The 71,576-nt window shown below is 45.7% G+C and overlaps 1 protein-coding gene and 1 long non-coding RNA gene across 3 annotated transcripts; both read right to left on the bottom strand.

Moving 5' to 3' along the window:
* Positions 1–32,291: 32,291 nt before the first annotated feature.
* LOC143718370 (uncharacterized) lies at positions 32,292–35,301 on the bottom strand. The gene is made up of 2 exons (XR_013196325.1): positions 35,192–35,301; positions 32,292–32,644 (listed from the first exon to the last, which is right to left on the bottom strand). It is a non-coding gene; the product is annotated as an uncharacterized LOC143718370 (long non-coding RNA).
* A 10,207-nt stretch (positions 35,302–45,508) lies between these two features.
* LOC143718302 (tripartite motif-containing protein 16-like protein) lies at positions 45,509–71,073 on the bottom strand. Of its 2 annotated transcripts, XR_013196312.1 has the most exons (7): positions 70,139–71,073; positions 67,051–67,146; positions 66,734–66,967; positions 60,937–61,096; positions 60,748–60,795; positions 46,386–47,478; positions 45,509–45,976 (listed from the first exon to the last, which is right to left on the bottom strand). XR_013196312.1 is itself a non-coding variant. In XM_077209358.1 (6 exons), the coding sequence occupies exons 1-6, from the start codon at positions 70,838–70,840 to the stop codon at positions 46,931–46,933; spliced, it is 1,788 nt and encodes a 595-aa protein (XP_077065473.1). In that variant the 5' UTR covers positions 70,841–71,073; the 3' UTR covers positions 45,509–46,930. The 2 variants fall into 2 exon arrangements, 1 of the variants encoding a protein (XP_077065473.1); XM_077209358.1 differs by having other exon boundaries at positions 45,509–47,478.
* Positions 71,074–71,576: the final 503 nt, after the last annotated feature.

Here is a 71,576-nt window from a genome sequence, read left to right as displayed (position 1 = left end):
CTGACAGAACGCCTCCTCGTATGGTCCCAGCACTGTCTGCGCTCGCTGAGAGCTGCGCATGTGCCAGGCCACCTGAACGACGGCCCAGACAAACTGTCCAGGGACAACGTTCCACCACGGGAATGGTCCCTGCACCCCCAGACAGTCCAGTCACTGTGGCGCCTTTTCAGCAAAGCGGAAGTCGACCTGTTTGCGCCGAAAGACAACGCTCACTGCCCGATGTTCTTTTCAAAGAATGAGGATGTGCTGGCCCAAATCTGGCCCAGCCACCCACTCTATGCTTTCCCTCCGGTCTCTCTGTTGCCACAGGTAATCAAGAGGATCAGGGAAACGCGCCACTCGGTGCTCCGTATAGCCCCCCGATGGGAGAACCAAATCTGTTTCCCCGGAGCTGACACGGCTGTCACATACAGCCCCTTGGCCGATCCCGGTGAGGAGAGATCTCCTCTCTCAAGCCCGCGGCTCAATCTGGCATCCCCATCCAGAGCGCTGGTCTCTGCACGTATGGTTAATCAACGGATACCCGTTGTCTTGCCAGAAGGGGTTATGAACATAATTACGCAACCCAGAGCTCCCTCTACGAGGCTGCTCTACGCGTCTAAATGGTCTGTGTTCTCCAAATGGTGTGCCGACAGAAATCTGGACCCACGGACATGTGGGGTGTCGTGGTTGCTTAGTTTCCTTCAAGAGCTGTTGGACAGGGGCAGTTCCGTTCGTCTGCCGGTTCAGTCCAGCAGTCGGCTACTTCGGTGATTGCTGTTGGTGAGCTGATGAGGATTACAGTGAAGTACGTCCCGTCTGGTGAAAGATCCTCACGGGCTTCTCACTCCTCTAGTAGCTTGTTGCCATTGGCTGTTCCGGAGCTTCCGGAGCCGCCTGAGGATCAGATGTCGATCACGGCATCGGAGGGAGAGCGGTCATCTTCTGGTGACGACTCAGTGGGACTACCCCCTTCGGGTGTGGTGGCTCCTGCTGAGCACGATCCGGAAATGGCCGCTATGCTCGAAAGGGCGGCCGCTAATGTCGGGCTCACGTGGAACCCTCCACTGGGTCTCGATTCCGAACCTTCGCGGCTAGATGATTGGTCTCTCGGAGCGGGTCGTGTTGCTACCCCGCGGCTCGCTCCGGTGCCATTCTTCCCGGAAGTGCATGAAGAGTTGAGGAAGTCTTGGCTGGCCCCTCTGGCAACCAGACGTAGACAACCTCACTCCTCCTCCCTCACCACTCTCGATGGCGGGGCGGCGCACAAGTACGAGGGAATCCCCCCAGTGCCCCCGAGCGGTCTATAGCAATGCAATTGTGTCCTAAGACCGCTTCCTCCTGGCGGGGTGCCCCTTCACTCCCCTCCCGCGCCTGTAGGTTTTCCTCTGGTCTGATCAGGGATGCCTACATGGCGTGTGGAGACGCCGCTTCCACCCTGCATGCTATGGCATTGATGCAGGTCCACCAGGCCAAGGCACTCCATGACATGCAGGGGGGTGAACTTGACCCAGGATGGCTGAAGGAGCTGCGTGCGGCGACGGACCTGACGAAAGTCACCGCACGTTCCCTGGGTCGAGCGATGTCCACCTTGGTGGTCCAGGAGCACCACCTGTGGCTTACCCTTGCGGATATGCGGGAAGTGGAGAAGAACAAACTTTTCAACTTCCCCATATCACAAGGGGGCCTCTTCGGCAACGTGGTGGAGAACTTCGCCCAAGAGTTCTCCGCCGCCCAAAAGCAGACGAAGGCACTACGGCACGTCCTGCACAGGAGGCGGACTGCTGAAAAAGCTGGTTCGTCTTCTGTAGCCGTAGAGCCTCCGGCTGCTCGTCGCCGAGGGCACCCTCCTATGGCCCCCTCTCCTCCTGGGCAACAGTCTAACCCTGGGCGGCACAAAGCTGGTCGTAAGTGGGCTGCCCAGCCCGCTCCGGCACCTCCGGCCCCTTCCCGGAAGAAGAGAGGCGGGAAGCGTCCCTGAGATGGGCGACCTGGAAGAGGACCTGGATGCTGCTCACAGGGAGGGTGCCTCTGCACACCTCCTTCCCCCGGGGGAGGGCCGGGTGGAGAATCTTGTTTTGAGTTTTGTTTTTGTTCCGCCATTTTCAAAAAAGAGCAGTTTCTACTTCCTCCTCCAGGTCATCCAGGGCCGAGACTGGTGGGCACACAGTCTCCCCCATCCAAGAGGGCCAGAATGGCAGTGTGTGCCGCCCCCACCCCCGTTCCCCTCTCCCCAGTTTGCAGAAAGTAGTCCGGTCAGGGCCTCGCTCCTCGTCTCTCCCCCTCGCCACTGGGCAGTCCGCTGCAGAATGCCCACAGGCCTTCTCTGCCGTCTGCCCCCCGTTGGAAGCAGGTTGGTGTCAAGTACACCCAGACCCTGCTCTCGGTCGCTACAACGCCACCAGAGCCAGGTCCTTGTCTTCCACCTTGCTGCCCCTCCACGGGTATGCCGGTGGTTCGGATGGGTTCATTTGGACGGTATCTGGAAGCCTGGCTAGCGCTTCCGGGGCCGTCCCGATGGCTCACCCGCACCAATCGGTTCGGCTATGCAATTCAGTTTGCACGCCGGCCTCCCAAGTTCAGGGGCGTCCACTTTACCCGTGTGCGGTCGGTGGACGCCCCTACTTCATTGTATCCAAGAAAGGCGGTGGGTTACGGCCGATCCTGGACCTACGAGTGTTGAATCGGGCCATGCACAAACTCCCGTTCAAAATGCTCACGCAGAAGCCCATTTTCGAATGCATCCCTCCCCAGGATTGGTTTGCAGCGATCGACCTGAAGGACGTGTACTTTCACGTCTCGATTCTTCCTCGACACAGACCGTTTCTGCGGTTTGCTTTCAAGGGTTGGGCGTATCAGTACAAAGTCCTACCCTTCGGGTCGGCCCTGTCACCCTGCGTCTTCATGAAAGTCGCGGAGGCGGCCATTGTTCCCATGAGAGAACAATGCGTTCGCATCCTCAACTATCTCGACGACTGGCTCATTCTAGCTCACTCGCGAGATGTGTTGTGCGATCACAGGGACATGGTGCTTCGGCAGCTCAACCGGTTGGGGCTTCAGGTCAACTGGGACAAGAGCAAACTTTGCCCCGTGCAGAGGATCTCTTATCTCGGTATGGAACTGGACTCGGTCGCCCGGACATTGCACCTCACGGAGGAACGCGTCCAGTCAGTGCTCACCTGCCTCAGGTCTTTTTGAGGCAGGGCAGCGGTGCCACTGAAACAATTTCAGAGGCTCCTGGGGCATATGGCAGCCGCAGCCGCAGTAACGCCGCTCGGCCTTTTACATATGAGACCGCTTCAGGGCTGGCTTCACGATCGAGTCCCGAGGTGGGCGTGGCACAGCGGCACGTTCCGGGTCAAAGTGACCCCGCACTGTCGCCAAACCTTCTCCCCGTGGTCAGATCCTGCGTTTCTACGGGCCGGAGTGCCCTTAGTCCAGGTTTCCAGGCATGCTGTGGTTTTCACAGATGCCTCTGCCAACGGTTGGGGGGCAACGTACAACGGGCATGCAGTTTCAGGTCTGTGGACGGGGCCTCAACTGCATTGGCACATCAACTGCCTAGAGTTGCAAGCAGTACGCCTAGCCTTGGGTCGCCTCAAGGGGTTTCTAGACACAAGCACGTACTGGTCCGTACAGACAGCACTGCGACCGTTGCGTACATCAACCATCAAGGTGGTCTACGCTCCCATCATATGTCGCGAATCGCCTCCCACCTCCTCCTATGGAGTCAGAAGCATCTGAGGTCGCACAGGTAGACCTGTTTGCCTCTCCAGACACGACCCATTGCCAGTGGTTTTACTCCCTGTCCGAGGGGACTCTCAGCACGGACGCCCTGGTTCACAGCTAGCCCCAGGGTTTGCGCAAGTATGCGTTTCCCCCAGTGAGCCTTCTTGCACAGACTCTGTGCAAGGTCAGGGAGGACGAGGAGCAGGTCCTTCTAGTGGCGCCGTATTGGCCCACCAGGACCTGGTTCACGGAACTCATGCTCCTCGCGATAGCCACTCCTTGGCCAATCGCTCTGAGGAAGGACCTTCTTTCTCAGAGACAGGGCACTCTATGGCACCCGCGTCCAAACCTCTGGAAACTCCATGTCTGGTCCCTGGACGGGACGTGGAGGTTCTAGGTGGTCTACCACAGGCAGTGGTAGACAGCATCACTTCCGCTAGAGCTCCCTCTACTGGGCATCTCTATGCGTTGAAGTGGAACCTGTTCGTTGTATGGTGTACCTCCCGTCAGGAGGACCCCCCGAACTTGCTCGATCAGAGTCATGCTTTCCTTCCTGCAAGATGGGTTGGAGCGAAGGCTGTCTCTCTTCACCCTCAAAGTGTATGTCGCTGCAATAGCCGCGCATCACGATGCAGAAGAAGGTAGGTCCTTGGGAAAGCACGACTTGATCATCAGATTCCTGAAGGGTGCTAGGAGGTTAAACCCACCTTGTGTTTTGCACACTGTACCCTCCTGGGACCTAGCTCTGGTACTTAGAGCCATACAAGGTCCTCCTTTCGAGCCTTTGTCGACAGTAGAGCTTAATATCCTGTCCATTAAGACAGCGCTCCTGTTGGCTTTGGCCTCTTTCAAGAGGGTCGGGGATCTGCAAGCATTTTCGGTCGACGAATCATGCCTGGAGTTCGGGCTGGGCCTTTCTCACGTTGTATTGAGACCCCGGCTCGGATATGTGCCCAAGGTTCCTACCACTCCCTTCGCGGACCAGGTGGTGAACCTGCAAGCGCTGCCCCAGGAGGAGGCAGACCCATCCCTAGCTTTTCTCTGTCCCGTCCGTGCTCTGCGGGTTTATATTGACAGAACGCAAAGCTTCAGAACCTCAGATCAGCTCTTTGTCTGTTACGGAGGCCAGCAGAAGGGGAAGGCCGTCTCCAAGCAGAGGTTAGTGGATGCTATCACCCGGGCATATGAGTCTCTGGGTGAGCCTTGTCCTCCCAGGTTGCGTGCTCACTCTACTAGAGGTGTTGCCACTTCCTGGGTTTTGGCTCAAGGGGCCTCGCTGACAGACATCTGTAGAGCTGAGGGCTGGGCGACACCGAACACGTTCGCTAGGTTCTATAGCCTTCGTGTGGAACCTGTTTCCTCCCGAGTTCTGGCTACGGCCAGTGGGTCGAGGGAATAGGTTGTGTCGGCTTGCTGCGCCACTCCGCCTCGCAGCGGATACGTGCGTTCTTTGCTCCGTATGGCACCCAACGTTGGTTAGCCTCGTGAGTTCCACCTTCACCCCTCTGGTGCTGGGCGCGGCGGATCGCCCGGCGCTAGGTCTGTTACCTCTAGTAAGGAGTTGATAGTAGACTGGGGTTTCCAGTGGTCTCTATTATGACCCATGATGCCATGTGCAGTCCAGCCGTGTCTTCCCCTTGATGGACTCGTTCGTCGTCCCTGTTGAGTACGCTCCAATGTCTATTGGCTCGTTTTTAATTCTCTCGAAGGCAATTGGCTCCCTAGCGTGATCCCAAATCGTCAGGGAACTCCCCCGACGAAACGTCTCCGTTCCCAGTACTCAGGGAACGAGGGTTACATATGTAACCGAGACTTTTTGCAGTAAAACCATAGTAACTACAAATGAACCATGGTTTTACTACGATAACCTTGGTTTAACCATTTTTTTCTTTGTAGTAACCATGCTTTAACTATGGTTTTTGTAGTAAAACCATAGTAACTACAAATTAACCATGGTTTACAACAATAACCTTGGTTTAACCATGGTTTTTGTAGTAAAATGTCTCAGGTTACGTATGTAACCCTGGTTCCCTGAGAGGGAACGAGACGCTACGTTGAGACGCGGTGGGAACGCTCTGCATGATTGCGTCGTGAAGCACGTGTATAATCAGTCCAATGGAAGAGCTAGACGTCATAGGCGGGTGACGTCATAGACCAGGAAGCTATAAAGCACACCTGAAAACAGACCGCGACAGCTTTTGATAAGCCTGAAGCAAGTCGATCAGGGCATGCAGGAGACGAAACGTCTCCGTTCCCAGTACTCAGGGAACGAGGGTTACATATGTAACCGAGACTTTTTGCAGTAAAACCATAGTAACTACAAATGAACCATGGTTTTACTACGATAACCTTGGTTTAACCATTTTTTTCTTTGTAGTAACCATGCTTTAACTATGGTTTTTGTAGTAAAACCATAGTAACTACAAATTAACCATGGTTTACAACAATAACCTTGGTTTAACCATGGTTTTTGTAGTAAAATGTCTCAGGTTACGTATGTAACCCTGGTTCCCTGAGAGGGAACGAGACGCTACGTTGAGACGCGGTGGGAACGCTCTGCATGATTGCGTCGTGAAGCACGTGTATAATCAGTCCAATGGAAGAGCTAGACGTCATAGGCGGGTGACGTCATAGACCAGGAAGCTATAAAGCACACCTGAAAACAGACCGCGACAGCTTTTGATAAGCCTGAAGCAAGTCGATCAGGGCATGCAGGAAGTATGGCAGGAAAACGCAGCGTCTCGTTCCCTCTCAGGGAACCAGGGTTACATACGTAACCTGAGACGTTCCCTTTCAAGGGAACTCGAGCTGCGTTGAGATGCGGTGGGAACCCCATACCCACTACGCCATAAAGACAAATGCCCGTTCTGTGTGAAGTCTTTGCGCACACTAAGAAGCAAGCAACCTAGCCCCAGGAGTGGAGATGTCTAGGTCATAAAATCTGACAAATGCATGTGGTGAGGACCAGCCTGCCGCATTACAAATATCCTGAAGGGAAACACCCGAAATTAAAGCCTAAAGGCAGCCATACTCCTTGTAGAATGGGCCTGAACAGACATAGGTGAAGGCTGTCCGGCCGCTTCATAAGCAAGTGAGATAGCCTCAACTACCCACTTGCTCATTACCTGTTTAGATGCAGGGCAACCTATCTTAGGTTACTCGAAGCAGACAAATAATTGTTCTGATATATGCCACTGAGCAGCTCTGTGGACATACGCATCCGAAGCCCGGACAGGGCATAACATATTAAGTTTTTCCTGATCTGGGGTATTAAAGGTGGAGGACAGAAGGCCTGGAGCACAAATGACCTGCACATTTAGTAGGGACCTCGAAATACAACCCGACCTGGGGTGAAGAAATACTACCACCAAACCAGGTGCAAATCCAAGTACGTGCAGGCCTCAGCCTCATGTACCACGGAGAAGGTGAAATTAAGGATCTCTCCTCAGAGATAACCCAGCAAAGAAACATTCATTACAGAAATCAAGTACTGTACCAACAGGGCAGAAACAAGATTCAGAAGGCGTTCTCTGCACTAGGCAGAGAACAGCATATTTAGTCTTCTCGTGGAGGGAGCTCTAGACTGGAGTATGGTCTCGACGACCTCGATCGGGAGACCTGAATCTATGAGCTGGGCCCCCTCAGAGGCCGAGCCCACAGTATCCATAACTCCAGAGCTCCCAGGAGCAATTATATTGGGAAAGCGTACAGGTGTAGCGGCAACCACACCTAATACATCACATCCAGTCCAAGCGGAGCTGGATGTGTAAGGTAGAATCACAAAGGGCAATGCATTGTACAAACAATGCGAAAGGTCGACTTGAGTTTGACCGAAGTTCTCCCTAAGAAGCTCCACCACCTCGGGTGAAGTCTCCATTCCCCGGGCCACAGCCCCTGCCTCAACAGTATATCTGCTCTGATATACGAGACTATCAGTGTGTTCAGAATCAGAATCAGAATCAATTAGAATCAGAATCAATTTTATTGCCAAGTAGTGTTGTGCACATACAAGGAATTTGCTTTGGTAATAAGGTGTTACCGAGGCTGCTATATCAGCGCCAACTTGAGAAAAAAAAAACAGCATGACATGAGGAGAGGTGAGGAGAAAAAAAGGCGACCCCCAGACTATGCTCCTGTAAGGAGAACAGTCTGGGAACAGGAAAAAACACCTCAGCAACATTAGCACATAAACAGTACACTCTACAAACAAGACATTGCAACATGGTGGGGAGTGGGGGATGGAGGTAGTCCAGCCCAGGCAAGCAGCATCCGGTCCTGCAGCCATTATGGCGCTGGTCACAGACCCGCCTGTCAGACTGGGGGTACGAAGCGGCGAAGGCGTGGGATGGGGTGTGGGTTAGGTGCATATCTGTGTATGTGTAAGTTCATGTGTGTGTAGGCCTGGAGAGAGTCGCTAAGCCAGCACCATAATCTAGGAGCCTCAGTCCGCAGGATTGTCATAGCGATACACAGCAAGTTGACATGGAGACAACCTTGATCATGTCCCAGGCAGAGTCAACAATCAGCAGGTGTCTGAGGAGTCGGGGAAGGAATGCAAGAGCGGCTCACTGCAGTGCTCTTCCGGGAGAGTTGTTGTTCCAGCAGCGGCCTTGGCCGAGGCCAGTGCTGGTAGGGGGGTGCCGAAACAGATAAGATTGGGATCGTTAGTCTTCGGGCGAGTAGCCGCATTCAATTTATACAGGCTATTCTCCTGGTCCGTTTTTGTCTCTGAAATGATCCATTTGCCTTTGCAAAGCTGTGAGCTTCTCCATGATGTTATCCATATTGTGGTTCATAGACCCAGTCTGAGTGGAGACAGCTCTGCCCACTGCTTCAATCATCACGGGCAGCCTTGCGGGGCTTTTGACAGCTGTCACCGTCTGCTTAGTTCCTCGATAAACCAGGGCAATGCCTAATCCAATCAGCAGAAGACCTGTTATCATGGTGCCGAATAGGTAGATATCTTCAACGTCCACCACGGAAAGAGCCGCCAGACACACGACCCGCCACCTCTCCCACGCGTCCATCGTGTAGCCAGCTGCGAACGTCCCGGCAGGGCAGTCAGGTTTCCCCGAACCCAAGCTTCTCGTCGAGAAGATGGTGTCAATTGCGTTGAGAGACCAGTTGATCAAATCCATAATTTCTTGGTTTTGGAGAGCAGTGTAGCGAGAGTCTCTCAAAGTACAAGACAGTAGACGTGACGAGAGAAGCAAAGCAGGAGAGGCGAGGGGAGGGAGAGAAAATGCGACCGCCTTCGTTGAGAGCCAAGAGGGAATTTTGTCCGGACCCTTCGCCGAGCGACCACTCATGATTGCCCCCGACTTGTGAGGGAAGCATCCGTCGATAGCATTATGCGTCGACAAGAAGCCCCCAACACTGGGCCTGGGCAAGGAACCAAGGTTCTTCCACATGATCGAGGTACGTAGGCATAGGCGCCTGACCTTGATCATGCGAAAACGGATTTCCCCTCTGAGAAAACCCCTTGGTCCTGAGCCACCACTGCAGGGGTCTCATGTACAGAAGGCCAAAAGTAACTACGTTGGACGCAACTGCCATGAGCCTCAACCAAAGACCTTTCACCGAGCAGCCACTCATGACCGCCCCCCATCCTGTGAGGGAAGCATCCGTCGATAGCGTGACGCATCGACAAGAAGCCCCCAGCACTGGGCCCTGGGCGAGGAACCAAGGTTTCTTCCACATGACCAAGGCACGTAGGCATTGCCGCGTGACCTTCATCGTGCGAAACGGATTTCCCCTCGGAGAAAACACCTTGGTCCTGAGCCACCACTGCAGGGGTCTCATGTACAGAAGGCCAAAAGTAACTACGTTGGACCCAACTACCATGAGCCCAAACAGTCTTAGAGACTGTTTTGCAGTGAGTGAATGACCTAGTTTTACATTCTTTACGGCTGTGAGAATCGAAGAAATACGTGCAGGAGACAGACGTACATGCATTGTTGTCGAATCCCATATTACACCTAGAAAAGTGGTCCTCTGAGGTGGGAGGAGTACACTCTTTTTGGTGTTGAGCCGCAACCCCAACCTCCTTCTGTGGGACAGAACGACATCTCGATGTTGAACTGCCAAAGCTCGGACTGAGCTAAAATCAACCAATCGTCGATATAATTTAATACGCGAATGCCCTGGAGTCTCAGAGGAGCCAGAGCTGCATCCACGCATATTGTAAAGGTGCGGGGTGATAACCGAGGCCGAATGGAGGAACCTGATACTGGTATGCTTCGCCCCTGAAAGCAAACCTCAGGAACCTCCTGTGATGAGGATGGATAGATAAGTAAGCATCCTTTAAGTCTATTGTGAAAAACCAGTCCTCGGACTGGGTCTGTGACACAATCATATTTGGCATAAGCATATTTTGAACTTAAGATTCTGAAACCTGCTGTTTAATTGACGCATGTCTAGAGTAGGACGCAACCCCTCATCCTCTTTCGGAAACAATGAAGTAATGGCTGTAAAACCCTGACTCTCTGCCGGGAGGAGGAACCCCTTCTACAGCTCCTTTTGCAGAAGTGTCAGTACTTCCTGCTCCATAACCAAAGCCTGCTTGGGGTCCACCACAGTGGGGAGGACCCCTAGAAATCTGGGCGGACAAGAACCGAATTCTGAACCCTTTCCTATAGTGTGCAGGACCCACTGAGAAATATGTGGTAGTAGTTTACACGCTGCCAGAAATTCTATTAGGGGAACCAGTCTCTCAAGACTGGCCTCTGGATTTGGTTGAACAGTCACTACGGTGCCCTGAAGCGGCAAACCGGCAGGGAACAACCGAACTGACTGTTCTACGACCCTCCTCGGAGGATCGTATGGGGATGCTGACACCTCGGTGCCCTGAACGGCGAACCAGCAGGGAACAACCGAACTGGCAGTGCTGCGACCCTCCTCAGAGAGTCGCACCCCAGAGGGTGCCGAGGAGAAACGATTTCTCAAAACCGTCGCTGCCCCGGAGGAGCCCTCAGAAGCCTGATAGCCTCGTTTTTTGCGACAGGACTTCCTGTCTAAGCTTTATTAGAGATGACGACAGTCCTCAAATCTTGCCTACCTCTAAGCATCGTTGGAAAAAGCAGGCACCTCGGCACCCTGAAGCGGCGAACCGGCAGGGAAACCAAACTGACTGCTCTACGACCCCCCTCGGAGGATCGTTTGGGGACACTGACACCTTGGTGCCCTAAACGGCGAACGGGTAGGGAAACCGAACTGGCAGTGCTGCGACCCTCCTCAGATAGTCGCACCCCAGAGGGCGCCGAGGAGAAAGGATTTCTCAAAACCATCCCTACCCTGGAAGGGACCACCCTTAGAAGCCTGATAGCCTCGGCGTCAGGGCTTCCTCTTTGTCCAAGCTTCTTTAGAGATAAAACAGTCCTCAGATCTTGCATATCTCTAACTGGCTAGACTGCTACCGCCACCCAGGTCCTCCTCGATTGTGGAGGAGCCCAAATGGCGATGCTCGTTTTGCACTTTGTGCTGCGAGGAGCTTAGTAGACCGAGACTGTTCCCGCCCAGCAGTCTCAGGAACATTAGATTGGTGAGGAAGAAACCTCTGAAACGCCGCTGAATGGTTTATTTATTAGTTTTTAGAAAGCGGAGCGTCCAGAAGAACAGACATAATTTTATCTTATTTTTCTTTATTTTTAAAACAGAAAAACGTATATATATATATATATATATATATATCACTCCGTGGCCACCAGCAAGAAAACAACCGAACTGGCCGTGCTGCGACCCTCCTCAGAGAGTCGCCCCCCAGAGGACGCAGAGGAGAAACGATTTCTCAAAACCGTCCCTCCCCAGTATAGTTTATCTGTTTTTGCACAACGCAATTCTCGTATAGCGTCAGTGCTGACAACCTCACAATCATCCATGTCCTTATAATTTACCCACCAGCGCTGCCTGATAAAAATTTATTTATTTAAGATGGCTGGTGGGTAACGTCGGGGTTAAAAATGATGACGCCGACTCGGGAGAGAGAAAGCTTGCAAGCATCTCTTTAAACCCGAGGCACTGTCATACCAAGATACTTAATACCCAAGCATTACTATAGTTAGACGTTTGGGCATTAAACACATAAAATAGAAACCGGCTTATTCCACGATCTCGACACCTCAGTGTGGAGATAGGGAAAAACGTCATTCCCCAACGAGGAGGCTGAGATACAGAGTTTTTCTGTTTTTAGATATATTTCATCTAATAAACTCTTTTTATTTTCACTCTCATAATGTTCAGCTGGCCAGTAAATATTTAACTAGCAACAGCACTAGATAAACCTCCTTTTAAAGCTCCTCACAGAGTTATGAGCTGACTTATTTATTAATTTATTGAAAACTCAAACATCTGCCTTTTTCTTAATATCTTTATTTGTTTTGTTCTCTCTTTTTTTAAACAAAACACTAACGATACCAATTCCCCGGAACTGGAAATCGCCAGCACTGGATCTGGCAGGTGAAAGCTGAGATAGGGTGGGGCCTGTCCCAACCCCTGCTGTCAGATCCGTTTGCGAACCCCAAAATGGGAGCTTAAATTTTGAGGAATTTCATGTCATGACAGAGATTGGTGGCGATTGCATGAATCTACTAAGAGGAGTACTTAAACTCCAGATACTGATTAAAAAAACAACAACAAAAACGCACATTCAAACCAAAATAGCTGTTGGTCGGAACTAATGACTGTAAATAACAAAGTTGCCCGGCTCGATGAAATCAGTACATGTACCAGGTTTAGCATGTAGCGCACAAAGTAATAATGTTCTTCAGTATGGGCTAATTGAATCGGAAGAAAGTAATGTCTATTGAAGAGAAGAAATGATTCAACAAGTGAGTTAAGAAAAAAAGTGAAAAACAAAGCACTCAAGTGTACAACTCGGCATAATTTTGTTCTGATTCAGATAGAAGATTATATTGATAAAAGAAATAGTTCTCTTTGTAGTTTGTTTCAATTAGATGAATCACAGATATGAATAATTAATTAACATTTAATAAATCAAAAGAATTGTAAACTTTTCTGTTTCTTCTAGGACCAAGGATTCAACAGTTTGGCAGCTTCAATTCAATTTGATGAAGTTCCACACAATGTGTAAATAAAGTAAACTCAAAAACCCATGTCTGTCTATTTCACCTTGATCAAACTGATTTACAATGATTTACATTTACATTTAGTCATTTAGCAGACGCTTTTATCCAAAGCGACTTACATTTGAGGATTAAACCAAGCGAGTCATCATGGAGAGGCAAAAACAACGCAAGAAGTGCTCAGAATACAAAGTTCAAACATTGCTCAGAGTAGCATAAACCAGACAAGCGAAGATTTCAAGAAAAAATGTTTTTTTTTTTTTTTTTTTTTTTTATGTTAAGTGCTCACGGAAGAGATGAGTTTTCAGTTGTCTTTTGAATGCTGTCAGGGATTCTGCATTCCGGACGAGGGTGGGTAGGTCATTCCACCAGCATGGAAACCGTGAATGAGAATGTTCTGGACAGTGATTTTGTGCCTCGCTGTGAAGGCACCACGAGCCGTCGCTCCTTGGCCGATCGTAGGCTTCTGGTAGGGATGTAGACCCGTAGGAGCGAGTGAAAGTAGGAGGGAGCTGAGCCAGTGGACAATCTGTAAGCAAGTGTCAGCGCCTTGAACTTCATTCGAGCAGCGAGTGGTAGCCAATGCAGGGAGATGAACAGCGGAGTGACGTGGGCTCTTTTGGGCTCGTTGAAGACAAGACGAGCAGCAGCATTCTGGATCATTTGTAAGGGTTTAGTTGCACATGATGGAAGACCAGCTAGAAGAGCATTGCAGTAATCAAGCCTAGAAATAACCAGGGCCTGGACAAGAAGTTGTGTTGCATGCTCAGTTAGGAAAGGCCTGATCTTCCTGATGTTGTGCATTGCAAACCTGCATGATCGAGTTGTCTTTGAAATGTGGTCTGTGAAGGTTAGCTGGTCATCAAAGATTACTCCAAGATATCTGACTGACCTTGATGGGGTGATTGAGGATGAGTCTAGCTGGACAGTGAAGTCGTGCTGTAGAGACGGATTGGCAGGGAGGACGAGAAGCTCAGACTTTGCCAGATTGAGCTGCAGGTGATGTTCCTTCATCCATGCCGAGATGTCCGCCAGACAGCTAGAGATACGTGCAGCTACTGTGGGATCGTCTGGTTGAAATGAGAGGTAGAGCTGGGTGTCATCAGCATAGCAGTGGTAAGAGAAACCATGTGCCTGTATGATGGGTCCCAGTGATGTGGTGTAAATGGAGAAGAGGAGGGGTCCAAGGACTGACCCCTGGGGAACCCCTGTGGTCAGTCGATGTGCTTTGGATATCTCGCCTCTCCATGCGACCCTGAATGACCTACCTGTGAGATAGGACTCAAACCAGTGGAGGGAAGTTCCAGTGATGCCCAGTGATGAGAGGGTCGACAGAAGGATCTGATGATTCACAGTGTCGAAGGCAGCAGACAGGTCTAGGAGAATGCGAACTGATGATTTGGAAGCAGCTTTAGCGATCCGCAGGGCTTCTGTGACTGAAAGTAATGCGGTCTCGGTCGAATGCCCTTTCTTGAAGCCAGATTGGTTAACATCCAGCTGGTTGTTAAGAGACAGGAAAGATGATACTTGGTTGAAAGCAACTCGTTCAAGTGTTTTTGCAATGAATGGTAGGAGAGAGACAGGTCTGTAATTCTCTAGAAGTGATGTGTTTAATGTTGGTTTTGGCAGTTCAACATCGAGATGTCGTTCTGTCCCACATAAGGGGGTTGGGGTTGCGGCTCAACACCAAAAGAGTGTACTCCTCCCAGCTCAGAGGACCACTTTTCTAGGTGTATTATGGGATTCGACAACAATGCAAGCACGTCTGTCTCCTGCACGTATTTCTGCGATTCTCACAGCCGTAAAGAAGGTAAAACTAGGTCAGTCACTCACTGCAAAACAGTCTCTGAGACTGTTGGGGCTCATGGTAGTTGCGTCCAAGGTAGTTACTTTTGGCCTTCTATACATGAGACCCTTGCAGTGGTGGCTCGGGACCAAGGTGTTTTCTCCGAGGGGAAATCCGTTTTCGCATGATCAAGGTCACGCGGCTATGCCTTCGTGCCTCGGTCATGTGGAAGAAACCTTGGTTCCTCGCCCAGTGCCCAGTGCTGGGGGCTTCTTGTCGACGCGTCACGCTATCGACGGATGCTTCCCTCACAGGATGGGGGGCGGTCATGAGTGGCCGCTAGGTGAAAGGTCTTTGGTTGGGGCTCATGGCAGTTGCGTCCAACGTAGTTACTTTTGGCCTTCTGTACATGAGACCCCTGCTGTGGTGGCTCAGGACTAAGGGGTTTTCTCCGAGGGGAAATCCGTTTTCGCATGATCAAGGTCACGCGGCTATGCCTTCGTGCCTTGGTCATGTGGAAGAACCTTGGTTCCTCGCCCAGGCCCAGTGTTGGGAGCTTCTTGTCGACGCATAATGCTATCGACGGATGCTTCCCTCACAAGTCGGGGGCAATCATGAGTGGTTGCTCGGTGAAGGGTCCGGACAACACACTGATGGTCTCGTATATCAGAGCAGATATCCTGTTGAGGCAGGGGCTGTGGCCCGGGGAATGGAGACTTCACCCCGAGGTGGTGGAGCTTCTTAGGGAGAACTTCGGTCAAACTACAAGTCGACCTTTCGCATCGCTTGTACAATGCATTGCCCTTGTGGTTCTCCCTCACGCATCCAGCTCCGCTTGGACTGGATGTGATGTAATAGATGTAGTTGCCGCTACACCTGTACGCTTTTCCCGATATCTTTGCTCCTGGGAGCCCTGGAGTTATGGATACTGTGGGCTCAGCCTCTGAGGGGGCCCAGCTCATAGATTCAGGTCTCTCGACCGAGGTCGTGGAGACCATACTCCAGTCTAGAGCTCCCTCCACGAGACGACTAAATATGCTGTTCTCTGCCTGGTGCAGAGAACGCCTTCTGAATCTTGTTTCTGCCCCGTTGGTACAGTACTTGATTTCTGTATGAATGTTTCTTTGCTGGGTTATCTCTGAGGAGAGATCCTTAATTTCGTCTTCTCCGTTGTACATGAGGCTGAGGCCTGCACGTACTTGGATTTGCACCTGCTATGGTGATAGTAGTTCTTCACCCCAGGTCGGGTTGTATTTCTAGGTCCCTACTAAATGTGCGGGTAATTTGTGCAGCAGGCCTTCTGTCCTCCACCTTTAATACCCCAGATCAGGAAAAACTTAATATGTTATGCCCTGTCCGGGCTTTGGATGCGTATGTCCACAGAGCTGCTCAGTGGCGTATATCAGAACAATTATTTGTCTGCTTCGGGTCACCTAAGATAGGTTGCCCGGCATCTAAACAGATGATGAGCAAGTGGGTAGTTGAGGCTATCTCACTTGCTTATGAAGCGGCCGGACAGCCTTCACCTATGGCTGTTCAGGCCCATTCTACAGGAATATGGCTGCCTCTAGGCTTTAATTTCGGGTGTTCCCCTTCAGGACATTTGTAATGCGGCAGGCTGGTCCTCACCACATACATTGTCAGATTTTATGACTTACACCTCTCCACTCCTGGGGCTAGGTTGCTTGCTTCTTAGTGGGCGCAAGGACTTCACACAGAACGGGGATTTGTCTTTATGGCGTAGTGGGTATGGGGTTCCCACCGCATCTCAACGCAGCTCGAGTTCCCTTGAAAGGGAACGTCTCAGGTTACGTATGTAACCCTGGTTCCCTGAGAGGGAACGAGACGCTGCGTTTTCCTGCCATACTTCCTGCATGCCCTGATCGACTTGCTTCAGGCTTTTTCAGAAGCTGTCACGGTCTGTTTTCAGGTGTGCTTTATAGCTTCCTGGTCTATGATGTCACCCGCCTATGACGTCTTGGTCTTCCATTGGACCGATTATACACGTGCTTCACGATGCAATCACGCAGAGCGTTCCCACCGCGTCTCAACGCAGCGTCTCGTTCCCTCTCAGGGAACCAGGGTTACATACGTAACCTGAGACGTTTTCATAGCAGTAATCCAGATTACTTATCCCTATTGTGACAAATCCAAATGATTAATCTCTGTCTCTGGTAGTATTCCATAAACTCTGTGGGGTTTTTTTTGTGTCATGCTTCAACTTATTTGCAGAGCTTGCTGAGGAGATTCGTTAAAACAGACCTTCTTCGAGATGCTACCCCTGCACAACTAGTCCGTCTCGATGTCACCGAAAAGGAGGCAAGGGTGTCTGTGAGGGCCATTGACATTGGCATTGGAGTGGAGAATGCCATCAAGGTATGTATGGATCAATATTTTTCTTTGGCCTACAAATCCAGATATACTGTAAGTATAGTCATTGAAATTTTGCTTTTTAGTCATGAAAAAGTTTGTTTGGTGTTCTCAGTTTGTCCACTTGTTTAGTTATCAGGGGAGATGTGGGACTGTTACTTTAGTTTTTTCTCAGTTAGTTCTTATTTCCTGTATTAGGAACTCTCAAACAGAGTAAGACCACTGGAGAGCTTTCTGTTCTTCAGTTCAGAAAAGAGTGCATGGAGGGTCTGATCAAAATAGTGAAGAAGTTTCAGGACAAAAGCCCTTTGAAATACCCAACGGTGAGACAGATGAGTTGTCTTGATCCAGCCAAGATGTACACCTCTCCTGAACTCTGTCAGAGCCAGATAAAAGGCCTAGTTAAACAGTTTATCCAGGACAGGCAGTTGGATGGTGGAATTGCTGCCGGTAGATGTCTCCTTTCATTATTGAAAAAATATGGTACTGACATGAACTGAGACATAATTTTTCCTAATGAACCTCTTCTTATATACTGTGCATAACACTGACGTAATGTTTTTCATTCCTCAGGTGACCTAATCACCCAGCAGTTTGCCCAGTTGTTGTCATCGGAAGTGCGGGACAGGGAGGAGTTCTTTGCCTACAAACCTTTGGAGAAGTGGCTGTATGTTTTCCTCCATACTTACATCAGTCATCCTTACCCCCAGCTGTGGGCTTTCATCCAGAAGCTGTTATTGCTCTCACACGGACAGGCCACAGTTGAAAGGGGCTTCTCTGTGAATAAGGAGGTGGAAATATAAAATATTTAGGAAGATACCATTGTTGCACACAGAATTGTATGCGATTATGTGTCTCTGCACGGAGGTGTCTTGAAGGTAGCCTTAACAACAGGACTTCTGTCCTCAGTTGTGTCTGCAAGGAGCAGGTATAGAATTTATCTCGAAATCGAAAAACAAAAAAAGGTATCAGAAGCCCAAGGCTTTAAACGGAAAGCAATTGAGGAGCAATTGAGAAAGAAAAGATCATCCATTCAGGAAGTGGCTGGCAACCTAGCTAGGGATGCAGAAAAATTAGCAGAGCAGGCAGAATCAAAGCAAGGAAGCAAGATGACTGAACTTATTGTAAAATCGAAATACTTTCAGAAGAAGCCACAAAGACAAACTGGCTGAGCTTAAGAATATAGTCGAAGAGATTGTTGGCAAAGGTGTTGAGCTAAGAAACTTGTAGCTACTATTGTGATTTGATGTTGTTGTGATGTACTGAAAACCCTCTCTCTCCTATCTACCTCTCTCTCGCTCTCCTTTCTATCTATTGCTCTCTCTCTTTCTAATATCTGTCTATTGCTCTCTCTCTCTCTCTCTCTCTCTCTCCTGTCTCCTATCTAATCTGCCTATCTGTTAGTTTATCTGTTTATTGTTATGAATGTTTGGAATTTACCAAAAACATTTTGTTGAATGAGTTTTTTATAATAAATGTATTTTTTATTAAAACATTTGTTAGTAATAGTCATTATTGGGATTTGATCTGGTGTTTTACGGCTGCATAATGGGTGCGATGTAGGTCTTTATTTTCATTAAAGTGGTCCTAAAAAGGTCTTTAAAAAGTCTTAAATTTGGGGTGATCATATCTGGGGAACCCTGCGCTGACTGATATGATTGAATGTATTGTAATGTAGTATTTGTCTATTTTATTATAGCACATATCGTCTTTTTTTATCATATCATATCTATATTTGTGTAAGTCTTCTCTTTATATTTCTCTTTATTTATTTTTTTTAGAGTTTTTGCCAAGCTGGTCAAGGATAAGACCAATACCTGGGACCAATATTTGGATGCTGCAATGTTTGGGCTACGGACAAAAAAACAGCTGACGACACAGTTCTCCACATTTTATTTGATGTTTGGGAGAGAAGCAAATATTCTGGATTACAAGATTATATTACGTAATTATGCAGTATAGATAAATTACTTATTAATAACATTTTTACACAGGTTGATGTTTCCTTCGAAATTGAAAACAATGATGAAGTGGTGGCCATCGACATTGAACGGCATAAAAAAATTATGGACATTGTTCAAGAAAATGTTGCAAAGACACACTCGAGAACAAGGAGAAGGCTATCGCAAAAGGACCACAGCCAAAGCCTTTCGGTGGGAGCCATGGTGGGGAGGAAGAATGTCCGCAGTGAACAGCGGAAAGGAGGAAAACTTGACCCAGAATATTTTGGTCCCTTTATGGTGACCGAAATAGAAGGGAAAAGTATTGATCTTGTGGATTCAGAGGGTCGAACCACACACAAGGTCAATATTGACCAGCTCAAACACCATCATGAGGAGACCCCAATGATACCTCACAATTTGAGGAAGCATCAACAACTTTCCCTCTCTCCTCCAGCTGCTGACTCTTCTCCTCCTACCATTCTTTCCTCTCCTCCTCCAGCTGCTGACTCTTCTCCTCCTCCCATTCTCTCCTCTCCTCCTCCCATTCCCTCCTCTCCTCCTCCAGCTGCTGACTCTTCTCCTCCTCCCATTCTCTCCTCTCCTCCTCCAGCTGCTGACTCCTCTCCTCCTCCAGCTGGTGACTCTTCTCCTCCCATTCTCTCCTCTCCTCCTCCCGTTCTCTCCTCTCCTCCTCCAGCTGCTGACTCCTCTCCTCCTCCCATTCTATCCTCTCCTCCTCCAGCTTCTGACTCCTCTCCTCTTCCAGCTGTTCTCTCTTCTCCTCCTCCAGCTGTTGACTCTTCTCCTCCTCCCATTCTCTCCTCTCCTCCTCCCATTCTCTCCTCTCCTCCTCCAGCTGCTGACTCTTCTCCTCCTCCCATTCTCTCCTCTCCTCCTCCCATTCTCTCGTCTCCTCCTCCAGCTGCTTACTCCTCCCCTCCTCCAGCTGCTCACTCTTCTCCTCCCATTCTCTCCTCTCCTCCTCCCATTCTCTCCTCTCCTCCTCCAGCTGCTGACTCTTCACCTCCTCCCGTTATCTCCCCTCCTCCACCTGCCGACACTTCTCCTCCCATTCTATCCTCCCCTCCTCCAGCTGCTGACTCTTCTCCTCCTCCCATTCTTTCCTCTCCTCCTCCCGTTCTCTTCTCTTCTCCTCCAGCTGCTGACTCTTCCCTCCTCCCATTCTTTCCTCTCCTCCTCCCGTTCTCTCCTCTCCTCCTCCACTTGCTGACTCCTCTCCTCCTCCAGCTGCTGACTCTTCTCCTCCCATTCTCTCCTCTCCTCCTCCCATTCTCTCCTCTCCTCCTCCAGCTGCTGACTCCTCTCCTCCTCCCATTCTCTCCTCTCCTCCTCCAGCTGCTGACTCCTCCCCTCTTCCAGCTGTTCTCTCTTCTCCTCCTCCAGCTGCTGACTCTTCTCCCCCTCCCATTCACTCCTCTCCTCCTCCAGCTGCTGACTCCTCTCCTCCTCCCATTCTATCCTCCCCTCCTCCAGCTGTTGACTCTTCTCCTGCTCCCATTCTTTCCTCTCCTCCTCCCGTTCTCTTCTCTCCTCCTCCAGCTGCTGACTCTTCCCTCCTCCCATTCTTTCCTCTCCTCCTCCCGTTCTTTCCTCTCCTCCTCCACTTGCTGACTCCTCTCCTCCTCCAGCTGCTGACTCTTCTCCTCCCATTCTCTCCTCTCCTCCTCCCATTCTCTCCTCTCCTCCTCCAGCTGCTGACTCCTCTCCTCCTCAAGCTGCTGACTCTTCTCCTCCCATTCTCTCCTCTCCTCCTCCCGTTCTCTCCTCTCCTCCTCCAGCTGCTGGACTCCTCTCCTCCTCCCATTCTCTCCTCTCCAGCTGCTGACTCCTCTCCTCTTCCAGCTGTTCTCTCTTCTCCTCCTCCAGCTGCTGACTCTTCTCCTCCTCCCGTTCTCTCCTCCCCTCCTCCAACTGCCAACTCTTCTCCTCCCGTTCTCTCTTCTCCTCCTCCAGCTGCTGACTCTTCTCCTCCTCCCATTCTCTCTTCTCCTCCTCCAGCTGCTGACTCTTCTCCTCCCATTCTCTCCTCTCCTCCTCCCATTCTCTCCTCTCCTCCTCCAGCTGCTGACTCCTCTCCTCCTCCAGCTGCTGACTCTTCTCCTCCCATTCTCTCCTCTCCTCCTCCCGTTCTCTCCTCTCCTCCTCCAGCTGCTGACTCCTCTCCTCCTCCCATTCTCTCCTCTCCAGCTGCTGACTCCTCTCCTCTTCCAGCTGTTCTCTCTTCTCCTCCTCCAGCTGCTGACTCTTCTCCTCCTCCCGTTCTCTCCTCCCCTCCTCTACCTGCCAACTCTTCTCCTCCCATTCTCTCCTCTCCTCCTCCAGCTGCTGACTCTTCTCCTCCCATTCTCTCCTCTCCAGCTGCTGACTCCTCTCCTCTTCCAGCTGTTCTCTCTTCTCCTCCTCCAGCTGCTGACTCTTCTCCTCCTACCATTCTTTCCTCTCCTCCTCCAGCTGCTGACTCCTCTCCTCCTCCCGTTCTCTCCTCTACTCCTCCAGCTGCTGACTCCTCTCCTCCTCCCGTTCTCTCTTCTCCTCCTCCAGCTGCTGACTCTTCTCCTCCTCCCATTCTCTCCTCTCCTCCTCCCATTCTCTCCTCTCCTCCTCCAGGTGCTGACTCCTCTCCTCCTCCAGCTGGTGACTCTTCTCCTCCCATTCTCTCCTCTCCTCCTCCCGTTCTCCTCTCCTCCTCCAGCTGCTGACTCCTCTCCTCCTCCCATTCTATCCTCTCCTCCTCCAGCTGCTGACTCCTCTCCTCTTCCAGCTGTTCTCTCTTCTCCTCCTCCAGCTGCTCACTCTTCTCCTCCCATTCTCTCCTCTCCTCCTCCCATTCTCTCCTCTCCAGCTGCTGACTCCTCTCCTCTTCCAGCTGTTCTCTCTTCTCCTCCTCCAGCTGCTGACTCTTCTCCTTCTCCCGTTCTCTCCTCCCCTCCTCCACCTGCCGACTCTTCTCCTCCCGTTCTCTCTTCTCCTCCTCCAGCTGCTGACTCTTCTCCTCCTCCCATTCTCTCCTCTCCTCCTCCAGCTGCTGACTCCTCTTCTCCCATTCTATCCTCCCCTCCTCCAGCTGCTGACTCTTCCCTACTCCCATTCTTTCCTCTCCTCCTCCCGTTCTCTCCTCTCCTCCTCCAACTGCTGACTCCTCTCCTCCTCCCGTTCTCTCCTCTACTCCTCCAGCTGCTGACTCCTCTCCTCTTCCAGCTGTTCTCTCTTCTCCTCCTCCAGCTGCTGACTCTTCTCCTCCTCGCATTCTCTCCTCTCCTCCTCCCATTCTCTCCTCTCCTCCTCCAGCTGCTGACTCTTCTCCTCCCATTCTCTCCTCTCCTCCTCCCGTTCTCTCCTCTCCTCCTCCAGCTGCTGACTCCTCTCCTCCTCCCATTATCTCCTCTCCAGCTGCTGACTCCTCTCCTCTTCCAGCTGTTCTCTCTTCTTCTCCTCCAGCTGCTGACTCTTCTCCTCCTCCCGTTCTCTCCTCCCCTCCTCCACCTACCGACTCTTCTCCTCCCGTTCCCTCCTCTCCTCCTCCAGCTGCTGACTCTTCTCCTCCCATTCTCTCCTCTCCTCCTCCCATTCTCTCCTCTCCAGCTGCTGACTCCTCTCCTCTTCCAGCTGTTCTCTCTTCTCCTCCTCCAGCTGCTGACTCTTCTCCTCCTCCCGTTCTCCCCTCCCCTCCTCCACCTGCCGACTCTTCTCCTCCCATTCTCTCTTCTCCTCCTCCAGCTGCTGACTCTTCTCCTCCTCCCATTCTCTCCTCTACTCCTCCAGCTGCTGACTCCTCTCCTCCTCCCATTCTCTCATCTTCATCTGCTGACTCCTCTCCTCTTCCTGCTATTCTCTCTTCTCGTCTTTAATATTGACCAGCTCAAACACCATCATGAGGAGTCTCCAATGATACCTCACAATTTGAGGAAGCATCAACAACTTTCCCTCTCTCCTCCAGCTGCTGACTCTTCTCCTCCTACCATTCTTTCCTCTCCTCCTCCAGCTGCTGACTCTTCTCCTCCTCCCATTCTCTCCTCTCCTCCTCCCGTTCTCTCTTCTCCTCCTCCAGCTGGTGACTCTTCTCCTCCCATTCTCTCCTCTCCTCCTCCCGTTCTCTCCTCTCCTCCTCCAGCTGCTGACTCCTCTCCTCCTCCCATTCTATCCTCTCCAGCTGCTGACTCCTCTGCTCTTCCAGCTCTTCTCTCTTCTCCTCCTCCAGCTGCTGACTCTTCTCCTCCTCCCGTTCTCTCCTCCCCTCCTCCAACTGCCGACTCTTCTCCTCCCGTTCTCTCTTCTCCTCCTCCAGCTGCTGACTCTTCTCCTCCTCCCATTCTCTCATCTCCTCCTCCAGCTGCTGACTCTTCTCCTCCCATTCTCTCCTCTCCTCCTCCCATTCTCTCCTCTCCAGCTGCTGACTCCTCTCCTCTTCCAGCTGTTCTCTCTTCTCCTCCTCCAGCTGCTGACTCTTCTCCTCCTCCCATTCTCTCCTCCCCTCCTCCACCTGCCGACTCTTCTCCTCCCATTCTCTCTTCTCCTCCTCCAGCTGCTGACTCTTCTCCTCCTCCCATTCTCTCATCTCCTCCTCCAGCTGCTGACTCTTCTCCTCCCATTCTCTCCTCTCCTCCTCCCGTTCTCTCCTCTCCTCCTCCAGCTGCTGACTCCTCGCCTCCTCCCATTCTCTCCTCTCCAGCTGCTGACCCCTCTACTCTTCCAGCTGTTCTCTCTTCTCCTCCTCCAGCTGCTGACTCTTCTCCTCCTCCCATTCTCTCCTCCCCTCCTCCACCTGCCGACTCTTCTCCTCCCGTTCTCTCTTCTCCTCCTCCAGCTACTGACTCTTCTCCTCCTCCCATTCTCTCCTCTCCTCCTCCAGCTGCTGACTCTTCTCCTCCCATTCTCTCCTCTCCTCCTCCCGTTCTCTCCTCTCCTCCTCCAGCTGCTGACTCCTCACCTCCTCCCATTCTCTCCTCTCCAGCTGCTGACTCCTCTACTCTTCCAGCTGTTCTCTCTTCTCCTCCTCCAGCTGCTGACTCTTCTCCTCCTCCCGTTCTCTCCTCCCCTCCTCCACCTGCCGACTCTTCTCCTCCCGTTCTCTCTTCTCCTCCTCCAGCTGCTGACTCTTCTCCTCCTCCCATTCTCTCCTCCCCTCCTCCACCTGCCGACTCTTCTCCTCCCATTCTCTCTTCTCCTCCTCCAGCTGCTGACTCTTCTCCTCCTCCCATTCTCTCATCTCCTCCTCCAGCTGCTGACTCTTCTCCTCCCATTCTCTCCTCTCCTCCTCCCGTTCTCTCCTCTCCTCCTCCAGCTGCTGACTCCTCGCCTCCTCCCATTCTCTCCTCTCCAGCTGCTGACTCCTCTACTCTTCCAGCTGTTCTCTCTTCTCCTCCTCCAGCTGCTGACTCTTCTCCTCCTCCCATTCTCTCCTCCCCTCCTCCACCTGCCGACTCTTCTCCTCCCGTTCTCTCTTCTCCTCCTCCAGCTACTGACTCTTCTCCTCCTCCCATTCTCTCCTCTCCTCCTCCAGCTGCTGACTCTTCTCCTCCCATTCTCTCCTCTCCTCCTCCCGTTCTCTCCTCTCCTCCTCCAGCTGCTGACTCCTCGCCTCCTCCCATTCTCTCCTCTCCAGCTGCTGACTCCTCTACTCTTCCAGCTGTTCTCTCTTCTCCTCCTCCAGCTGCTGACTCTTCTCCTCCTCCCGTTCTCTCCTCCCCTCCTCCACCTGCCGACTCTTCTCCTCCCGTTCTCTCTTCTCCTCCTCCAGCTGCTGACTCTTCTCCTCCTCCCATTCGCTCCTCTCCTCCTCCAGCTGCTGACTCCTCTCCTCCCATTCTATCCTCCCCTCCTCCAGCTGCTGACTCTTCCCTCCTCCCATTCTTTCCTCTCCTCCTCCCATTCTCTCCTCTCCTCCTCCAGCTGCTGACTCCTCTCCTCTTCCAGCTGTTCTCTCTTCTCCTCCAGCTAATGACTCTTCTCCTCCTCCCGTTCTCTCCTCTCCTCCTCCAGCTGCTGACTCCTCTCCTCCTCCCGTTCTCTCCTCTACTCCTCCAGCTGCTGACTCCTCTCCTCCTCCCGTTCTCTCTTCTCCTCCTCCAGCTGCTGACTCTTCTCCTCCTCCCATTCTCTCCTCTCCTCCTCCCATTCTCTCCTCTCGTCCTCCAGCTGCTGACTCCTCTCCTCCTCCAGCTGGTGACTCTTCTCCTCCCATTCTCTCCTCTCCTCCTCCCGTTCTCTCCTCTCCTCCTCCAGCTGCTGACTCCTCTCCTCCTACCATTCTATCCTCTCCTCTTCCAGCTGTTCTCTCTTCTCCTCCTCCAGCTGCTGACTCTTCTCCTCCCATTCTCTCCTCTCCTCCTCCCATTCTCTCCTCTCCAGCTGCTGACTCCTCTCCTCTTCCAGCTGTTCTCTCTTCTCCTCCTCCAGCTGCTGACTCTTCTCCTCCTCCCGTTCTCTCCTCCCCTCCTCCACCTGCCGACTCTTCTCCTCCCGTTCTCTCTTCTCCTCCTCCAGCTGCTAACTCTTCTCCTCCTCCCATTCTCTCCTCTCCTCCTCCAGCTGCTGACTCTTCTCCTCCCATTCTCTCCTCTCCTCCTCCCGTTCTCTCCTCTCCTCCTCCAGCTGCTGACTCCTCTCCTCCTCCCATTCTCTCCTCTCCAGCTGCTGACTCCTCTGCTCTTCCAGCTCTTCTCTCTTCTCCTCCTCCAGCTGCTGACTCTTCTCCTCCTCCCGTTCTCTCCTCCCCTCCTCCACCTGCCGACTCTTCTCCTCCCGTTCTCTCTTCTCCTCCTCCAGCTGCTGACTCTTCTCCTCCTCCCATTCTCTCATCTCCTCCTCCAGCTGCTGACTCTTCTCCTCCCATTCTCTCCTCTCCTCCTCCCGTTCTCTCCTCTCCTCTCCTCCTCCAGCTGCTGACTCCTCGCCTCCTCCCATTCTCTCCTCTCCAGCTGCTGACTCCTCTACTCTTCCAGCTGTTCTCTCTTTTCCTCCTCCAGCTGCTGACTCTTCTCCTCCTCCCGTTCTCTCCTCCCCTCCTCCACCTGCCGACTCTTCTCCTCCCGTTCTCTCTTCTCCTCCTCCAGCTACTGACTCTTCTCCTTCTCCCATTCTCTCCTCTCCTCCTCCAGCTGCTGACTCTTCTCCTCCCATTCTCTCCTCTCCTCCTCCCGTTCTCTCCTCTCCTCCTCCAGCTGCTGACTCCTCGCCTCCTCCCATTCTCTCCTCTCCAGCTGCTGACTCCTCTACTCTTCCAGCTGTTCTCTCTTCTCCTCCTCCAGCTGCTGACTCTTCCCCTCCTCCCGTTCTCTCCTCCCCTCCTCCACCTGCCGACTCTTCTCCTCCCGTTCTCTCTTCTCCTCCTCCAGCTGCTGACTCTTCTCCTCCTCCCATTCGCTCCTCTCCTCCTCCAGCTGCTGACTCCTCTCCTCCCATTCTATCCTTCCCTCCTCCAGCTGCTAACTCTTCCCTCCTCCCATTCTTTCCTCTCCTCCTCCCATTCTCTCCTCTCCTCCTCCAGCTGCTGACTCCTCTCCTCTTCCAGCTGTTCTCTCTTCTCCTCCAGCTAATGACTCTTCTCCTCCTCCCGTTCTCTCCTCTCCTCCTCCAGCTGCTGACTCCTCTCCTCCTCCCGTTCTCTCCTCTACTCCTCCAGCTGCTGACTCCTCTCCTCCTCCCATTCTCTCATCTTCATCTGCTGACTCCTCTCCTCCTCCAGCTGTTCTCTCTTCTCCTCTTTCAGCTGCCCACTCCCCTCCTACTTCATCTGCTGACTCCTCTCCTCTTCCAGCTGTTCTCTCTTCTCCTCCTCCAGCTGCTGACTCTTCTCCTCCTCGCATTCTCTCCTCTCCTCCTCCCATTCTCTCCTCTCCTCCTCCAGCTGCTGACTCTTCTCCTCGTCCCATTCTCTCCTCTCCTCCTCCAGCTGCTGACTCCTCTCCTCCTCCAGCTGCTGACTCTTCTCCTCCCATTCTCTCCTCTCCTCCTCCCGTTCTCTCCTTTCCTCCTCCAGCTGCTGACTCCTCTCCTCCTCCCATTATCTCCTCTCCAGCTGCTGACTCCTCTCCTCTTCCAGCTGTTCTCTCTTCTTCTCCTCCAGCTGCTGACTCTTCTCCTCCTCCCGTTCTCTCCTCCCCTCCTCCACCTACCGACTCTTCTCCTCCCGTTCCCTCCTCTCCTCCTCCCATTCTCTCCTCTCCTCCTCCCATTCTATCCTCTCCTCCTCCAGCTGCTGACTCCTCTCCTCCTCCAGCTGCTGACTCTTCTCCTCCCATTCTCTCCTCTCCTCCTCCCATTCTCTCCTCTCCTCCTCCAGCTGCTGACTCCTCTCCTCATCCCATTCTATCCTCTCCTCCTCCAGCTGCTGACTCCTCTCCTCTTCCAGCTGTTCTCTCTTCTCCTCATCCAGCTGCTGACTCTTCTCCTCCTCCCATTCTCTCCTCTCCTCCTCCCATTCTCTCCTCTCCTCCAGCTGCTGACTCCTCTCCTCCTCCCATTCTCTCCTCTCCTCCTCCCATTCTCTCGTCTCCTCCTCCAGCTGCTTACTCCTCTCCTCCTCAAGCTGCTGACTCTTCCCCTCCCATTCTCTCCTCTCCTCTCCTCCTCCCATTTTCTCCTCTCCTCCTCCAGCTGCTGACTCCTCTCCTCCTCCCATTCTCTCCTCTCCAGCTGCTGACTCCTCTCCTCTTCCAGCTGTTCTCTCTTCTCCTCCTCCAGCTGCTGACTCTTCTCCTCCTCCCGTTATCTCCCCTCCTGCACCTGCCGACACTTCTCCTCCCATTCTATCCTCCCCTCCTCCAGCTGCTGACTCTTCTCCTCCCATTCTCTCCTCTCCTCCTCCCATTCTCTCCTCTCCAGCTGCTGACTCCTCTCCTCTTCCAGCTGTTCTCTCTTCTCCTCCTCCAGCTGCTGACTCTTCTCCTCCTCCCGTTCTCTCCTCCCCTCCTCCACCTGCCGACTCTTCTCCTCCCGTTCTCTCTTCTCCTCCTCCAGCTGCTGACTCTTCTCCTCCTCCCATTCTCTCCTCTACTCCTCCAGCTGCTGACTCCTCTCCTCCTCCCATTCTCTCATCTTCATCTGCTGACTCCTCTCCTCTTCCAGCTGTTCTCTCTTCTCCTCTTTAATATTGACCAGCTCAAACACCATCATGAGACTCCAATGATACCTCACAATTTGAGGAAGCATCAACAACTTTCCCTCTCTCCTCCAGCTGCTGACTCTTCTCCTCCTACCATTCTTTCCTCTCCTCCTCCAGCTGCTGACTCTTCTCCTCCTCCCATTCTCTCCTCTCCTCCTCCCGTTCTCTCTTCTCCTCCTCCAGCTGCTGACTCTTCTCCTCCTCCCATTCTCTCCTCTCCTCCTCCCATTCTCTCCTCTCGTCCTCCAGCTGCTGACTCCTCTCCTCCTCCAGCTGGTGACTCTTCTCCTCCCATTCTCTCCTCTCCTCCTCCCGTTCTCTCCTCTCCTCCTCCAGCTGCTGACTCCTCTCCTCCTCCCATTCTATCCTCTCCTCTTCCAGCTGTTCTCTCTTCTCCTCCTCCAGCTGCTGACTCTTCTCCTCCCATTCTCTCCTCTCCTCCTCCCATTCTCTCCTCTCGAGCTGCTGACTCCCCTCCTCTTCTAGCTGTTCTCTCTTCTGCTCCTCCAGCTGCTGACTCTTCTCCGCCTCCCGTTCTCTCCTCTCCTCCTCCAGCTGCTGACTCCTCTCCTCCTCCCGTTCTCTCCTCTACTCCTCCAGCTGCTGACTCCTCTCCTCCTCCCATTCTCTCATCTTCATCTGCTGACTCCTCTCCTCTTCCAGCTGTTCTCTCTTCTCCTCTTTCAGCTGCCCACTCCCCTCCTACTTCATCTGCTGACTCCTCTCCTCTTCCAGCTGTTCTCTCTTCTCCTCCTCCAGCTGCTGACTCTTCTCCTCCTCGCATTCTCTCCTCTCCTCCTCCCATTCTCTCCTCTCCTCCTCCAGCTGCTGACTCTTCTCCTCGTCCCATTCTCTCCTCTCTTCCTCCCATTCTCTCCTCTCCTCCTCCAGCTGCTGACTCCTCTCCTCCACCAGCTGCTGACTCTTCTCCTCCCATTCTCTCCTCTCCTCCTCCCGTTCTCTCCTCTCCTCCTCCAGCTGCTGACTCCTCTCCTCCTCCCATTATCTCCTCTCCAGCTGCTGACTCCTCTCCTCTTCCAGCTTTTCTCTCTTCTTCTCCTCCAGCTGCTGACTCTTCTCCTCCTCCCGTTCTCTCCTCCCCTCCTCTACCTGCCGACTCTTCTCCTCCCGTTCTCTCTTCTCCTCCTCCAGCTGCTGACTCCTCTCCTCCCATTCTATCCTCCCCTCCTCCAGCTGCTGACTCTTCCCTCCTCCCATTCTTTCCTCTCCTCCTCCCGTTCTCTCCTCTCCTCCTCCAGCTGCTGACTCCTCTCCTCTTCCAGCTGTTCTCTCTTCTCCTCCAGCTGCCTACTCTTCTCCTCCTCCCGTTCTCTCCTCTCCTCCTCCAGCTGCTGACTCCTCTCCTCCTCCCGTTCTCTCCTCTACTCCTCCAGTTGCTGACTCCTCTCCTCCTCCCATTCTCTCATCTTCATCTGCTGACTCCTCTCCTCTTCCAGCTGTTCTCTCTTCTCCTCTTTCAGCTGCCCACTCCCCTCCTACTTCATCTGCTGACTCCTCTCCTCTTCCAGCTGTTCTCTCTTCTCCTCCTCCAGCTGCTGACTCTTCTCCTCCTCGCATTCTCTCCTCTCCTCCTCCCATTCTCTCCTCTCCTCCTCCAGCTGCTGACTCTTCTCCTCGTCCCATTCTCTCCTCTCTTCCTCCCATTCTCTCCTCTCCTCCTCCAGCTGCTGACTCCTCTCCTCCTCCAGCTGCTGACTCTTCTCCTCCCATTCTCTCCTCTCCTCCTCCCGTTCTCTCCTCTCCTCCTCCAGCCCTTGACTCCTCTCCTCCTCCCATTATCTCCTCTCCAGCTGCTGACTCCTCTCCTCTTCCAGCTTTTCTCTCTTCTTCTCCTCCAGCTGCTGACTCTTCTCCTCCTCCCGTTCTCTCCTCCCCTCCTCCACCTACCGACTCTTCTCCTCCCGTTCCCTCCTCTCCTCCTCCAGCTGCTGACTCTTCTCCTCCTCCCGTTCTCTCCTCCCCTCCTCCACCTGCCGACTCTTCTCCTCCCGTTCTCTCTTATCCTCCTCCAGCTGCTGACTCTTCTCCTCCCATTCTCTCCTCTCCCCCTCCCGTTCTCTCCTCTCCTCCTCCAGCTGCTGACTCCTCTACTCTTCCAGCTGTTCTCTCTTCTCCTCCTCCAGCTGCTGACTCTTCTCCTCCTCCCGTTCTCTCCTCCCCTCCTCCACCTGCCGACTCTTCTCCTCCCGTTCTCTCTTCTCCTCCTCCAGCTGCTGACTCTTCTCCTCCTCCCATTCGCTCCTCTCCTCCTCCAGCTGCTGACTCCTCTCCTCCCATTCTATCCTCCCCTCCTCCAGCTGCTGACTCTTCCCTCCTCCCATTCTTTCCTCTCCTCCTCCCGTTCTCTCCTCTTCTCCTCCAGCTGCTGACTCCTCTCCTCTTCCAGCTGTTCTCTCTTCTCCTCCAGCTGCTGACTCTTCTCCTCCTCCCGTTCTCTCCTCTCCTCCTCCAGCTGCTGACTCCTCTCCTCCTCCCATTATCTCCTCTCCAGCTGCTGACTCCTCTCCTCTTCCAGCTTTTCTCTCTTCTTCTCCCCCAGCTGCTGACTCTTCTCCTCCTCCCGTTCTCTCCTCCCCTCCTCTACCTTCCGACTCTTCTCCTCCCGTTCTCTCTTCTCCTCCTCCAGCTGCTGACTCCTCTCCTCCCATTCTATCCTCCCCTCCTCCAGCTGCTGACTCTTCCCTCCTCCCATTCTTTCCTCTCCTCCTCCCGTTCTCTCCTCTCCTCCTCCAGCTGCTGACTCCTCTCCTCTTCCAGCTGTTCTCTCTTCTCCTCCAGCTGCCTACTCTTCTCCTCCTCCCGTTCTCTACTCTCCTCCTCCAGCTGCTGACTCCTCTCCTCCTCCCGTTCTCTCCTCTACTCCTCCAGCTGCTGACTCCTCTCCTCCTCCTATTCTCTCATCTTCATCTGCTGACTCCTCTCCTCTTCCAGCTGTTCTCTCTTCTCCTCTTTCAGCTGCCCACTCCCCTCCTACTTCATCTGCTGACTCCTCTCCTCTTCCAGCTGTTCTCTCTTCTCCTCCTCCAGCTGCTGACTCTTCTCCTCCTCGAATTCTCTCCTCTCCTCCTCCCATTCTCTCCTCTCCTCCTCCAGCTGCTGACTCTTCTCCTCCTCCCATTCTCTCCTCTCTTCCTCCCATTCTCTCCTCTCCTCCTCCAGCTGCTGACTCCTCTCCTCCTCCAGCTGCTGACTCTTCTCCTCCCATTCTCTCCTCTCCTCCTCCCGTTCTCTCCTCTCCACCTCCAGCTGCTGACTCCTCTCCTCCTCCCATTCTCTCCTCTCCAGCTGCTGACTCCTCTCCTCTTCCAGCTGTTGTCTCTTCTCCTCCTCCAGCTGCTGACTCTTCTCCTCCTCCCGTTCTCTCCTTCCCTCCTCCACCTGCCGACTCTTCTCCTCCCGTTCTCTCTTCTCCTCCTCCAGCTGCTGACTCTTCTCCTCCTCCCATTCTCTCCTCTCCTCCTCCAGCTGCTGACTCTTCTCCTCCCATTTTCTCCTCTCCTCCTCCCATTCTCTCCTCTCCAGCTGCTGACTCCTCTCCTCTTCCAGCTGTTCTCTCTTCTCCTCCTCCAGCTGCTGACTCTTCTCCTCCCGTTCTCTCCTCCCCTCCTCCACCTGCAGACTCTTCTCCTCCCGTTCTCTCTTCTCCTCCTCCAGCTGCTGACTCTTCTCCTCCTCCCATTCTCTCCTCTCCTACTCCAGCTGCTGACTCTTCTCCTCCCATTCTCTCCTCTCCTCCTCCCGTTCTCTCCTCTCCTCCTCCAGCTGATGACTTCTCTCCTCCTCCCATTCTCTCCTCTCCAGCTGCTGACTCCTCTGCTCTTCCAGCTGTTCTCTCTTCTCCTCCTCCAGCTGCTGACTCTTCTCCTCCTCCCGTTCTCTCCTCCCCTCCTCCACCTGCCGACTCTTCTCCTCCCGTTCTCTCTTCTCCTCCTCCAGCTGCTGACTCTTCTCCTCCTCCCGTTCTCTCCTCCCCTCCTCCACCTGCCGACCCTTCTCCTCCCGTTCTCTCTTCTCCTCCTCCAGCTGCTGACTCTTCTCCTCCTCCCATTCGCTCCTCTCCTCCTCCAGCTGCTGACTCCTCTCCTCCCATTCTATCCTCTCCACCTCCAGCTGCTGACTCCTCTCCTCCCATTCTATCCTCCCCTCCTCCAGCTGCTGACTCTTCCCTCCTCCCATTCTTTCCTCTCCTCCTCCCGTTCTCTCCTCTCCTCCTCCAGCTGCTGATTCCTCTCCTCTTCCAGCTGTTCTCTCTTCTCCTCCAGCTGCTGACTCTTCTCTTCCTCCCGTTCTCTCCTCTCCTCCTCCAGCTGCTGACTCCTCTCCTCCTCCCGTTCTCTCCTCTACTCCTCCAGCTGCTGACTCCTCTCCTCCTCCCATTCTCTCATCTTCATCTGCTGACTCCTCTCCTCTTCCAGCTGTTCTCTCTTTTGTCCTCTTTCAGCTGCCCACTCCCCTCCTAGTTCATCTGCTGACTCCTCTCCTCTTCCAGCTGTTCTCTCTTCTCCTCCTCCAGCTGTCCTCTCTTCTCCTCCTCCAGCTGTTCTCTCCCCTCCTACTTCAGCTGTAGTCTTGCCTCCTCTTCCAGCTGAACAATCATCTTCTAATGTGACCACTTTTAATGAAAAATGTACGTAAATTTGATAAACAAACTACATTTCCTACATTTATTATAGAACTACATTTATTATATAAATAAAAACTGTTTCTATTTAGTCTTTTAATCATCCTGTTTTTGGTTAAAATTGTATTATTGTAACATTTTTTTTTTTTACATTCAGAGATATATTTCATACTAAAAAAATGTATACTGTTGTACATTACATTATAGTTCTTTCAATTACTATTTTTACCTCATACACAGGCATAAGGGATGCCTGGGGAGGCAAAAAATCACACGTCCTGCTGTCTCGAATGGGGTCATTTATCAAAAGTGCGTACACCAAATTTCCAGCGTACACCTGGCGTACACCCAAAACCACGGTGACTTTGATATTTATCAATATGGACGTTGGCGTACGGCACGCTCAAATCCTACGCAAGGTCAGGAGGTGGTGTACATGTACGCACGTTTTGAGTTAGTGCGGAAATGCGCAGAAAAACAATTCCTAACACCACAAAACGCACTGACAAACTAAAAGATATGAGGAGCTCTTTTCCGAAACGCGATAAACACCATTTTCAAAAATAAATTTGTATTTTATTTCTATTAATAAACTAGTGTTGTGTCTGCAAAGATGAAATTGATGATCACCATCTCCGTAGTGAACGCGCCTATAGAGAGAGTAGCCTATTTATTTTCGTTTATAATTGTTTCGTTTAGAGACATTTCAAGCTTTCTTTATAGATATATTTCTCATGTCTGTGAGGCATATACTGAGTTTCGGTTAATTTGTGATGAGATGCGCTCCAGTTCACGTGCAATGCAAGGGACCGCGCCCGCACCTCCATGTCATGACTCATGATTATATTGTCTGCTTCTTATTTATTAAATCCAGGCAATTGGTTGATGAAAAAAATATTAAAATTAAGATACAATTTATACAAAACGAAATTCACTTTAAAGAAAGGCTTTCTACAAAACAAAACTTAATTAAGTGGCCAAAATCATGTCTGAGCATGTCTCCCGATATATATTGCGCATCCTATCTTAGGCTATGTTAACTTTTCATAATCAACATAGATGGGGAAAAAATAACATTATTACTTTTTAACAAATATGAAACTAAATGCACTTAGTTAATGGCTACAACACGCCTAATAGTAGGCCTGAATATTGTTATCATTACCTTTTTCAAGTTCGGCACGAATTACTATTAGCCTAAATGTGTTACTAAATGATTTGAATGTATTTTTAACATTGTTGTATTTAAGGACTGTATTTGTGTGTTATTTTTAAATTATTTGTTTTATGTGGTGGACAATATTGGAACGTGACATTGGAAATATTTATTTTATTTTTACTATTTAATTTATTTTACTATTTATTTTGTTTGGCTTTTATTTATTTCATGCAGTTGCACTTATTTAATTTATATTAATTTATAGTATGAGTCCCTGATTATATGTTGCATGTTCTCTTCTTGTTGTTTTTGTTGTTGTTTTTTTAGACAAAAAATGGATGGATTTATAGCGTTTTGAAAAAAAAATACAATTAACTTTGAATTTATCATCAACAATATTGTTGTTTGATTTAATAATTTTTCATGATGGTGATGGTCTTGATCTCCAGAGAAGTGTCTCCTCTTTGCCGTCTTCCGTGTGTCCATGGCGTAAAATGAGGGTGTGGAGGAAGCGGATACTTGAATATATAGGGGCGTGTTATTCTAATGACGATCGTTTTCAGCCGCGGCATTTATCAAGAGCAGGTATTGCGTACACCTGGATTTCAAAGGTACGCACAGCTTCATAAATCAGGCGGTGAGGGGAGTGGAAGCATAATCTTACGCCAACATATACGCCCGTTTCTACGCAAGAATGATAAATGAGGGCCATTGTGAGGACAGCCCCCAATGAAGAGCTTGAAAGTGAGGTGAGCTTAATTGAATGACTGACTTGTCTACTTGGATTGTATATAATTTATCCAAGGTAATGCTACATATCTGTCTCACAGGTCATCAATGCATACATGGCCCAAACAGTAAAAATAAATAACCAAATAAGAGAAAGAAAGGCTCTTCACATTGATTCGTTTGAAATGACACGCATGCGGGAGGGCAAAAACTCAAGACTGAAGGTATGCACAGGAAAATCTTTTTTGTAAGGCCTTTTTAAGTGGATTGTAATTTAATGGATTTTATTAACTGATTTTGTAAATGATTATTATATGTTATAGTGTGATGTGATCCAATAAAGTACAGTGTCATTTTGGGAGCCGTCCATGAGCCTGGTCACTGGATATTGGCAGTAAGACTAAGTACCTTGCTCTGTGCATTGCTGACATTTGTTGAGAGCTACAATATTACCAATAGCTGTAAAACATGACTATAATGGTATTATACAATAATATATTACAATATAATAATCTACAGGCAATCTTTCCGGCTGAAAAAAGGAGCCTTGTGTTGGATCCCCTGGGCAATTGTTCATTCAAAGTCAATGCAAGTTGTTCCCTTTTAATTACAAAACTAAAATATGTGTAAATATGTTGGCATAATTTTACCTTTGTCTTGCCTTTTCAGGGCCTTCATCAGAAAACGAGGCTGCAATATATCACGGTGGACAGCCAACACAGCTCCACACAGTCGACAATTGGATGGCACTTCATGCAGTGTATTTGTTCTGAAAGTAAGTTTGTTTTTGTCATGCTGTGTCCACTTTGTTATACTGGTGTCTACTTCATTATACCAGTAAAGTATTTTAAAACAATAGTTTGTTGGTTTATTTAGTACTTGTGTATTTATTTACAATGCACTGACAAATCAATTATAAGGCTGTGTCATATTAGTATGCAGAGAAAATACTGGCAGGGGAGCCTCTGACATTTCCTAACAAGACCTCAGCAGTGAAAGAATACAGAAGACAGATCACCATGACACTGCTGAATGAAAGTGGTACATTTGTTTAATTATGTACTTTTTTTTAATTATGTACTTTTGTTTAATAATTAATCTTATACCATGGTCTATCTAAATACTCAATTCTGATTGCCTGGAAGGTGTCTGTTTAAAGGGTTAGTGCACCCAAAAATTAAAATGCTGTCATTAATTATTCACCCTCATGTCGTTCCAAACTCGTAAGATTTCTGTTCATCTTCGGAACACAAATTAAGATATTTTTGATGAAATCCAATGGTTCAGGAGGGGCTCCATTGACAGCTATTTAATGAACACTTTGGAAAAACATTGTTAAATATTCCATCTGACCTTTATTTCGCAATTTCACACATACATGAAATCAGATGTAGTAATTTATTCGTATTTGGCGTGCTGTCCGGAAGAGGGCACGCCAAATATCACTTTCTAAGTCTTTAATGCAAGAGCTCATGGTACAAAAATTCAGGGAGAAAAAAACAGAAACCATTTATGTCGCATACTGTGACGTCGGCTGCCTAAAACTTAGGCTAAAACGGTTTTTATCAGTTTACATGCAAATGAAGTTTTCCAAAATCTTCACTCTGGACGGAGTTTTTAGAAAGAATCGTTTTCAGAGGCGAATTCTCCGTTTGCTTGTAAATGAAGGGCACAAACGAAGGGAAATGTCTCCGTTTTTCAAAATAACCATGTAAACGGGCCCTGAACTAAAACACAATAAAACATAACATAACCCTGACATCAGTCAAATTTAGCGCTCCAAACATCAATGACAGCTTTTAATATAACTTATGCTGGCAAATGACAATGTTACAAGCAGGAAAATCCAAGGTGAGCTGTGCATTAAATAATTTGAATGCACTCCTCTGAGGCAACCACGTCGTGCATTAAATTTGGCCTCTTTGCCTCTGTCGTGCATTAAAATCATCTAATGCGTAGCTAGCAGTGGATTATGCCTTACATATAATTTGTTATTTAAATGATTAACACATTTATACATTTATTGATGCGTTAAATTTCTTTTCATGGTGACCAGATGACCTTACTGATTTGTGCCACCACTGTGGGGAGAAGAATGTGGAGGAGAAAGGAAAGACAACACCTTGGGTAAAAACTAAAAAGGAAGAAGCTATTTTTTTTTAAAGTAGAGAAATCTATCATAGGGCTCTGATCATTCTGGGGGCCCTGTACATGGCCTGTCTTTGCTAAAGTAGGATATGTATGCATCACGGGTATATGTATCTCATATTCACCCTGATAATGATTATTATTATCTTTTTTGATACAGATCCAGTCTGATATGTGTGCCCGTTGGTACCACATGCAATGTGTTGGAGAGCCTGACCCCGAGAAAATCTACAACTGTGCAGCGTGCCAACTTTAAGTTTTACCTCCCCTCGCTTTTACTATTTGTAAAATGTTTTAATACCTATTTAACACATATTTTTGTTTCGACCTGAAATGGCACACCTGATTCAATTAATTAAAGGCTTAAAGGCTTAATGTGTAGCTGACTAATTGAATCAGGTGTGCCATTTTAGGGTGAAAATAAAAATATGGCCTGTCAGGGGGTCCCTGCAGGAGAGGTTGAGAAATAATTTCTAAATGTTTGCTTTCACTCCACTTGCGATTAATAGTTGTAATATTTGAAATCATTTTGAAATATTTGCTTAAAACATTAAAAAATGTCATTATAAATTATTGCAATGGTTTCATTTAAAGAGAAAATAAGTTGCCCCTATACTGTATGTCTGTTACTGTTCATGTCAGTCCAAAATGAGTTCTACTGTACGAAGCTGAGGAGTTCAGCGGGAACCGATGCTTCTTCGTGGCAAGTTATGTTTGACTAAATGCGTGAAGGTGAACCTGATTTGGTTTTTGTTTTGTTTTTTTTGTTTTTTTTTGTATTTCTTATTACTTATTTGAGTGTGGTGGTGCTTATTGAGTCTCCCCCCTGCTGGCCACACCAGTGGCGGAACTAGAGTTTTATACATGGGGTGGCCAGAGGGTGGCCACTGCTACTTTCGGGGGTACACAGTACACACACACACACACAGTGGAAAAGCTTGTGGAAGGAATTGGGTCACTCTGTTTGTGTCTATAAGTGTTGAACATCCAACATATTTGCAGAAAACAAAGCTGAACCACCAAGTAGATAAGATACCGCATGTGTCTGTTATGAACTGCTGCATTTATTTACAAAAAAACTCACATTTACATTTTTTTATTTTATTTTATCTTTTATTAGATATAGCAGGCATCAAGCAGACATGTCCTTGAAAAAGTTAAACAATTTTATTGCCCATCAATATAAAATCTTATCCTGGGAAGATTAAATACAACATAATTCTTTCTTTATAATAATTTATAATAATTCTAATTCTAATTATTTAATTTATAATTATTTTTTTGTGTTCATTTTTGGGTGAACTATCCTTTTAATCTGGCAAAATCATCTCAACTTAAATTCCTGAATTGGGTATGTGATTGACTGCCTGTGTCTGGTAGATGCTCTGACCTGTTGCTGGTTCTGAAGTCTGACCACACTGACTCTGACTAGCCAGTGGTGATGCAAGGGCTGGGGGGGGGGGGGGTCTGTTTGCACCTGATCTGCCTGTTAGTCCAGTCATTTTAAACCAAAATCGGGGTCAACCTTGAACAAATTGCAACAAGCAAACTCAACTGATTTTGTATCCTCAATATGTCCTGAATAAGGGAAAAAAAAAGTCCCAAAGAATCCCATTAGGGAAAGTTTAGAAAAAAAAAACAAATATAGCCTATTCATACGCCTATTCATTCTTTTTGTTACGAGAATAGGGTAAAAAGATTAACCTTTAGATATCACCATGAAAATTACTGAGTTGATTACTTACATCAAGACAAACAAAAAATGTATTCCAAGTTTTTTTTTTTAATTGTTTGTTAAGATGGACAAACGGTGCATAATCTAATTACGTATGTGCTAATTTGCATAAATACCACAACAGATCTAAACATTGGGTCTAGCCAGGTGAAAATGTCTTGTTGAATCTTGTTGACACATAACAGTAAAATACTTAATGTTAAGGTCTGAATGGAACCCATTTAGGCTACCCATGAGCATTAATACATAGAGGCAGGAAGAAGTACTTTAGAAACCAGCCTTTTTTTAATTATTAAGAGATGGGGTTTGGGGCTGGGTCTGTGCGACTGTTTCTGGGGGACGAGTCTAAGGGAAGAACAGGAGACATGGGTAAGGAGAATGCAGAAGACAAAAGGTAAGTAAAATAAAAAGTGAATCCCCAGAACCAGATTTCGAAACTTTCCCCTAATGGGATTCTTAGGGACTTTGTTTCCTTACTCAGGACATAATGAGGATACAAAATTATTTGAGTTTGCTTCTGTTGCAATTTGTTCAACCCTTTTTTCATAAAATGACTGGACTATGTTTGTGCTTATTTTAAAATAACTCTGATATCTCTCCCTTTCTTTTCATGTTTAATTGACCCTGTTCGAAAATATGACAAATTTAAAATATGATTCCAATCATATTCATATTCTAATAATCATCCAATTACCAACATTTAACTCTTTCTCGCCAGTATAAAAAAAAAAAGTGGTTTTGGTAATTTTCACAATTTCATGGCACCCCAGAATATTTTGTTGTATGAATATCTGAACATACCAAAAGAAAGAACAAACCCTGTGCTTTTAAAACAAAAACAAAAAAATAATGTTATTCTAGCTTCGTGCGTCTTTTTTTAATGAACACTTGAATGTTGGCAAGTTTCATAAAAAGCAACATGAGCAAAAAGCTGAGAAAATCGCATTTTTATCAAAGACTACATCTAGATAAGATTCATAATGATGATCAAAACACAGTAGATCGAGTCCATCAACAACATACACCCATAAAGCTTCATAGTCCTATAGTGATCGCATTATGATATCGCTTGTTGCTGCTCTTCTTTGCCTGCGTTTTGATCTCCTATCCTCACATTAGCTGGAACATTTGTATACTGTAACGTACACACGGCAAGGTACTGTATATGCTTGTATTAGGCCTAATGTAGGCTATTGGGAGCAAACCACCCTGATGCTAAACCTTAAAAGCTTACTTCAAATATGATGTTTTCTTATTCGGTGAAGTTCGGTATCTTGCAACCATCTCTCGTCCTCTGCTCGTCCGTTTGAAAACTGCGCGTGCCGCGCTGCCGGCGAACGTAATTTAAATAAAATAAAAATCAGCATCAGCAACTGCCAGTAGCAAATACAATTTTGGGGTGGCACCCGGGGTGGCCAATCGCATGTCAGGGGTGTCCAGTGCCACCCCGGACCCCCCTCTGGCTCCGCCACTGGGCCACACTCAGCCCTGTTCTTTTTGGTTATATTGGGGTGTGGTCCTTGTGACTAAGTGTATTTCTTTTTTTTTGTATGTAGGATTTGTGAAGTTATAGTGGTCAGTGTTGTAGTATTATTTTGAACATCTCCCTTGTGTATTTGTCATTGAATAATTTATTATTTTTTGTGTCTTTGTTAATGAACAATTTCTTATCTTTTGTGTCCTTTAATAAAAACAAGTAAGTATCTATTCCTCCACGTCTCTTGTCCTATTGGGGGATAAGAATCTGTGCAGTCTATCTTGATTAGGTTGATTCCTGGGTGGAGAATTCCCAGGTGGCGTAGTCGTTAATACCTCCGTTTTGCAACAACTAAACATCACAAAAAAAGCTCATTTACACATTCTGGGTGAAATAGAGGTGGGTAAAATAATTCATTCACTTTTAAAACAGTTTCTTTACAGCCATTCTGAGTGGAATTATTGTAATTATTGCGTAATAATGTACAAAAAACAATATACTGTCATTGTATTAGCCTTATGTTAATTATTCGATAATATTACTCTGAATTGCAAAACAAACTTGAGAAAAAAAACTTTCCTAAAAGTGCGCTCTCGTTAAACGTGCACGGTCGCCAGGGTCGTTCTCGCGCAAATATTTAATGAACAACCCACATAGTAGGCTACTCAGTCAGAAAACAACCACAATGTGCTTAATCTGGGCATGCAAATATTAATTTATGGTGTGCATTTCTAAACAAACATTTCACAATGTCATTTTAGGCTCTGCTAGTTAGAAGTTACGCTGTTTCCGTAGATCACGCAGCACAGCGATAACCACGCCCTCTACGGTCACAGATAATGATGGTCACAGAATCTGGTGTTACACCGGCTCAACTGGTCCGTCAGCGAGCCCTGTTCCCTCACATACTGCTTAAAATTAGGAGATGGGTGATTCTTCTCCCCCTTTCCGGTGCAATGGTAAAACAAGATCACATATATGATCTCTCTCTCTCTTTTGCTGGAATAGCAAACATGTTTCCTTTTTGAAAATGCCAGCAAGAGCACTGATCTAACTCTGCAGTCCGATCTTATGTAGGCTATATATCGTGCAATTTATACGCAAAAAAGACGTGCATATGATCCGCAGTTTTCGGATGCATATGATACGCACTCTATGGCGTGTAATACTCCACACCACTAATTCTCCCCAAGGGGTTTACAGTGCGTATCATAAAAAAAAAAAATTCGCCTATATATTGCACGATAGATACAATTCGTAGGCCTACTAGATACACACTTTAATGAGATCGAGTTGCTATCCGACTCAACAGAGTTAGATTTGATTTTGGCTCATCTATTCCAGCTAGGGCCCGAGGCCCACTAGAGGGCCTCAGCAAACTTCAAATGTTTGAATGATTTCAAATGAGTTACAATAAAGTAATCGATGCTAAAAATCATTAGACATGTAAACTAGATTATCTGATGTGCCCCACCAAGAACACAGGCTATAGTTATTAAAACTTTTGATCGATTTTGAAGGTTGACATAGGCTATAACCTTGCTTACTATAGCCTACAATTATCAAAGTATCAAATTTAAACTAAATGTATTTGACATATGCATGCAGTTTAAATGAAATACTAATGCTTATTAGGCCAGTAAAAACACAAACAAAATCAAATATAATTAAAGCTCCTAGCAGTATTTATCGGTGTTCAAGCAGTTAAGGCAGTTAAGCTCAAAAGCATCAAAATACATTAAGTTTCATGTAGCAAGCATTAAACCACTGACATCATTGATGGAATAGACCTTGTTTTAGCATGATTTACCATGATATACCAAATTTTAGTGTGATTTTTCATGATTTACCATGTTCCAGTATGATTTACCATGAATCTAGCATGATTGACCATAGTTTACCAGGATATATCCTGTTCTAGCATGGTTTACCACAATTGAACACATTCTAGTATGATTTAATATGATTCTAGCATGATATAACATGTTATATGATAATTTACCAGGCTTGTAGCATGATTTACCATGATTCATCACATTGCTAGCATGATTTGCCATGATACACCATCTAATAGTATTATTTACTATGATTTACCATGTTTCTATCGTGATTTACCATGATTTACCACATTGCTAGCATTGATGTAAAGTGTCAATAGCAATGAAGTGATAAACTCTGACAAAAAATGTTATTGTGTTATAATAGTTAACATGGAAAAACAAGTTTGCTTTACTGCAGAATACTGGTGAAAATCAAGTCTGTCAATAAAAACTGCCATTATACTTATTAATAAAGTGTTTTTCACAGGTGCTTTTGCACTTATATTTAGATATATGCTCACACACACACACACACACACACACACACACACACACACACACACACACACACACACACACACACACAAAGACAAATGTTGTTGTTGTTGTTGTTGTTGTTTTCAATGCTATTGGGATGTGTCATTATGAAAATATACTTTAATGGTCTACTGGGAACTTTGAACTATGTGATGGAAAAAAAAATGTTTACTGCAAGTCTCCTTCAGGATTCACATTTGTCTAAGTGCTACAATAGTCAGTAGCAATACTTAAATAGATGAAATGTGACTAAATGTGAGTGTAAATGTTAAATTAGTGATTTTATAAAGTCTAAATAAGAATTATAGAATTATATGAGTTAGTAGCATGCCACAATGACTATTTTAAGCAGCAGGGGGCAGTATAATACCACTCATTGGCTTAATATGCTATTATGTTCAAATCATTTTCACCTTTTTAACTGTTATAGAGGCATATTTGGTCCAATCTGTCTGAAAACTTTCATGCTTATTTAGAGTCACATATGCTCATCAATTTTTGTTGGATACATTTTGTCCGTCTTGAGCCAAGGATCACAGTGGTGTAAAAAGCTTGAGGCTGAGTCAAACTGTCTAGGAGTTATAAACGATTTAGTACTTTTGGTTGCTGTAGCACCACCTATGGGCCAATCGGGGTCATACTCTGATAGGTTCTCCCCAAATTGAGGCCTACCATCTGGCCAGGTTTCAAGTCTCTAGCACTTACGGTTTGCTCTGCACAATGCGTTTTAGGGGATTTTTTTTTCAAACAAATCCTAACAATTACAATAGGTCTTCAGCACTAAAGTGCTTGAACACCTAATAAGAATGAGACCTTTTTGACAGTTATAGCGCCAACTATGGTCCGATCTCCATGAAACTTTGCATGCTTTTTCAGCATGTTATGACACATATGCTCATCAATTGTCGTGAAGTTCTGACTTTTCGTTTAGGATTTATAGGCTTTTGACCGTATTTTGCAACGGACCATTTTCTAAATGACTTTTTTTTAACTTTTTTTCCCCGATAATTATTGATCTAGAGAGTCTAGAGAATAGGCCTAGACTGGTTTGGTTCCGATCGGGCGAAAAACCAGGGACTAGTTCGCAAAAGTAGGTTTTGGACAAAATTCGACATAGCAGAACATTTTTCTTGCCTAAATTGAAATTTTATATACATTTATATAAAATATATACATTTTGTCCGGCTTGAGCCAAGGATCACAGTGGTGTAAAAAGCTTGAAGCTGAGTCAAACGGTCTAGGAGTTATGAGCGATTTAGTACTTTTGGTTGCTGTAGCGCCACCGATGGGCCAATCGGGGTCATACTCTGATAGGTTCTCCCCAAATTGAGGCCTACCATCTGGCCAGGTTTCAAGTCTCTAGCACTAACGGTTTGCTCTGCACGATGCATTTTAGGGGAATTTTTTTTTCAAACAAATCCTAACAATTACAATAGGTTTTCAGCACTTCGTGCTTGAAAGTTAAATCGAAGTGAAAGTGACATGGGATGGCCAAGTATGGTAACCCATACTTGGAATTTGACCTCTGCATTTAACCCATCCAAGTAAGTGCACATACATTAGGAGCAGAGTAGTGAGTAGTGTACACACACACACTGCAAACGTGGATACACACACCCGGAGCAGCGGGCGGCCTTGAGTGGCGCCCGGGGAGCGATTTGGGGTTAGGTGCCTTGCTCAAAGACACCTCAGTCATATTCCTGCCGGTACTGGAATCGAACCAGCAACATTTGGGTCACCAGTCCAACTCTGTTACCATTAGGCAATGCCCATCTAATAAACAGCTGAACACCTAATAAACAGCTATTTACTTGCGCGTGACACCACACCACGAAGAAGTGAAAAGAGCTACAAAATCAAAACAAATCAAAAGTGAGAAAAGCATTATATAATAGATAATATCATAAAGTAATTAGTTAATATGATAAATATAACAGCATTATATAATGTAAATTAAATTAATGTCATATCACATAATGTAGGCTACATAATAGCCTACACTAAAAATGCACGTAAAAAAGTAATTCAATCGTTCTCTTATGTTACTTTCAGTTCAGCAAAGAATGGTTTCTTATCGAACATATACTACACATATTTCTACTAGGCTATATATAATTATTGAGGTGCTTGTATAATTCTTTGGGGATTAAAACACCTTTTTTCCCCCGAAGCACCCAAACAAAACAAGAAATAGAAAATAACGTTGGTTTCTTTTTGCAACTTCTTATAAAGCATCAAACTGTAAAATATCCATCACATAAAACTTTCACCCGAATTGCGGCCCCGAAAAAACCTCTCCAAGGCTTTTTATACTAACCCTGTTCTAGGCTGCCTTCTAACTGTGGGCTGTCATTATAGTACAGCTAATTCCCTTATAAGGTAAAACTTGGGACTAATTCTAGTCCTTTATTAACATAAGCTTTGCAGAAGCACATATTCAAAATATCTATTTACTTTTCACACCTATTTAATGCAGCACATGCACAAAAACTTTATTTGGTAAGTTTTACTATCACGGGGGGGGGGATATTTTGAAACATTTTTATTCATAAAAATAAATCATGAGAACATGAACATCACTGGATTTGCAGGAATTGTAAAATCTTTTTTCTTATTAACTCATGAAGTAGCCTAACGCAATATTTTTACTCTAATAGCTTATCTTTCCCCACACATATGAACTGTGATCATGCACAACGAATAAACATGCAAGGATTAAATCCTCCTCCCAGTACCATGGATAGACATGTCAAAACACTTATTTATGAATGGAAAAATTAATGAGGCGAATTCGCATCTACCACGCCGCGCTAAATGCCTCATAGGCGCCGCAAGACCTCTAGACACGCGTAAACGCGTCTTTACCATAGACTGTAGGTCTTTACATTAACTTAACATTGAAATCACTCGCGCCAGACGTGAGTGAGTAATCAAAAAACCTTTGCTTTAGCCTCAATTGAGTGAAACACCGTATGTGTAACTTCAGCCATTCTCAGTGGTGTGACTGGGACACTCTGCTTGTCATCATAAAAACAGATAATCAGATTGTGATGTTTATTCCCGCTTCAGTAATATGCTGAATATGCTGCCTTCCTTTCGCATGGCTCTCAAGTTTTGAAGACAGGCAAGAGTGACATCCCCTCCTTTTTTTCATTGGTTGTTGCGTTAAATCTTACCCAGATACAATAGTGCTATTTTCTGATTGGCTATTGTGCAGCCCCTTTCTTTTTTTTTGATTGGCTGATAAGTGGCAGGCTCGACTAAGAACTCCAGGGGAGACGCGCTTGATTCCTGCCGGTTCCATAGTGAGAGCGGCGCGGCCAGAGAAATTTTGGGCGCTGTGGCATATTAAATATATAATAAATAGTTTTTCCACGTGAGAAATACAATGTGTGGCGGGAGTGCGTGACAAAAGACCCAAATGAGTGACACTTGAGAGCCCTGCTTTCGGCACACAGCTCCACTCCCCAGCGGACCTGCAACCATCTCGCATGTGTTGATAAGCTATTACTCGTGACGTGAGGTGTAACCAATCAGATCGGGACATTGATCAGGTCTGGTGATTGAGAGTGGTGATTACAGGGAGGCTGCGGCACTAGTGTAGTAGCACTGATCACTTTGAGGGGGGTGATGGGGGGGATAAAAATAATTAAGCAGAGGCAGGGATGCATTGATCAGAAAGGGGGAAATCCCACGCACCCCCCCGGCAAATCGTACCCTGCACCTGTAGAAGATTTTATTATTTAGAAAACAAGTAATTTTGCTATATATTTGGACACAATTATTTCTTCTGTCTGTGACTTTGGATTTCCTCTGTGTATGTGAAAGACCTTGAATGGAATGTTGTTTGCTGCAGAAAATTCTATTCTGAGAAGTCACATGGTAAAAGACCTTTACCCAAAACTATCTATAGGGTGTGTTACCTTCTATGGGAGAAGATGTATGTATATAACTCTGAACCAAAATGTACTCGGGAGCGCACTGGAAGGCCAGGGGGCCAGTGGGCTGCAGGCCCAGAGCGTTAGAGTGTCTTTCTATGGAACGGAACGGCATTCGAAAATAAAGTCTAATTATTTCTGGCATCAAAGATCTCTGCGAAGTTATTTTTCAGAAAGATTGAAAACCACAACACACCCACACATATAACACCTCTAACAATGACCCTTAAGTCCACAGGTCAAGTTCAAATTATGCTTTAAGTAATTTGAGCTTGTCCTGCAAATTCAACACATCTTCATTTGAGCAGTCTATTTCATTTTCAATCATAAAACTGTTTACAATGTGTATTATTTTCCTATTTAATCGTTCAACTCGTCTGATATCTTTTTTTTTACTGCTGTGCACGATGAATCAGTCCGTTCCAAAGGAGTTGAGCCTTAGTGGAAGATCTTCGCCAGCGCCTTTCTCTCCTTCTTCTCCGTCTAGCGAGCTCTCTTCGTGTTATCTCTCTGGAGATGTTCAACTATAAGATCGTCCATAAAAATCTCAACCTTGTCTGTTACATTAACAATTCTTATTTCTGGGTCATCTCCATCAGTTACATTCAAAGCATGCAGATAGTCTTTATATACATATATAATATATACAATTTCTGGGGGTTTATCAGAAGAAGATGAATAAACAGTTTAACAGAAAAAAATCATAATCATTTGTTCTCAATTTCCAATATTTATTACAAACTCAAAGCATATTCTGATTCATCAACAAGTTTCACTGATGATCTAGAATTAAACCAAAACCCAGGATAGAGTGGTTGAGTGAATGTGGTCTGGACTGTGTGGATGAGACTTGTGTCAGAGACGCTGTAGAAGGACAGAGTTCCTGCACTGTGATCCACATACACTCCTATTCTACTACTGAGGGTCTTTCCAGGGAGATCAGTCCATATGTCATTGTGTCTGAATGAGTAATTGGAGGGAGAGCAGAACAAACTCCAGGACTGATCATTATACCCAAACCGACACTTACTACGTCCCTTCCTGCTGATGCTCTTATATGACACTGATATAAACACACCTCTCCCACGCCACTCAATCTCCCAGTAACAGCGTCCACACACACTCTCCCTACACAACACCTGACGCACATCATCAAATCTGTCTGGATGATCAGGATACGGCTGGACTGTGAGAGTGTCAGTGAATTTAATCACTCTGTTCTCCTCAGACAGAAAAAGGTTTTTATGTGCTGTGTTCAGATCCAGAGTGAACTGATAGGAATCTGATGGAGAGAAAACATATCAGAATCAGAATCAATTATGAATCTGATATTTTAATGTACAGTGTAAAAAAAATAATGTTAGGTCTTGTTAAACAATTAAAATGAGTTAAAACCACACAATTACTGAACATTTTATCTTTACCTAATTGTATTGTGTAAAATCCACATGAATATGTAAATCTGAAGTTTACTTAATCTATTTGAACTATCTGAATAATTAGTGTTGAATTAACATGTGGCAGTGGATTTTTAGTTCCCAACATGCTTTGCATAGGTCTTGACCAGGAGAGTAAATGTTGAAATTAAGTGCTATTTTAGATGTTTTTGAGGGAAATGCCTGTTAGTATTTAATGTTGAGTTATGTTTGACATGTAAAGGCATTTCAGTAATGTCAGTTTGTTCAGAAGAATGTTTTTGCTCAGGCTATGGGAGGCAACATCATGTGTCGCTTCACTCAATGAGCAAAAACTGCACTCATACCAGCACTGAGACAAGTCTCTTCTTACTTACTCATCCCATATGTTACACACAATTACAATAAACTTAAGCATTTGGTAGTTATTGTATACAGCAGGAACTTAAATCTATTAGGTTGGTTCAACAAAACATTATTTGTGAAACGGAACAGAGGACCCGGAGCCAAGAACAAGTGATGGAGTTTATTGTGCAGCAATGGGCAGACAAACTGGTAAAAGGCCAACACAAGGGAGAGAAGAGCATAGGACACAGACGCTGGAGATGATCACTGGAGATAAAGGTCCTACTGTTTCACAACATATGGGTAAAACTATCAAGTTCAAGTTTCAAGTTTGTATTTATTTATATAGCACATTTAAAAACAGCAAACAGGGCTGACCAAAGTTCTGAACAATACACAAGATAAAGAACAAAGACAAACCACACAATCATGACAGAAGCTCACAATGAATTAAAAGCTAAAGAAAAAAAATAGGTTTTAAGAGAGGATTTAAAAACAGTTACAGATTGAGCAGCTCTGATGTAAACCGGAAGGCTGTTCCACAGCCTAGGGCCAGCAACAGCAAAGGCTCTGTCCCCTCTATTATTTAACCTAGATCTGGGGACAGACAGAAGTCTCTGATCACCAGACCTCAGGTTTCGTGTGGGGTTGTGTGGACAGAGTAGCTCAGACAAATAGCTCGGTGCCAGATTATTTACGGATTTAAAAACAAATAAAATTATTTTAAACTCGATTCTAAAATGCACAGGTAGCCAATGCAGAGATTTTAAGATAGGTGAAACATGATCAAATTTGCGTTTTCTTTTGAGGACTAATTTCTGTACTAATTGGAGACGCGCAATAGACTGTTTGGGTATGCCGAAGTAGAGAGAGTTGCAATAGTCCAACCGCGATGTAATGAGCGCATGGATTGCAATCTCTAGTGTTTTCTCAGAAAGGGAGGATTTAATTTTAGAGAGAAGACGTAACTGAAAAAAGCAAGAACTAATCACCGCATTGATTTGTTTTTCAAATTTCAGGTTTTGATCCCAGAGAACACCTAGGTTCTTAATGCAAGATGACTTTGGATCAAGATAGTCCAGATCAATGTTGCTGCTATTATAGTTGTCATGGGGGCCAAAGACTATAACCTTGGTCTTGGATTCATTCATAAATAAGAAGTTTTGAGAAAACCACATTTTTACTTCCTCTATGCATGCAAAAAGACATTTTAGTGCAGTATCTTTGTTGCGTTTCAGAGGGAAATAAATTTTTGTATCATCTGCATAGCAGTGAAATGATACGCCATGCTTTCTGAAAATGGAGCCCAGAGGAAGTAAATATATGGAAAAAAGAATGGGTGCGAGAATAGACCCCTGCGGCACTCCACAGGAGAGTTGAGCTGGCAAGGAAGAAAAATTACCCAGTTTAACAGAGAAACTTCTATTTGTTAGATAAGATCTAAACCAGCTGAGGACAGTTCCCTGGATGCCCACAGAGCATTCTAGTCGGGATAATAGAGTTTTATGATCAACTGTATCAAAGGCCGAGGTTAAGTCTAACAGTATTAGGATCACAGAGTCACCAGCATCGGTTGCTAACAGTATATCATTAGAAACCCTTAAAAGAGCAGACTCTGTGCTGTGCAGAGGCTTAAAACCAGACTGGAAAGTTTCAAGAATTTGTTTTGCGCTAAGATGAGATTGGAGTTGATTCAGAACCGTTTTCTCCAATGCTTTTGTAATAAAAGGAAGGGTAGAAATAGGTCGAAAGTTATTAAAATCCCTAACATCAAGTGAAGGTTTCTTGAGCAAAGGTGTAACAGTAGCTTGTTTTAGTGTATCAGGGATAGTCCCTGTGCTCAAGAATTTATTCATTAGAGACACCAAACATGTTCCAACCGAATCCAAAGTTTGTTTCAAGATACGCGGAGAGAGAACATCAAGAGAGCAGAAGGAAGGTTTCAAATGATCAACAATTTCTCTGAGAGATAGAAGAGAAACAGGGTCAAACACACTCCATATGGGTGAAGAACAACTCAGTTCATGCGAGACATTAGCAGATGATTGCAACTGAGATCTTAGAGAGGTGATCTTCTCACAGAAAAACCTTGAGAAACCTTCACATAATGATACTGAAGGATTTGAAATCACAACTATAGGAGGATTGAGAGCAGACTTTAACACAGAAAACAAGGCTTTTGAACTATGATGATTTTTTAAAATTAAATTGGAAAAATACTTAGACTTAGCAGATATCATAGCTTTCTGAAAAGCACTGAGGGAGTTTTTCAGCATTTCATAAGAGATTTGTAGCTTATCACTTTTCCATTTACGTTCTGCTCTTCTACACGTTCGTCTCAGAGAACGGATGGTATCATTGAGCCATGGTTCAGTCTTAGGTTTTGACTTCTTAGCTTTTAAAGGAGCAGTGGTATTTAAAACCTCAGAGCATACAGTATTAAACAGACTAAGATGTTCTTCAGCATCCAAGTCGGGTAAGGGTGACTCCAGGGACAGAGACAGACACACCTCATTAAAAGAGTTAGTGAATTCCTCTTGGAAACAGGGAGAAAAGGAACGAGTCCATTGTGCAATAGATGAAATGTGCGATCTTGTAGGAGGAAGGGACATAGAAAACAGTACAGGCATGTGATCAGAGATCAGAGTGTTAAAAACCTGAACATCAGTAATGCAAACGCCATGAGAGAGTACCAGGTCCAGAGTATGTCCATGAATATGTGTGGGATCTTTCACCCACTGAACCATGTTAAATGAGTCAATGAGATTTAAAAACTCCATTGTTAGAGGCTTTGACTGACAGCACACATGAATATTAAAATCCCCTAATAAAAGAATATTGCTGTAATTAGTTACACATTCGCCCATAAAAGCAGTAAATTCACTTATAAAATCTTTCACTAAGTGAGGGGGGCGATACACCAGCGCTAACAAAATAGGATCGTCAAATTCCAGTCGCAACAGCTGTACTTCAAAGCTACTGTAGAATGTAGACGGGACAGAGTGACAGTAGCTACTAAAACGTTTTTTTTAAATTACCGCTAGACCACCTCCGCGTCCAGAAGAGCGGGGAGAGTTAAAGAATGTGCAGCCTTCCGGAATCAACTCAGCAAAAGGACTTAAATCACCAACCTTCATCCAAGTTTCTGTGATGCACATAAAATCCAGTGCGTGGGTAGTGAAAAAGTCATTTAAAATGAACGTCTTGTTGACTAGCGACCGAGCATTAATCAGAGCCATCCTGGAAGGTGATACCGAGTCAGAGATCGCGGGAGAGAGGACTCTATTCAAAAAACGATGATTCTCTAGAGTAGCTCCACCACGACGAACACGGATAGGAGGGTAGCAGGGGATCGTCGAAGTAGAATCCGGGAGAATGGTCCGAAGCCAGCGAACAGGTGGATCGATCAAACGCCAACCAGCACATCGGCCAACGCCTAGATTCCACGTCGTCATGGAGACGAAGCTGGACGCGCGGCAGGCGAGTAGCGTCAGTTTCAGTTTGACAGCAACCCCTCCGCGCTTGCCGCGTCTCCTGCGGCGCTTTCTGCGGGGAACCCCATAAGGCCAACTGTGCAGATATTCTGGAATATCCCAGGTAGAGTTTGGAGAGCAGGATTGTGATCCAGCCACAGAGCTTTTTGACTCTGGGTTAAATGTGGCCACAAAAGAGTCTCGAATATCCAGAAGTAACTGGCGATCATAAACCAGAAGCGAGTAGCAGTTTGATACAGATAAAAACACACATATAGCACAGAGAAGCAGAGACGTCAGACGGAATGCCACATACACCGGCGCCAAAACTATACTAGACAATGAGGGAACACAAGGTGGGTGGTTTTATGCTGCCTGTGATGAGGAGATGATGTGCAGGTGACAACAATCTGTGATTGGGAATTGCATGCAGGTGAGGGCCAGGGAGGATAACGGTCAGCACTCCCCCTTCCCGGTAGGCACATCCTCGCTGTAGATGGTGCTGCGGCGATGGGGTGCGGGCGTCCTGGAGATTAAATCCGGAGGATGAGCAGGGTATGCAGACTCTAGGGCGGTGCCGGCAGCTCGGGAGACCAGGGCGGAGAAGGCGACCAGGGAGGAGCAGGCGACCAGGGCAGAGGAGCAGGCGACTAGGGCGGAGCAGCAGACGGCCAGGGCGGAGCAGCAGACGGCCAGGGCGGAGCCGGCCCTTCGGCCGGCCATGGTGGAGACGACCCTTCGGGCGGCCATGGCAGAGACGACCCTTTGGGCGGCCATGACGGAGACAACCCTTCGGGCGGCCATGGCGGAGATGACCCTTTGGGCGGCTGAGTGACAGACTCAGGGACAGACGTGGCGGCAGCCTTCATGGTTGAGGGCTCGGGCAGTGAGGCGCGACCATCTTAGCCGATGGCTCTGGCAGCGAGGCAGCGGCCATCCTGACATGAACAAACTCAGGCTCGGCAGGACTGACGTGAAGAAACTCAGGCTCGTCAGGACTAGGGGTGCGCCGATCCGATACTCAGTATCGGTATTGCTCCGATTCTACCAATATTTGCCGGATCGGGTATCGCCAGACGAGACCATCCAAATCCGATCCGATATTGTATAGCCTACGTATGTTATTGTTATACAACACAAAAGGCACAAAAACATTATAAAGCTCTATAATGTTGTCGTGTACTGTATTCCAAGATTTCTGAAGCCATTACATATAGTTTAATGTGAGGTACAGATTTAAATCGTTAAATTAATCTTCACCTAAGTGCTTCCCTCCGCGGCGGCTGTCAGTCATTCTCAGCACTCAAACAGTGTGGCGCTCGGGTAAAACAGTCAACACGATGAAACTCTCTCCAAGATGAGTCAATGTTCCTATTATTATACTGTAGATATGTAGATAAAGGTCTATGGTTTGCATAAAAGGACTTTAACGTGCTGGAGTTTCACATGTTACTTTCAACTGGGTGTCTGTTAGATCACAACACAACTCCTCAGTGATCACAACACTGGAGTAGAGACGATATAATTGCTCTTCACGCGCACATTAACTGAAATTTAAAACTGTTAAAAGGCTCAAACTAATGAATAAATAAAGAAATATATGTATATCTTACTTTTGTGCTTTGAACTTTTCAATGCGACGCGCTGCGCGCCGTGACTCCATGTTGCTTCGAGCGCATCATTCTGCGCACGGGATGCGCATAAGTTTATTGATAGCCTTAGTTGTTCTGTCCAATCTATGTATCATATGTTGCTGCTTCATTAAAAAGTTGCGCTTAAAATTTTAAAATAAATGTATTTTAATTATATAGTATATATTTTGTCTGTATTGTTTCACAAAGTAAGGAAAATAATGTTTAAGTCAAGCTTTGATGCCTTTAACAAAAGAATAATCACAGTCTCTTCCCCACAGTGAGGCATACAGATACAGTTTATTAGGTAATTAGGCACTGTTTTTTTAATTATTATTTTAGTATTGGATCGGATCGGTATCGGCCAATACTGAGTCCCAGGTATCGGAATCGGTGTTGGAGGCAAAAAAGGCGGATCATGCCACCCCTAGTCAGGACTGATGTGAAGAAACTCAGGCTCGGCAGGACTGACGTGAAGAAACTTAGGCTCGGCTGGACTGGCGTAAAGAAACTCAGGCTCGGCAGGACTGACGTGAAGAAACTCAGGCTCGGCTGGACTGACGTGAAGAAACTCAGTGAAACTCAGTGAAGAAACTCAGTGAAGCAGGACTGACGTGAAGAAACTCTGGCTTGGCTGGACTGACGGATAGTTCCGGGAAGACAAATAAAACATATGGAGGAAAACAGGATATATCGGTGTCAGAGTCTATTAAATCTACTTTCTCAGGAATCTGGACGAGGCCAAGAACAGGGGAATCTGGAAGGGCAGTCTCGGCAGGACAAGACTCTGGACAGGTAGTCTCGGCGGGACGAGGCTCTGGACAGGTGGTCTCGGCGGGACAAGGTTCTAGAAGGACAGCGGGGATGGAAAGAGAATCAGAGACTTCTTCTATAGTGTAGGACGATCCACTCACCCACTGGATGTAGCCAATGTATTCCCTCAAGGAACACGTAGTGGCAACAGCTGAGAATTGTCCAAAGAGTGGATCGTCCAGACCCAATCAAAAGATGGATTTGAGGGCTGGTTCTTTCCAGGACACCAGGTCGATGAGGTGGAGGAATTCCTCTATGTAGGTCTCAATGGGGCGGTGGTCTTGGGAGATGGCCATAAGCTGATCGACAGGGTCTAGGTGACTGAGTAGAATGCCCAAATTGTTGCCTTTCTTTTAGGGTCTAGTCTGCTATTACGGAACAGAGGACCTGGAGACAGAAGAACAAGTGATGGAGTTTATTGTGCAACAATGGCCAGACAAACAGGTAAAAGGCCAACACATGGGAGAGGACAACACAGGACACAGACATCTGGCGAGGATCGCTGGAGAAGAACTTAGGAGGTGATCGAATGGAGAAGAACTTAGTAGATGATTGCTGGCGAAGAACGTAGGAGATGATCGCTGGCGAAGAACGTAGGAGTTGATCGCTGGAGAAGAAAGTAGGAGATGATCGCTGGAGAAGAAGGTAGGAGATGATTGCTGGCGAAGAACGTAGGAGATGATTGCTGGCGAAGAACGTAGGAGATGATCGCTGGAGAACGTAGGAGATGATCGCTGGAGAAGAAAGTAGGAGATGATCGCTGGAAAAGAACGTAGGAGATGATCGCTGGAGAAGAACGTAGGAGATGATTGCTGGCGAAGAATGTAGGAGATGATCGCTGGAGAACGTAGGAGATGATCGCTGGAGAAGAAAGTAGGAGTTGATCGCTGGAAAAGAACGTAGGAGATGATCGCTGGAGAAGAACGTAGGAGATGATCGCTGGAAATGAACGCAGGAGATGATCGCTGGAAATGAATGTAGGAGATGATCGCTGGAGAAGAACGTAGGTGATGATCGCTGGAAAAGAACGTAGGAGATGATCGCCTTTATCTCAAAGGTCCTACTGGTTTCACAACACATGGGTAAAACGAGACTAGACAATAAGGGGAACACAGGGTGAGTGGTTTTATGCTGCCTGTGATGAGGAGATGATGTGCAGGTGCAGGTGACAACAATCTGTGATTGGGAAGTGCATGCAGGTGAGGACCAGGGAGGATAATGGGAAATTTAGTGAAGGAGTTGGTGACCGTGACAATTTAAAAAATTTCAAATTAAAGGTGGGGTATGTGATTTTCTTTTTTGACCACTTGAAATCCTATTCCTAACCCACTTACAGCCACGGAGTTAGAAGCACTGAAATGAAAATTAAGTAATTTAATCATCTGTGAAACGGGCAGGACTCAAAAAACTCCAGCCAATCATTTCCAAGACCACCTAGAATCATTGGACAGAAAATGCGTCAATCAAACGGTTGTACCATACCCCCCTCCCCTTCGTGCGCATACTCAAAGCTCGTGATCCATTCACAGGAAGTTCAAGTCGCCCCGGTACAGAGAGAGAGAGAGAGAGAGAGAGAGTGTAAGTAAGTGCTAGTTGCTTCTATTTGGAGAATGGCAGACAAGACACCAGCACAGAAAAGGAAATCTATTTTTGAGAGAGCAATTGAGAACAATAAGGCCGAAAGAGATAAGGCAAAAACAAGGGTCATTCTAGGCGATGCTTTCCAACGATGGCAGCAACTGAAGGACCAGGAAGGACTACCAACAGATGCGGCTGTGGCATTTTTTCTGCTGGACAGGTGAGAAGCCGATGAACTAGTAGTATTCACTACTAATCACAGAACCGTCTTTACTGACGAGATGCGCATGAGAATTGTAGCCGATTTAACGGTATAGCCCAGCCCTACGTAGAACTAGCTAGCTAACTAACCTGCTTGGGGAGGAAGCTGATGTGAGCGATTGTATTTATGTATGGAGACTAGAGCTTGTGCAGGATTGCGCGTCCATGTTCTTCGAATGGGTGGAGTCGTGGCCAGCGTTGGAGGGAAGAAGGTAGGACCTTTTGAGTTGTGCATTTTCAAAATCTGCCGGCCGTTTTGCAAATCACATACCCCACCTTTAAAAAAACTCCTTTTTTAGTCTTGTTGTACGGACCTAAACTTATTGTGTGGTAAAGTTGTTCTTAATTTAATTAAGTTAATTGAACAAACATTTTTTAGTGTACAGAATAATTTCAAATGATAACATCTCAAAAATATTTTGTCTGTTCGATCCGGAAAAAAAAGTGTGGCTCCAGATTTTTGAAAATGATTTTCCTTGGCAAAGAAATTACAAGTTCAACCAGGTTAAAGCAATGTTAGGTAACACTTTATTAAGGGTACATAATCATGTGGGTAGTTAAAGCAATAATGGGGACAAATCATGATTTGTTAAGCCTTTCTCTGCAAGGCAAGCATGTAAAAAAATAAGTCGATCAGATTTCGCACCCCTTCTGACGTAGGAAGGGTATCTTATTATAATATTACCGCCCCTTTATCTTCACGTTTCCACCCACAGCGCCACCATGTGGTTTTTTCAAGCGACAACAGTAACTAGTTCTAACGCAATGGCAAAGGTTTGAGCAAAGCATGCAAACTGTTCTGTTGTTGCTGCACAGACGGCACAGAACACTATTTGACCAAAAAATATCACAGCTGTCTTATAAAGACCTCAGGGAACTGTGTCAACTTGTGTAAAACTTAAATATGACGGTACAGGCAAGTCAATGAGATGAATCAATGTAACTCCACAACAATTACATACATGTCTTCACTAACCATTCAGAAACGTCCAGGTGAGTCTAAAAGTTGAAGCTCTTCCTGAGTCGGTAAAGCTGCACTCGCTACTGGTTATTTCTGAGATTCTGGATGGGTGAAATTTGTGTGTTTTGTTATTGCCAAAGTATCTGAAGCTTGTGTAAAGGATCTGAACGGGGGCGGGGAGCAGCAGCTAATTTGCATTTAAATGGACACACACAAAAACGGCGCATTTTTGCTCGCATCAAAAAAGTGACAAATTTGACGAGTTATAATTAATTGCCTGGGTGGTATTTTGAGCTGAAATTTCACAGCCACATTCTGGGGAAATTCTTATGAAAAGGGGCATAATATGTCACCTTTTACACACCAGTAGTTAATGATTAACTGAACATATAGTAACAGAATATTAGCCATTTTGGTGGCACTTTATTTTACAGTGTCCTTGTTAAATATGTTACATGTACTTACCATAGTAATAACATTAAATTATGCATAATTACATGCAACTAACCCTCAACCAAATCCTGATCCTACCCTAACCCTATAGTATGTACATGTTAGTAATTAATATTACCAAGTACTTAAATGTATAATTACACTGATTTTATGTTGTTTTGTTTCCCTTTTGTGTAGCCAGCAGTCGTCCGCGAGGGGCTGCTGGCAGATACTTTTGTTTTTGTATTTGTTTTATTTGATAATTAAAAGTTGTTGATTGTTTGCCGGTTTCCGCCTCCTTCTTCCCTGAATCGTAAACATTGCTACATTCACCTGTAGTGAGTAGCTCGACTTCCTCTCAATTTGAGTTTATTTTTCTAAAGCCGTCGCTCATCTGAGCTCTAGATAATTTATATGGCAAGCGTTTGGCCCTCTTAGGAGAGGAATGCATTAATTTCATTCTGTTTGAGTAAGTGGACTTCTTCTTGTTATAGAGTTATTCTGGAGCCTCTCCAGCCCAAAACCGGCAGCTAGTGAGCCTGGTACGCTTCCTCTCACTATGGGACTCACCCAGCCAGGGCCCACCCTCTGCATTAGGCTAATAATGCGAGTTGCAGACCCTGTGGCCTCCTCTAACTGCCTAGGTTGAGCTGGGCTGACTCCTTTTGATACTAGACCTTGTGCATCCTTATGGACATTTTTGCCTGTTTCAGTTTTTTTTTAACAACTTTTCCTGTTTTTATGCTAACTGCAAAAAAAGTTTATTTTTATTGGAATTTTACTATTTCAACCCCTTTTCCTGCACTAGGTACACAAAATAGTTAAACTCAGCGCCTTTTGGATAAAAATGTCCGCATTAAAACCCATTAAAACTTCCATTTTTAATCCCAGGGCCATTTAACAAAATGAAGCAATCTTTGTTAAGAAGCTTTCATTCTGTTGGCAAGGCTTCAATTTTAATTTTTACTATTTTTTACCAGATGGTGCCATTTTCTCAGGGTTTGGCCTACAATGCAAATACTCACTTTATTCCTGTTTTCTGCTTCGGCATATTATAGAGCCAATTGGATAAATTATGCAACGGTAATTGTGTGGGTGTGTTGGTATGGATGTCAGAGTTGTGTTTTGAAAAATTTCATAAACTTAAACCTAAATAACTTTTTTTTTTGGTTTTACTTTTTACAACCTTTCTACTTTAGTAATAATCTGCCAAGGGTCTTCTTTAAAATGAAACCAAACTTATGTCTGTGCTCCTAAGTTTCAAACCTTTATGACAGTTTTTTGGCACTGACATTTTTGTCCACTATGGACCTATGTGTAACTTTTTTTAATTTATGCACAAGGCCTAAACTAGAAGTGATATGCTGAGCAACAGTTCCCTTGCGGTGTTTGGCACAGACAAATAGCCAGGTGTTGCAGGCTATTTCTTCAGAAGGCCTCCCCTGTGTTTGTCACCTGGGCATTGTCAGGCTTCCACTTGCTTAGAGTGTGTCAAGCGTTATGCTGAAGCCGCCGATCTCTATAGCTTTGGTAGTAGCATTATCTAGCCTGTGGCCTTAAGAACAGACTCTCCTGTGAAAGCTCCTTGATTTTGACCATCAAGTCGCAGGGTTGAGTGGTTAGGCCTCTTCCATGGAATCTCTTCTTCCCGATGACTCTACTCCTCCAGAGCTTAGCTCAGACAGCAACCTGTCTTGGAGCTAGAGTCGAGTAATTGTTCAGGTCTCTACCCTTGAGTTTTTTTTCCCGGGTCAGGCTGATATCACCCCAGTTTAAATAAAAGTGAGGGCTTTCCGTGAACACTTCGCTCCAAGAGCTCTAAAGCCCCTTGTGTCCTGCACCAATGATGCTCATGTTGAGCCGATTAAGTACTCCCTCCTATCCAGGAAGGTGTTAAGTATGCTCCCTTAGAGCTTGAACACTAGCCCCAAGCACATGCCCGTGTTATTCTGGAGTAGTAGGCCCTATATTAGGGGCCTCCTCAACAGTCTGGTTGCATGAGATCTATGCTCCCCTTGCTTAAAGGGTAAAATGCGCTAAGCTGAGTACATCGCTTTTGTTGGCGATGTGAGTGAGTATTCCAAGCCCAGCAGACCTCTGGTGGCTAGCTCTGCTAGAAATTGACTTGCTATCAAGTAGTTGGCCCTAGAATTACATCATGTTGCAGGCTCCTCTGGAGCCTCTCTGTTATTACTTAGAGCTTGGTCGATGCTCTACTCGGTTGAGCTTGGTAGTACTTCCCTCATTTGATAGGGTCTTTCTTTAGAGGACTTCGCTCCCAGATTCTGGTAAGAAGGTCGAAGGACTGTCATGAGACCTCCCTGGTAGTATTCCCTCGTTCGAGACGGTCATCCCTAGAAGTGCTGAAAGGGTACTTCTCTCATTAGGGACCCAATGTATCAAGTCTCCACAGTGCTTTGAAAAAGATAGCACTCTGTATAGCACCCATTAGTCAAAAGTCTTGTGGACACATATTTAGTATGTGTTTTGTGGCCTTATTTGAAAAAACGTTTAAGTTTTAGTTTTTTCAATAATCATGCATAAACAATATTCTCTCATGGAGACGGCGGGAATTTAGTGAACTTAGATAAACGTTGTGGTAATCCACACACACTGGCCCTGTCTTTCTCCCTAAAATTTACCATGGTTATACTACAAATACAAAATAAAACATGGATATTGTAGTTAAACCATGATAACCACAAATTAACCATACTTTTGCTAAAAAAAAAATTCAAACTATAGTATTCATTTGGTTATACAAATGAGGATTTGTTTAAACCTGCCATCCGGCAGTGTATTTTGTTCACCCATCTTTGGAGTCAAATACACATCAATTATCATTATTCACGTAGAATTTTTTTTCCGCACTAAAAATTTTATTTTTGCAATTTATAAGACTCAAAGCAGAAACATTAAAATGCATACCCATGGAAATATCATGAGAAAAAGATGTCGCAAAAGCACAGCATCAACTGCTGATATATATAGTAAGCTATATATTTTTAATTTCTGGATAATGATTTTATGTAATTAATTTAATTCATTAAGAGTTAGATTTGGTAGGAACATGTCACCCGAAAATGACAATGAATACTACCGTGATGCATACAGCTTTGTCGAGATAACACCACAAGTCACATAGCCTCTATTTTATACATATTACGTTAAAATTGCATTGCTGTAGTTACTTCTTGTACTGCTGTCGATACAGGTATCTCCAGCTGAGAGTCAGACACTTCCCGTCTCAGGCAATGACTGGCACAAAATCATCTCACACTCCTCGCCCGACACCATGAGACAGGTGCTATGCAATGTCCGTGTGTGGTTTGTGTTTTAAAATCATAATCAGCTCTCTGTATGGTTCCAGAGACATGGCTCTACTCATTCAGCACTACGAGAAAAATATAATTGCCGGGTTCTAATTTGGCCTTAGAAAACCTGGACGCAAAAGTAAACAGACCTAGAAGGCATTTACTGTCCATTCAGTGAACTCTTCATGTTCAATATCAACAGTGTCTCAGTACAGTTTACCAGATATCCTGTGTAAATCATCATTTACATGATCAACTCTGTCATGTTTTCTTTCACCAACATGAACACATTCATTGAGTTTTTCTGCTTGTTTTCTTAGTGACTTACATTGTAGGAAGTCGTTCCTGGTCTTGGGGACAATGTTGGTGAAAGTGACTGTGGAAACAGACATGAAGAGTGTGATTATCATGTCAAGAGAAAATGATCCCTGTATCCGTTCCTAAGACATTTCTAATATTATCTTCTACATGATATGAGATGATGGATGATCATTTCTGAGAGCAGACAGGACTTTACCTCTCTGAGAGATCTTCTTCAGCTCCTCTTTGCAGAAATCCTCCAGTTTGTCTCTCAGCTGACGGATAGATTCTCTCACACCATCAAAAGAGGAGAGAGAACTGAAGGGATTGTCATTTACGTCTGTAGATTCAGGAGGAGCTGAGAGAGACTGGAAACTCTACAGAAAACAGAAATCAAAGCTCATCACCTCCACACTTCATCAATAACCTGCACTACTTTCAGATTTGTGCGGCTCTTGTTGATATTTAGTAACTCTCCTCAATCCAGCCCTTCTCATATTCACTGTATGACATTAGAGCTACAAATTCTAGCGTTTGCCATTTACACTATATGTGAACTTTCTAGGAAATCATTCGGATGATAAAGCATCTACCAATAACATAAATGTAACAGATCAAGCGCATCAGTGGTGTCAGATTGAGGGCTGTTTCTAGACACAGGTGAAATAGTTAACACGTGAACATAATGACACTGCATTTTAGCAGAAAATCAGCATGTGCTAAAAACATTTAAGCATAAGACACATATTAGCATAAGAAAGATATTTTAAACGTTATTGGAAACACTGCGATCATGAATCCAAATGTTTAGTGTATATTGAAATTATATATTTAAAAATTAATGACAGCAACAGCAAAATACCATGTTGGGTTGGATATAATGACATTTAAAAAAAAAACATTTGTCCAGAAACCATGAAAGTGATCCATTCCTAAATCTAAAGGTCAGTAATACACTAACATCTATCTTAAAATATTTTCAATAATCATAACCTTATCTGCTAACACCTTACAATAATGTTCAGTTATAAGTTTTTAGTCAATGATGAACTAATCCTTTACAAAACATGACTATACATTCATAAATTATTAATAAGTGGTATGCTAACGATTTACAAATGTGTAGGATTGAATCCAAGAAATTTGAAATGAACATTTGCTTTGAAAGACATTTGTTTTACTGTTTTCCACCCCCTCTTTCTACCACAAGAACCATTTGGAGTTCCTAAAGGCTCAGAGGTCCTGAAAGTGATCAAGGCCTGTAGGCTGAGATGTGTGCACTCCGGGGGTCTATGCATTGTCACACCTTTAGTACAATGGGGGAGGTTTTAACTGTCTGATTGGTCAGTGTGAATGTCTCACATTTGGGTTAAAGTCACTAGGGCTGTCGCGGTGAAGGAATTTCCCTTGCGGTAATTTTGAGTGGCTCAATAGCGCGATATGCGGTTTTACCGCCATTTATTTATTTATATTTATTTGTTGCTATATAAATACGTGTTATGATGTGGTCAGCATACACAAAAACAATGTAACCAATGTAACCGAAACTAAACAGCGTCTCTGCGCATTGAGAGACTGTCACTCAGCGCGCAGTTGTTACGCAACGGACTGTCTTTGAGTGAGTCATTAAACCGTTCATTCAACGAAAACGTTCAAAAAAGCTGATTCCTTAAATGATAGATGTAATGAAACAAGGTGTTAATTATTGTTTAACTTTGTGCTCCACTTTTCAAGGCTCAGCTGGCCAGCAATGCTTCACTTTTGGGCAAAGCTGAGCAATGCTTCACTTAATAGAGACGAATGGCATTGATTCAATGCGTGACTCGGTGCTTTCCCCCCACGGCTTCCTCGCGCTGTGTAGCCTAATGTTGACCAGCGCTGACACCATTCATGGTAAATACCCTTACACGTTAAAAGGATAATAGCCTACGACAAATATTTCGCTTTCCTTGGAAACGGCAATCTTTTCACGAATATACATGACTTGACTTCAAAGACAGACGCAGGTAATCGCACGCGCTCAGTCGATCACATTCACTGTCTGTTAGGCTTAAGTCCAAATCCACGACAAATCACCATGATAAACAGTCTTGTTATCATTATTAACTTATTTAACATTCAATACACATGGTACGAACCATGAAGGGTGGCCTTATGAAAAAAAAAAACGCGGTTCGCGGTTGCTGCGGTTACTTGCATTCCTCTGTGGTTGGCCTGTCAGTAGCGCGGTAATGCAATATTGCGGTTATCGCGACAGCCCTAAAAGTCACATGGTTAAGGGAAAGGATAAAAGAACATTGAAACTGTTGCTCTGGCTCTTTTTATGCTCTGCTCTTTTTATGCTCTGCTCTTTCTCTCTCTCTCGCTCTCTCTTTATCTATCTCTTAGGTAAAATTTTACATATATGCTGGGTAGAATTATTGATATAAGTATTATCATCTCATACATCTATTTTGTAACTATTTTAAGTGTAACCATAACCATATTTTGTCATTAAACCTTTTCAATACAAATAATGTGCTAACTAGTTTTGATTTGGTATTGACTTTGGGATTGACTTTGACTTTGCAACGCTCTCCGAAAATATTAAGCTATTGTAACTGCGCTTTTTTCCGTCGTTGGTATAAGTAGAAGTGGGTGGTAATAGACAAGAAATGTACAGTTTTCTACCATCTTGCTGACAATGTTTCTTTAGTCATTCGGCAGTCTTGCAGCCTGAACCCCTGCAGGAAATCACCCTTACAGATGTGATGTAAATTATCTTAAAAAATGTGTAAATCGTAAAATAATCTCCTTACTGTAAGTCATTCATAAATGGTTATTCACTAGAAATCAAATGCTTTTTGAATCAAGTGCTTTAGCAGACCTGCATGTTTTTCTTACAACTTCATGATACTTCAATAAATTATAAACTACGGGGACATGTTTGGTTCACCTAGTTTTGTCGTGGCAACGAGTTATTAATTCGTGGGAAATTCATATTTGTAGGAATGTGGTAATAACTCTGGACCTCTGCCTTGGATTCCTTCATCCTTTGCCCATTGTAGTCCCAGCTTATAATTGAACGTTATTATAAAGTGTTACCCATTATCTAAATCAAGTGCATCTGTCATCATCTTAGCTGTATTGCATAAATTGAAATGATAGAATTATAGAAATTATAGACAATGGCAGATCCGGTGGGAGCAAGGACAAAGGAGTAAGAACCGGAGTGAAAATGGGAGCCCTGTGGAGCCAAAGGGGTGGAGGGCTGAGGCGCAGCCAGAGGTCCGGAAGTCCGTGGTGAATCCTGGAAGCTGGATAAAGGGAGGAGAAAGGGAGAAGGCGAGGAGTTGGACGGAACTTGTGAGGACGGCAGGATTTTGGATGACCTCCATGGTTGGAACGCAGGAGTTTGGAGGCTGGACCAGCGGACAAAAAAGGAGCCAGGGGGCTGGGTGGGACCAGCAGAGGAAGGAGGGCCAGAGAATTATTCGGAACCAGAAAGTCCATTAGGCCTGGTGGGACCAGTGGAGAAGAAGAGACCTCAAGGGTGGGAGCATGGGTAGGAGTCAACTCCAGAATATGTAGGTCAGGTAGTGCTAGCTCCAGGACCACCATATTAGGGATTCTCCTCCTATTTCACCCACTGTGAAGGGGGAACCACAGGCAGGTGTCTGCTCTGTCCGCTCTTTGAGCCCGGCGTGATATAAGGCTCACAGGGAGTCATCTGGGTAGTGCACCATGTGATCTAGATTCTCATGGGTGTGATCCTCAAGGGAACGGTCAAACAATTATGAAACTGCACATCCATCAGGTTTGAAGATCACCTGAAGAAACTTTGGCGAACATTACTCAAAATTGGTACCATCAATTTTCCCATGATGTAAAAAAATCATAAGGGAAAATTTGGTTTAAAAAGTTGGTTCACTTTATTTTGATAGTCCACTTTAAATATTCTACTAACTACAGTATAAATAACAGAGCAGCACCCTCGGCCCCACCAAATTTGCTAGCAGTTCATATATTTAAAAAATACAAATTTATCAAAAAATAAAAAGATAGTTGGCCCCAAACGAGCAAACTGAACAGCAGTTCGCCATGTTCATACTCAGTCATAACAACTTGCCCTGAGCATGTATGTTAAGTTGTGTGTCTGTGTGTTTGTTTGTGTGCGTGTACTCATTTAGCTTATGAATGGTGTTTTGTGTTGTAAGTGTTTGTTGCAAATTTTGATGCCTTGATGACAAGGTTACGGGGCTCCCACTTAAAGCACTGTGGCTCAGGACCAGCCATTTTCACAGTCATGATGGATGATAGCGTTCCATCCAGAGCCAAACTGTTCTTAGTTTTGGTTTTGTTCTAACCCACCATGGAGAACACTCTCTGCATCTGCATTAAAGGGGTCATCAGATGCCCCTTTTCCACAAGTTGGTATGATTCTTTAGGGTCTTCATGTAAAGTTTGTAACATACTTTGGTTAAAATTCCTCAATGCTTGTGTAAAACAACACTTTCTCAAAAACAGCTCTGTTTACAGTGACCCGTTTCGACCATGTCTCTTTAAAGATAATGAGCAACTGCCATGGGTCATGTCAACATAAGACACGTGAAGTGCTGCCTTGGCAACCTGCCTTGGTGGAGAATGAAGACCTTATGTACCTCCGGCCCTTTTCAGCGCTGCGCTTGTTGTCTTTTGACTTCTGGTCTGTATTTTCACAGCGAGCTTGCGTATTTATGAATGAACGGCTCGTTTTAAAATCTTCCCGGTCTACTGACATTTGTTAAGTCATCTGCTTAAAACATTAAAATGTTCATGATAACTTTTGTTAACTCTACAATAAGTAAATCCACTTCACCAGCTAATTACTCCTCAACAGCGATGCCATAGAAATATACAGAGCTAAACGGAAGTTCAAAGACAATATTCTTAAGATGGCTGCGCACTTGTTTCTCTGGCGCATAAGGTCTATAGAAAAAGCTGAGGATGTAAATATGCTAATACGTGCCATGAACAATACGACATCATATTGCTCAGAAAATCCAAACGGCTTGATTATTGAGAGTGCTTATGTTTTTTGAGAAATAAAAAAAGAAGGAATGAATGGATTTTTTTTCATTGTATGGTGGTTGTGTCCACACACGGCAGACACATTTATATGCAAACACAATATAAAAGTGAATCTTGCATCCGATGACCCCTATAAAAGAAGTTGGGGAGTTTTTGACTGCATCAAAAATAATTTAGCACAAATTTGGCTATATTCCTCAACATCAGCTCTCACTGTCTTTGATCACAGGCAAGAGATTTTGTCCAGGAATCGAAAAATCAAGGTGCAAAAAAAAAAATTTGAAGGGGTTAATGTTACCTACCGCAAATCGCATTCATCAGATCTTGCTCTTCCAACTTCCACTCTGTGTGTGCGCATGTTGCCTAGTAACAAACGTGCTTGCAGCGAGAACACACAGTTTACCCGGAAACAACAAATTCTAATTTCTGATTGGCTGGTAGGTGGCATATAACTTTGTATAATTCTTAGGTTATAGGTGTTGGGGTTCGGGTTAGTAGAATAAGATGATTTGTAGTGGCCAAGTTATTTATAGTCAGTAAAATATCTGTTGGGGGACCATCAAAATAAAGTGTTAGCAGATATTAAGCATAGAGTCTACTAATACTCTAATGACAGTTAGTATGTAGTTGCAAAGTTACTTATAGTTATTAGAATGTCTAAAGTGGAGTATCAAAATAAAGTGTTACCAAAAAGTTTATATTTTCTGGAAGTTTTGAACTGTTATTTGCACTAGTGGAGCTTGGCAGAAAAATATATCTCCCTGAAGAAAGAGCTCAGAACATGTTTCCTAAGAGATTTCCAGCGCTGAAATGCATTCATATGTGTCGTCTATTTTGAAGCAAGATGATCAGATTAGAATCTACCCCAACAGTCAGTCAACTGCTCATTTTGCTCTCATGAAATGTTTCTCTGTGAGTCTCTTGCTCAAGTTCACTATGATCCTGTTCTTCTTGATCTCTTTTACCTGCAGGAAATGTATGTGATCCTGTGTGTGTGAAAGCTGCTCCAGCTCAGCGTCTCTCCTCCTCAGATCATTGATCTCCTGCTCCAGTCGCTCCAGTCGTTCTTCAGCTCGACTCACTGCAGTCTTTTCCTGATCTCTGATCTGCTGTGTCGCCTCAGAGCGGCTTCTCTTAATGGAGCGGATGAGCTCAGTGAAGATCCTCTCACTGTCCTCCACTGCTGTCTGTGCAGAGCGCTGTTACACACACATCACAATCACACAGTGAGCTTCAGTGAGTCCTGACTGAGACTTCTCAAACTTCTCTTCTCCAGACTCACCTTATGAGACGCCACATCCTCTCTCAGCTGCTGAAGATCTTTCTCTCTCTGCTGGATCCTCTGCTGGAACGACCTCTGCGTCTCCTTCAGCTGCTTCTACACCACAAATCAATAACAGATGTCAGTTTATAATGCTGTCACATATCTGTCATGGTTCTGTCACTTTGGTCTAATTTATTCTTGGTTTTGTGCCAGAGCCCTAACACTCCTGTATTGTCTTGTCTTTGTGTGAGTGTACGGCCTCTTGTCTGTGTGCCTTGTTTCATGTTCGAAGCGTGGTGTTCGGATTCCGGCACTCATGTCTAGTTTGGTTTCGGTTTCTGTCCCGGGATTCGGACATTCATGCTCCGTGTGTTTGTATTCTGCTGTGAGTTCACAAGATGAGCATTTGCTCGTTCTCGTGCGCTCTATCTTGTTGTGTAAGCATGCAGTTATGAGTTTGCTTTGGCTGTACGCTCTTCTGTCTGCGTGTGGTGTTGTGTTCGGTGTAGCATCATTGGCCGCGTGCTTTCATGTTTTGTCTTGTGCTGAACAGCATGCGGATAGTGTTTTACCCACCCATTTTGTTAACTGATCATCAGTGGTGGTAAGTAACAAAGTAAAAATAATTTGTTACTTTACTTAGGAATTGTTTTCGGGGACCTGTACTTTACTTGAGTATATTTTATTTGCATCTACTTTCACTCTTACTCCACTACAATATTAAAGACAAAGTTTACTTTTTACTCCGATATATTTTCCCATGACCGCCCCAAGTATTTATTACACTGGCTTTCCAAACCAATGAAAAACTTGGTTTTTCTTGGTTGCAACTTGGTTGATGCAGCTAATGTTATGGAACATGTCTATTGCAAGTTCAACCCCTATACTGCGTTAAGGTGCTTCATTGTCTCTTATGATTGCAAATCTAACAAATTCTTAATAGCAGTATCTAATCTTATCATTTGTTCAACTAAAACATTGCATATCACTCCCAAAACAATTGATCTGCTTAATTAATGATATTTACAGTTTGAATATTTACTTTTTACTTTCGGTACTTAAGTACGTTTTAAATCGGATACTTTTGTACTTTTACTCAAGTGATGTTTGAATGGAGAACTTTCTACTTTTACTGGAGTCATTTTTTATTTAGGTATATATACTTTTACTCAAGTTTAACTTTTGAGTACTTTTACCACCCCTGCTGATCATTGGTTCATTTGCCCCACTTGCCTTGTTTGCTCCATATTTATTCCCTGTGTTTGCAGTCCTGTGCCAGATCGTCGTCAAATGATCCCCTTGTGTCCTGCCCAGCCAGATCCTATTTGCCTAGCCAAGTCATGCCTTGTCCAGTTGCTGGTCTGAAAAGTGTTTTTGTCCGTCACTGCATTTAACTAGTGTTAGTCTTGACAGAGATATATTTTGTCAAACAATCTGTGAATATTTTCTATTATTTTATGTTGCTTCATCAAAGCCTGTTTTACAAAAGTTGTGTCGATAAATATGTTTACGTGTATTTTTACTATATTTTCTGTTATGTTCAGTGTGGAGCACAAATACACTCAGCAGTGAAAGTCCACTTGCAGCTTCTGTTCACTTCTGCTGACGTCTGCAGTGTGAATGATGTTACCTGATCACAGGGGCGTCGCACCCATGGGGGATGTGGGTGTTTTAACACCCAATCTTTTCCCGAAGAGAGGGTTCAACACCCACACTTTTTCTGCAGTTTTGCACAAACACCTTACTCCCTTCGCTCCTCCGTTTCTCTGGCCACTCTGTGTGTCCGAGATCGCGCGAGAGACCGACTGTGTCTGCGCTCGCGACAGTGCGCGAGAGAGACTGAGTGTGTCTGAGCATTAGTAATTTGGTAACGTTACATACTACATAGTAATATATACCGCATATGTATGTATATATAGGCCTACAGTGGTTAAATTTGGCCGGGGCTCAGCCCAGGCACATAAGCCTGCTCGTTTGTGTCCTGATGTGTCTGTTTGCAGTCAATTGCATACTGGAAAATATGTCACATAAAATGTGTTGAAAGTGATGCTTTTGAAAACATATTTCTGACAATAAATGAAAGATTTTTGAAATGGCATGTCTATTTTGTCTCGGAACACGGCTGTATTCTTTGTCAGCTGCTTAATCTCGTTGTCAGTCGACTATGATCGTGCACCGCTCGCGCATGCGCATCTAGGTGACACGGATAAATGTACGCAGCAATAATGAATGTTCCTGGGAGCTCCGTAGTTGCGCGGGATGTGAAAGCGTGCAAAAGTTCCAGAAATGTACAAAAAGTGCCCTGGCCTTGAATGACAAGGTAAGGAAAATAAGACTAAATCAAAATTAAATAACCAAGACTAGGTTGACCATGTGATTTTTCTCAGGAGATGTTTTGAGCATTTTACTTCAGACACCGGATTATCAGCAACTGCCAATAGAACTGCTAGCTGGCTACTCAAAATAAACTAGCAATCTATTCAGTCAGCATATTTGTATTTGATCTGTGTGAATTACAGAAATATAAGACTTGCTACACCTACTTTTAGCTACCAAGCAACCTTTCCACAAGGATAGATAGAATTTTTTTATTTTTGTCATATGCTGCACTGTCTCTTCATGTGGCACATTATGTTTGGCACATTGTATGGGTCACTATATCATAACAAGGTAATCAAGTGATGACTGATTAACAGTAATGTAAATACTAAATGTCCTAATACCTGTTGATACTACAACAATGCAAAGTATATGCTCTTAACCTTGCAATTTTTCACATATCATGTAATACTCAATTTCTCAATTTCTTTGCACAAAACTCTCCAGAAAGTGCCATTTAATGGTTTATTTGAAAAAAAAATAAACATCCTGGGGGGCATACCCCCGGACCCCCCTAGGGAGAGCACCGGCCCCCACATAATAAATCCCAATTTAACCCCTATACAGTATATTGTCCTTAATATGTGGTTTGTAAAATATATGTTGTGCCAAACCACATCCATCCCCCGCACTTTTAAAAAGCTTGCTACGCCCGTGCCTGATCATATGGGTGCCAGTGTAAATAGTGTCAATCTTTTTTCATCAGTGTCTACTTTATAGTTCATACCTGTTTCTTTGTCCTCTGAGCTGCAGCTGATACAGTGTCGTGGTTTTTATGTTCATCCATCGTACACAGCAAACATATAAACTTCTGGTCAGTGCGGCAGAAAACCTCAAGGAGTTTATCATGTGTTTGGCAAATCATCTCCTGCAGTCGTCCAGTGGCATCAGTCAGATTGTGTCTCTTTCTTTTAAAGAAACTCTCATGTTGTTCAAGGTGATTCTGACAGTAAGAGTTCAGACACACCAGACAGGACTTGACGGCTTTACGTTTTCTTCCATCACAGACGTTACACTGCACATCTCCAGCTCCAGCGTAACAGTCAGCAGGAAGTTTAGTCTTCTTAAGTTTCTCCACCACTTCAGCCAGCATGGTGTTTTTAGTTAAAGCAGGTCTTGGACTGAAGGTCTGTCTGCACTGAGGGCAGCTGTAGACTCTCATCTGATCCTCCTGATCCCAGCAGCCTGTAATACAGCTCATACAGAAACTGTGTCCACAGGAAGTGGTCACTGGATCCATCAGGAGATCCAGACACACTGAACACAGGAACTCATCCTGAGAAATTCTGGCTTCTGCCATTTTACTGCTTGAATACAGAGACACAAACTCACAACAGCTCAACTGCACTTCAGTTTCAGTTTCTCTGAACTGAAGAGTTTCCTGTTTCCTGTTTCCTGGTTCTGTGTTTGAGTGATGTGTGAAAAACATGTGTCTGCAAATCTGTAAAGCAGGTTCCTCACTCCTAGTGTAGTGGGTTTCCGTCTGTGTTGTGTTTTCTTCTTAAAAAAACAGATCCCTCACGATGATGCAGTTGTGATGTGATTTAATCCCGGCTTCTCTCAGTTTCTGTATCAAAATATAACAGACCCCATCAGACAATTCTAACAAGGAGAATCTCTAGGCCGTGCCTCTCATCGCCATGACATCTCGCGAAAGAGAGAGGGCACCCGGAAATTACATCAGCTTTACCCTCATGCTTACATGACGTAATTTACGTAATGGTGCTTCCTTAACATTTTATACAGATTAACACATTTATAAAAAGGGTAAAACAAAGACAATAACTCGGAAATACAAAAATAACAACATATTTTGCTTATGGTCACATGACCATAGATTACTCGATTGCAATTTCTTCCAAAACAAATTATTTTGAAATAAAATGCCCTTAAATTAATACCATAAGTTCACAATTCTTTCAATACTCTAGTGTAACAACATACACTCTTCACATCCACCCTCACTGTTTTACACTAGATTATTGGACAGACCAACATCTTGACATATCAGTGATGTCATTTCATGTAACCCCCCTTAGGTTATACAGCTTTAAAGCCATCATGTTAAAGATTCAGATAAATCAAGGGTAGGTAATCCACAATCTGTCAAGGAGCTCAGATAAATGGAGGACTCAAATGTGGTGACAAATATGAGTAAAGTTTAT

Source organism: Siphateles boraxobius, unplaced genomic scaffold, assembly GCF_051911475.1.
Source record: "Siphateles boraxobius isolate OS27281-9 unplaced genomic scaffold, OSU_SipBor_1 61, whole genome shotgun sequence".
NCBI lineage: Eukaryota > Metazoa > Chordata > Actinopteri > Cypriniformes > Leuciscidae > Siphateles > Siphateles boraxobius.
This window is presented reverse-complemented; position numbering and strand designations above follow the sequence as displayed.

Excerpts from the sequence above, each read along its gene's own strand:
- LOC143718302 (XM_077209358.1), bottom strand. The coding sequence starts at position 70,840 with ATGTTTTTCACACATCACTCAAACACAGAACCAGGAAACAGGAAACAG. Across the intron at positions 67,147-70,138 it reads CTCAGAGGACAAAGAAACAG|AAGCAGCTGAAGGAGACGCA; the intron begins GTATGAACTATA and ends TTTGTGGTGTAG. Across the intron at positions 61,097-66,733 it reads ATCACATACATTTCCTGCAG|AGTTTCCAGTCTCTCTCAGC; the intron begins GTAAAAGAGATC and ends TGTTTTCTGTAG.